The sequence below is a fragment of the Clinocottus analis genome, unplaced genomic scaffold (assembly GCF_023055335.1).
Source record: "Clinocottus analis isolate CAN_PGR_092001 unplaced genomic scaffold, fCliAna1.0.p SCAF_11, whole genome shotgun sequence".
Classification (NCBI taxonomy): Eukaryota; Metazoa; Chordata; class Actinopteri; order Perciformes; family Cottidae; genus Clinocottus; species Clinocottus analis.
The window spans coordinates 11,320,817-11,392,905 of NW_027175832.1; the positions used below are offsets into that span (position 1 = coordinate 11,320,817).

General features: G+C 41.3%; 3 protein-coding genes across 8 annotated transcripts in view; 2 read left to right on the forward strand and 1 right to left on the reverse strand.

The window, feature by feature from the left end:
* The first annotated feature begins 11,957 nt into the window (after positions 1-11,957).
* LOC137782156 (uncharacterized) lies at positions 11,958-28,124 on the forward strand. 4 transcript variants are annotated; one of them, XM_068571293.1, is made up of 11 exons: positions 11,958-12,179; positions 16,720-16,804; positions 18,156-18,317; positions 18,950-19,147; positions 19,684-19,839; positions 20,845-20,925; positions 21,030-21,162; positions 22,376-22,420; positions 22,682-23,149; positions 23,767-25,280; positions 25,532-28,124. In XM_068571293.1, exons 1-11 carry the CDS (start codon positions 12,118-12,120, stop codon positions 25,577-25,579), a joined length of 2,952 nt encoding a protein of 983 aa, XP_068427394.1. In that variant the 5' UTR covers positions 11,958-12,117; the 3' UTR covers positions 25,580-28,124. The 4 variants fall into 4 exon arrangements, with proteins under 4 accessions (XP_068427394.1, XP_068427396.1, XP_068427392.1 ...); XM_068571295.1 differs by having other exon boundaries at positions 16,720-16,777; XM_068571291.1 differs by lacking the exon at positions 11,958-12,179 and having other exon boundaries at positions 14,531-16,804.
* A 4,514-nt stretch (positions 28,125-32,638) lies between these two features.
* On the reverse strand, positions 32,639-39,696 carry LOC137801567 (tissue factor-like). The gene is made up of 7 exons (XM_068598953.1): positions 39,528-39,696; positions 38,057-38,168; positions 37,497-37,583; positions 36,884-36,996; positions 36,268-36,446; positions 35,334-35,484; positions 32,639-33,587 (listed from the first exon to the last, which is right to left on the reverse strand). Exons 1-7 carry the CDS (start codon positions 39,592-39,594, stop codon positions 33,454-33,456), a joined length of 843 nt encoding a protein of 280 aa, XP_068455054.1. The 5' UTR covers positions 39,595-39,696; the 3' UTR covers positions 32,639-33,453.
* Positions 39,697-59,148: 19,452 nt separating this feature from the next.
* fam110b (family with sequence similarity 110 member B) overlaps positions 59,149-72,089 on the forward strand; it is a 44,154-nt gene continuing 31,213 nt past the window's right edge. For 2 of the 3 annotated variants that reach the window (XM_068566757.1, XM_068566768.1), the window contains exon 1: positions 59,149-59,260. The gene's annotated coding sequence lies outside the window, so the exon portion shown is untranslated. The remainder of the gene's footprint in view (positions 59,261-72,089) is intronic. The other variant, XM_068566777.1, reaches the window with a different exon arrangement.

Here is a 72,089-nt window from a genome sequence, read left to right on the forward strand (position 1 = left end):
ACACACTCCCTTCCTGCCAACAAAGCAGCCCATATGCCCTCCCAGCAGGGGCCGGCCCTGATACGGGGGCCCACGCATTTAGGGAGCCAGTTATAGGAATTTGGAGCTAATGGGATGAAAGGACTACCATCAGTGAATTGAAGCACAGAGCAAATCAAGTGGAATGCACATTCATGGTGTCACTCATCATCCGGCCTGTACCTCCATTCTGCACTCCCCACAGCCACACTGCACCGCTGACAGGGACTAAACACTCTTAGTAGCATGGGGGTTCATTTCATTTCAGCATAATAACTTGAATTAAACATGTCTAATGAGAAGATCATTGTTGTGAGTTGGGCGAAACCAGTTTGAAGGATTTAAAACTATGTTTGTCATTGTTTTATTATTTGAATAAGATATGTTATGCATATATTTTACAGAAATACTATAAAGATTATTATGGGACATATATATAGACCAATACTCTGCAGTATGTGCATACCTCGAACAAAATCATTTAGGAATTAAACACACAACTATAAATCATACACATATACTGTGTATGAGAAGTGAATGAAGTCACCATGACGTCACCGCCTTCTGGTTTATGGACTGACGTTTGGAAGCTTCGAGTTTGGATTTTGCATGTTTTGGCCATTGCCATCTTGTTTGGTTGCAACCAGAAGTGGCACGAGAGGGCGGAGCTAAATTCAACCAAACACTGATTCAGACATTTTAGGTGCCCAAAGGGTTACAATTAATTTGGCCAACACACTGTCAAAGAATTAAAGTTGTAAGACAAAAGCACAGACAACTCCCAGACTCCCTGTGGCAGGAACCTGTCAATCATAAGGTTGCCCCGCTCTAAAGCGGACCCTACTTTATGGTCTGTTTGATTCTAAATTACCATAATTAGTCACCATACACCAGTGGCGGTCTGTGGTGTTGGCCATTAGGCCAGTTGTGATCGCAGCAACAAAAAAAGTGTCACAGACCGACACACTCATACAGTCCGCTCCGCCACACGGCTCCACCACGAGCATACGGGCGAGGAGACTGACCCGCGGAGCCAATTCACATGGAAAAAAAAAGGAGACGCCGTTAGCAAGGTGCGAGGTGCGCGTCACGCGCGCCGCTCCTTATTTTTATTGCGCAATGGGGTTTCATAGACCCTCGACGTGCCACCTTTGGCTCGAGCCTTTCCAAGCCGACCTAGAGCCGGTCGCAGCGCACTACAATGGAGGAAATGCACCCGACGAGGGGCAGCACAGTGAGGGGAGAGCACAACCCGTCAGGTCAACAAAAATGCATGTTGTTCAAATCTATCAACAAAACCGCCACACTGACCCTGCACACAGCTGCGCTGGCAGCAACCTCTCCGTACGCCAAAGAGAGGCCGTTGGGTAGAAGCACTAGCACCCCCAGGTGCAGCAGTAACAACAGTGCTGTGGCTAGTTCATGAATAAATACGACTGCAAATGTAAAAAACAAACAAACAGTAACATAATCAGCATTTCACTCACCAGATGCACATAAACCTTTGTGAGAAAGGGGTCATCAGTAAGTCCTGAGATTCTAGCTTCTTGGTTTTGAAAGGCTTAGAAGGCCCTGACGGTAATTAAAAAAAAAAAAATTAAAGGACAGCAAAGCAGGCCTAGCTGGCCCTGACGGCCTGCCACTGCCATACACTCATCGTTTACAGAGGGAATAAATTAAGTAATTTCCTTATAGACTACTATACAACCAGAGAAGTCGTCCCCTGATGGTCATTAGAGAGAATGCAGGTTCAAAACATTCATGGCATTGATTTAAATTTTTTTTAGACTTCCAGGTTGAGTGTCTTAAAAAAGGTACCTTTGAGTTGCATGATGGGAAGTGTTGTTTTCTCAGACTTTGAAGTAAACGTCAGGATACCGCTGCTGTTTTCATGTTGGCAATCATTTTGAACTTGTCATCTAACTTTATTAAAGTGCTCTATTCAATCTCTGAAGTGCTTCTTTAATTTAAAAATGATTGACCTTGAGTACTTGAGTGCAAATAGACAAGTTTGCACTCAGATGTTGAAATTGTGCTAAGCCTGTTGTCATGTTGTCGTCCTGCAGCTCCCTTGTGTTTCCACTGTTTCCCTGTCCTCTTGTCTCCTGTCTGTCTTGTCTGCTAAAGAGGCGTGTCTTCTCCTGCTCCTCCTCCTCCTGGTCGGTGCAGCTGCAACACCTAGGAACAATCCAGTCATCAGGAGTGCTCAATATAAACCCCAGTCTTCCTGCCAGTCGCTGCCAGATCGTTTCATCACCTTAGGGGTAGCTATACCTTCAGGCTGCTTAGCGTATCTTGTTACTTTGAACTTGGTACTTTGTCCCTGCTCACTCTGTTTTTGTGTCATCTTAGTTTTCTGGAGTCACCACCTGCTACCTGCCTTATTTCCCCCACCAGATTCAACCCTGCCTCGCTCTCGTTATCTTTTTGTTTGTGTTAATAAACCCTTTTACTTTTTTCACTTCACCTGAGACTCCTGTGCTGCATTTGGGTCCAGGTTCGGCTTCCGACATAACACCTGTCTTCTAGAATTTACATTTATATGTAGTCAGTGTTCCCCCAATTAATTTTGGTTTTTGATCAGATGTGTTAATGAAGTGCTACATTTATTTACCAGAGCATGGTTTTAAATGCAGGTGCAAAAGGCAGGTCTGTGACACCAGAGACTTAACCAGGGTTTACATCCAGACTGTGTGAGGTCACACAGGGTCACACCAGGCATTAACACTGTGGTTTAAGTTGGAGAAAGATTGTGATTTTGGTTTAATGTTAATTTTCTCTGTCCTTCTAGTGCAGGGAGACGACACCAACCCAGAAAGAAGAGTCAAGTTAAGAAAGAGACTCCACTGCAGGGATTGACAACTCTAAATGATAAAAGTAGAGAGAGAGAAAAATACAAAATCTTGTTTGTTCTGTTTTGCATGTTGAATGTATGCCATGAAAAAGTGCTGTTTTAAATATCTATCTATTGATCGATCGATCGATCAATATAAATATATTAGGGCGGGGCAAAGTTGAAAAAAATTAATCGCGATTAATTGCATGATTTTTCTGCAATAAAACACGATTAATCGCATTATCCGCCAAATTCAACAATGAAGTAAAAAACTAGTGTATTGCAGCTTTTATTTTAAAGTAATGTTACCAAAACAATATAACAGCACTCTGGAGCAACAACAAGTTAACATACATATATAGTCTATGAATGTTTAACCAGACCATGATCTTCCTCTAACATAATCCTTCCTCCAACATGTTGATGCTTATAGACACAGGCAGCCCGTTCCACACAACCTGTTTGGTTCATGTGTTTATTCACAGGGGGAAAACTGTAAACCTCGTTCTGGAATTAAAAAAATGTTTTTAAAAAAAATGTTGGTAAAAGTTCTTTCCTCACATTGGGTCCACTTCTCTTTAGAATGGAATAGTCCAAATAAACTTGTCCCCATTTTTGCACCACTGGATTATTTGTTACTCAAGTGGAATATCGTAACAACTGGTATAATAAGACCCAGGTTGGTAAAATTGAATTATCTTTTAATGTTGTGCTATCTATTTGAATAAGCCGGCGTAACTAGAAATCCAGCCAATTTATTATTAATTCCAGAAAAAGTTGTATCTGTTTATCAGTAATTAATCTGTGCATTTTATCCATTTAACTGGGATTAGTGTTCATTACACTATTGGGATTTCTAATTACACCACAGAAAGACATATTTTGATTGCTTCTATGGGTTTGGAAAGCTGTCTGGTAATAGTTTTTACGGATTAGTAAAATCAAGCCAATTATAATCAAACCTTCCAAACATATTGAAACCAATAGATCTGAGAGGATTTGCAGGGCCAGATTTATCCTCCAAAAAACCATCGCTTTTACATCTGTGGGCCATTTGAAGCCCACAGCTCTAACTCTTAATCACAAAGCTGATTGTTTTCACCCAACAAAACTATTTGGAAATAGTTGCTAATCTCCCTCTCTGGTGGAGTCTGTTTTGGTCAGACATAATCTGTCAGAGTCTGATTGAGCTGCATAATCCCTGGATGAGGAAATGTACGCCCCAGGCCCCTCCTGGGTCTCTCTGTAGCTGGCAGGAGATGTGACCCCACCCCCTCTCTTCTGGCGTAGCTTCTCTACTGTATGAGTCTGCCCTGGGGGCTAAACAATATGCCCCTATTTTTCTTTTAATTAATCAAAACCTAAATCTGTGTCTGTGAGAGCAGCTCTGACTGACTGACGGTGTGGACGGGAGATGCTGAGGGCTTTCCCCTGCTGATTGGCTTCCCTTTGTCCTTCCTTTCCTCCTTCTTCTACAAACATCCTTCCCTTTTTTTCATTCGACCACACCCCTCCCCCCACCCTCCATCTCCCCCAATCCCAGATCTGTGTCTGGAGCTCCACCATGACACCGTGCAACCGTTGGGGATGCAGTGACGTGGAAGTGACTGACAGCTGGAGCGGTCAAGGAATGAATAGAGGAACACATATCAACAGACAACTCTTGGATGGGGGTGGGGTGTGTGTGTGTGTGGTGTGTGTGTGTGTGTGTGTGTGTGTGTGTGTGTGTGTGTGTGTGTGTGTGTGTGTGTGTGCGTGTGTGCGTGTGTGTGTGTGCGTGTGTGCGTGTGTGCGTGTGTGCGTGTGTGTGTGTGTGTGTGTGTGAGAGAGAGAGAGACTGGAAGTCTTGTGTTTTCTGAGCATGCATGTACACTGAAGCAAAAGTCATTTACATAATTCAAAAGGAAAAGTTCATCTCACTTGTGTTTTTTAAGTGATTCTAACTTAGAAATAATTAATGAATATAAAAAAAATTATCATCTCGTTAAAAAAAAGGGGAAAAAATTATTGTGATTACTGATTTTTATAACATTCATGAAATAATTTGTTAATTGTTGAATCTTGAAAATGTAGAAATAATAATGATAATAATCGTAAATAAAACAGAATTTCTTCTTCGGCCAAACTAACGGTCCAATATTCAACTTGCAGTGATTCAGAATAGTAGCTAATAGACATAGTCGAGAAGTTGGGTTTTTTTTTCTTTATGTTGCCAGTTCATTTCCTACTGACAGCGGGTCTCATCGTGTGGTTTGGAGCGTGAGCTTTTTCTTTTTTCTTTCATTTGATTACAAAGTGTAAGTTTGTAATCAATGACTTCGTAATCAATGACTTGTCATCATCATGCATTCAGCCTCAGTCTCCCCATCGGGCATGCACTGCCCTCTGAGCGCCCTCTGCTGGCAGCAGTGGATGGAAGCATCACCCTGTGAAAGCTCCTTGAATGGAGGTTCAGGACGGACCATTTGAAAATCCCACATGGTAAAAATGTTTTGTCACATGAAACACATTTTGTCATTTAGATATTTCTTCAGAGTTTCATTTTTCTCAGCAGTGTCATCTTTAATTCAACAACGTCCAAAAAGGAGAGCAGAAAAATAAGCTTTTTATCTCACTTTGAGGTAGCCACGACGGCCTCCAAATCTGAGGCCATCGTGCACTGCCCGGAAACCGGTGGATTGCTTCCTCCAGGTGGGGACAAACTGCCTACCCCAAGCGAAGGAGTTCAAATATCTCTGGGTTTTGTCCACGAGATTTGCAGAGCGTGTGTGCGACAGCGCTGATGGGGGTGTCACACAGGATCATGGGGGCGGGCGGGGCTGCGTTCTTCTGGAAACCCACAACCATCTCTGTCTTTGAGCTCTAGGTGGTCAGTCTCCCACCTGCAGGCAGACTCGACTCCACCTGACTCTCTGCTCTCCCGCTCCACCTTACTGTTATACAGTAAGGTGGAGCGGGAGATCGATAGGCGGATCGGTGCGGCTGCAGCAATAAAACAGGCGCTGTACCGGTCCGTCTTGGTGAAGAGGTAGCTGAGCCGGAAGGCGAAGCACTCCATTTAATGGTCGGTCTACGTTCCAACCCTCAGCTATGATCACGAACTCTGGGTCGTGACAGAAAGAGCGAGGTCACAGATACAAGCGGCTGAAATGAGCTTCCTCCACTTAACCTCAGATATAGGTTTTTCAGGCACGTCAACTGGTAGGAGGCCCCGGGGAAGACCCAGGATACGCTGGAAGGATTATATCTCCTGGCTGGCCTCAGGGTCCCTCAGAATGAGCTGGAAAATGTTGTGTGTGAGAGGAAAGCCTCGGTCGGCCTGCTGGGCCTGCTGTCACCACGACCCAACCCCGGATCAGCAGCTGATACAGAGGCAATGTAAAGGCCTCTGTGTCAATATGCTACAATCTGAACAATATCAAATTGCGCAACTCCACAGCGCTGATGGGGGTGTCACACAAGGTGATGGGGGCGGGCGGGGCTGCGTTCTTCTGGAAACCCACAACCATCTCTGCCTTTGAGCTCCAGGTGGTCAGTCTCCCACCTGCAGGCAGACTCGACTCCACCAGATGAGTCCAGAGAGTGTGGTGTCATCCAGAAACTTCAAGAGCTTGACGGCCTCGTGACTGGAGGTGCTCTTGTTGTACAGCGAGAAGAGCAGAGGGGAAGGAACGCAGCCTTGGGGAAAACTAGTGCTGATGGTCCGAGAGGCCAAGGCGTGCTTTTCCAGCTTGACATTAAATATCACTTTGTTTCATGGCTTTTGAAATCTATAAATCTTCCTCATAACACTTTTTATGATGCCCATGTCTACAATGCATTATACATTGCTTAGAACACTGTATTTCTATAGTTACAAACACTGATTAATATTCAAAATGGTCACCTACTGACATACAGTTCTTATTACATCATAATGATGGATCCTGGTTTTATCTGGACCGTGGTCCTGCCCGACACCGTTGTTATTTTTGATAGTTGGAACTTCATCATATGTAAAAATGTAAATGTGTACAGATTGCCCTCTGAATAAATTTGTGTAATTTGTAATTTGGGCCAATACAACTTGTATTTGGAATTGAATTAATTAATCACTGTGATAATGCATTGTAATGTGATTGTCATTTGTAAAGTCAACATTTATTTGACATTTGTTCATCGTGGATAGATTCATTATTATTATTATTATTATTATTATTATTATTATTATTATTATTATTATTATTATTATTATTATGTAATTGTTTTTCATTGACCATTTTAACTTATAATCACATTATAAAGCATTATACCTGTGATTATAATGTAACTTATAAAATCATGTTAGCATGCATATGATGAAATAATATAAAATGTACACTATTCAAAACAATAAATAATAAGATGTGTTTTATTTCGAAGCAAATACCGACTTTTATTTACATTAGCTTAACTTCCATTAAAGCCTGTTATTAGGAAATTATTTTACACTTACTCTTATTTTTTTGTATCAAGTTTGAATACATTTACTTACCAAATAGTGTCCACAAGAAACTTGTTCTTGCTAACTTCCTGTGAAGAGGAAACTGAAGGCTGCAGACTTCTTAAAAGGCACAGTGACATCTAGTGGATTCTTAATATTGATCAGCACTAATGGATTATGTGGAGCTTCAGAATTCTAGATGGAAACACTATTCTACTGCTCAAAAGACACTTAAACTGATTCCTGCTGAGCTGAAAGTACAACTAAGCACTCGACATCGAGACACAATTTGCGGAATTTTTTTAATTATTTTTTTATATCGTGTACCCAAAAACTCCCCTTTTTTGGGACTTTTTCCTCATCCCACAACACAGTTGAAGCGGCTGCACTTTTAAAAGTCGTGTCTGGTGTGATCAGCGACTAAGTCTCTATTATGAGATGAATACACCTCTGTGTTTTTCCAGAGAGTGAAGCATTTTTTTTGTGTTAAGTATAAGCACATTAATAATGCAACAATGTATCTACTCCACTTCTGAAACCAACCCTACAGCCTCGACATTCAAATACACAAATGTCACAACATGTCACTGCACACACTCACCAGAAGTATTAAACAGGAGAGGGACCGAAGGAGGAACCACGGCAGTCGAATACTGAACATTCCTCAAACTATTCCCATGCATATGAATACATATTGTGTATGCAAAGCAAAGCATGCGATTATAATCTGGTTTCCCCTCAAGCCATGTGACAGCGCTCACTGTCCAGTTATCTCTCCAATTTTTGATTTTTTATTCATTTATTTATACTATGCTTGTGTGTCTGATGCACATATTTACACACACCTGTGTACTAAAGATTCCTTCTTTCTTGCTTACCTTTGCTATTATCTGCATATATGGTTTTGTGTTAAATTCTATTTAGCATTTTACAGTACATATTTTAATTTTGTTTATTTCATTATGCTTATAGATAAGAGCAATTCATACATACAATTCCCCGTACCTGCTAATCTGGACTGTGTGTGTGACGCTCTGGCCGTTTGAACCGTGCACACATATGTTGTGGGGGCCACGTGCAGAAGAGTATTCATCTTATCTTTAACATGTTTAACGCGTTAACATGTGTGAGAGCTGCAGTTCGGCACCGTTGTGATTGACGATCGGTTTGTTGTATGTGACGTGTGCATGGTCGACAATGTAGTGGTGCTCAGATGAGAGCAAAGTAATTGACGGCATACTGTCGTAATGGTAAACGGTGAATGGAATGCACTTGTATAGCAGCTGTTTCAGACCCTCCCTGTGCATGAGCGTCTGTGCTGTTGTTGTTGATATTGTTATTGTTTTGCATGAAATACGGTATGTTTTTATTGTTAATTGTCGGGGTGTGGATACGTTCAGACCACACTGGCAGAGAACAATGCACCATCTGTGATCAAGAACAATGGTAATGTCAGCATAGTTTAGTCACCCACAGAGAGAGTCGGGCAGGGTTGAAGTGTGTGAGAGGGGAGGGGCTGAGGAGAGTGAAGAAGATATGATCAACAGAGGGAGGTAGAGGGACAGAGACAGACACAGAGGGATGGAGGTGTGTTCATCCCTCTAGTGGTCAAACAGGACCACCACTGACATTACTACAATTCATGGAAGTGCACGGAAAATAATAATTACTAAAACATGTGAACATGACAAGATGCGAAAAATATATATACTTGTAGTCAAACGTATTAACTTATTTTATCATATTTATATTTGTATGTTCTTTGTGTGTGTGTGTGTGTGTGTGTGTGTGTGTGTGTGTGTGTGTGTGTGTGTGTGTGTGTGTGTGTGTGTGTGTGTGTGTGTGTGTGTGAATCGAAGTCAATGCAATTTTCCCTGTGACTGTGTGTTGATATGAACTACCAATGTTACCTGTGCTCCACTACACATGGTTGAAAAGCATCATGGTAGTGATTGTGGGGATGACCTGTGAAGCGTTGGGTCAATAGCTATGAACCACTATTTATTCATAACATGTCCTTACTGTGGCCCTGCAAGGTCTCGTTCTCCACCTGCTCATTCAGGTCTTTTCGTTGCCTTGTGAAGCTTTACTCTGTTTACTGCTGCATCCCTGTCGCCCATTCTTCAAGAAAAGATGTTGGAATGCACGTCTGCAAACCACAGGATCCATTGCATGTAGTTGTCTCTGAACTGGGTCAACGCAGGTGATGTAGTATATTAACCGCCTGAAATTTTTGTGCTATAGTAATGAGTATAACAAAGATCTGTCAAGAGACTTTCACATAGGAGACTGCTGTTCATGTCCTGTGTGAAACCAAAACAAAACATTGATTTTACACTTTACGTAATTACGTAATGTTGTTACACAGTTGTCGTTTATTTACACAAGATGGATTGCGTTGCTACACTACATTGTTGTTTTGTTACGTTGGTTTGTTACATTGTTTTGTTACGTTGTTTTGTTATATTGTTGTGTTATGTTGTTTTGTTTTGTTATATTGTTTTTAGGACTGGGCAAAGTTAAAACATTTTAACTGATTAATCGTATGATTTCTCTACAATTAATTGCATTATGTGCCAAATTCAATAATGAAGTAAAAACTAGTATATTGCACGCTTTTATTTTAAAGTAATGTTATCAGAACAATATAACAGCATTCTAGAGCAACAGCAAGTTAACATACATACATATGTAGTATATACATCTTAATTGTTTCTTTATGTTGTTTTGTTTTGTTACATTGTTTTGTTACATTGTTTCATTATGTTGTTAAGTTGTTGGTTGCGTTGTTACATTGTTAGGTTAGGTTACATTCGCTTTGACAATGTGCGTTACGGCAAGCGTGATACAATGCTGATATTAAACATATTCCCAAAACATATTTTTCAATTAACAAATGTAAATTGTGGCGACTGGGTTGCTGTTTGAGCGAAACAAAATAGCAAGCATCATACATGACCTTTCACCAGAGGTATGCACCATGAGTGTTTTTATGACTTTTGGAGTGTTGAAATAATATCGTGTCACGTATCGTAAATCCCAACTCAGCTGACCAATGATGCTCTTGTGATTCAGTACACTCAGTTCACCTTCATATTTTTAAATATGAACTCACAATCACTTTAACATCGTGTCATAACATTAGAAGGTGAACTGTTTGCCACAGTTTCTTTATTTGCCAACAGAAATAAAAAGGAATGAAACTGAAGATATTCTAAAAAGGTTTCTAAAGCTCTTACTATAATCTCACAATATTGTTCTCCAAAACTTTTATAAAAAAATTAATTAACCAAATGATTATTGCTAATAGGATCATGAAAAGGGAAACCTGAGTTTGGAATGTTGTTATCAGGCAGATGCGTTTCAGTTCCTACACGGTTTGTCAAACAAAATATGAATAACGTTAGCATCTAAACCAAGGTTTTTTTGTTTTTGATCTGAGCAGTAAGACAAAGTATGGACAGGGTAGCTTCCAGCAACATACTAAAGTGAAGGGAGGCGAGCCAAATGGTGTGCCATATTGACGCCTGTTTACAATTTTGACCCTAAGCTGAAAGCTTTATGCAAATTCATGACAGTAAATTAATTAATCAGTGAAAGGGGATTTACTGACACTGACTGACACTTTTAGGCTTTTAAAGCTGACATATGGTTGGTTTGTTTGTCAGGACTGCTGGAACACAACATGACTTCCATTATAAAAAAAAGAAAAATGCTTTACCAAATCTCTCATAAAATGTCTATTGTTCATATCTTTGTCAATAAATGTGTTTCTAATAACTTCAAACAATTGTTTTCTGTTCATGTTTTAATTAGCGCGTTTTAAAAAACACTCGTGGCAGGCCGTGGATTTTGTAACTATGCTTGTTGTTTAACAGTTGATATAACTGTTTATTGAGTATATGTTTGCCCTGAGTCCTAATTTTAAGTATACAAACTGTGGGCTGCAAGGGTCATGTCATTGTGGAAACAGATTTTCTCATGTGCTCTATTTCTGTAACACAATACACGTATAAAATGTAACTTTCTTCAAATGATAATAGTTTGTTTTTTACTTTTTTATTTTTGCATTACTAGTAATGTTTTGAGAGAAAACAGTTAATATTTTGCTATGGAGGTTGTGTATTCTTGGGATCCCCGGCGCCCCATGTCAGTGGCCCTTGATAGTCTGTTGGTAGGACTACTAACCAAGGTTAGTGTACCACTCGCATCAATTGTTTCCCATTGACAGTACAGGCTCTCCTCCAGCTGGAACAGTTTTTGTGTAGTTAGTTCTCGTAGTCTGACAATACCACGAGGATGCGGCAGAGGTGCTGCGCGAGACCTGCGTCAATCACAGCAGCAGAGAAACACAATACTGGAAACAGTTATGGTTTCCCTTCAAAATAAAACATTTCCACAGTAAAATTACGATTGATGGTGAGCGGACTTAGCCATGAGAGATATACATATCACGTACGATGCAACATGGATTATGCCTGTCACTTGTGTTGTTTCGTGCGCTGACCAGCGAGCGCAACAATACAGCTTCCTCATTCGACCTGGTCTTATATTGAAAGGTTGGACCGGAAGTTTGGTTTACTTTGTTTGCGTGCCTAAAGCTGTCTCCGCATCTGTGACTGCGCTAACGGGATCCCTCTCCCGGTTACGGGCTCTCGTTAACAGGAAGGAAGCTGGCTGAGAGTTAAAGGACGGTTACCGTCAGCCTGCTGGTCGTTTTACACCGGCGCTGCTGCTGCTGCGCGAGCCCTGTCGGTACCGGAGGCGACAGTCAGAGGATGAGAGCGCGAGCACTGCAGTAATGATGCGTTTTATCCTGGACTGCCTGCGGACAACGAGAGCGAGAAACCCGAAGGATGAAGGGTAACGTGACCGTAAACTGTTCTCATGTATCTCATGTTTAAAAAGAGAAAAGAAGAAAAGAAAGTATTTTCTTGATCCACCTGCACGACGTATCATTTCATTGCGGGTTTCAACTTTCAACCTACTACACCGTCGGCTGTGTGGAGGCTAACAGTCCACTCGACAGCATATTTAGGCTTTAAGTTACAGAGTGGCTCCGGCAGCTCGGGGCCCGACGGGTCCTTCATCCGGAGCCTGTACGGGTCCCGAGCACCAACCTCGGGTGGTGCTATGCTGACGTGCTCGTGTTTACTGGAGTATGATTGCCTGCTGCCCAACAACATACCTGAGGGAACCTTGTACTTTCTAGTCTACATGTCACTGAAGTTACTTGCTTTCCGGATCATATAAAAAAAAAATCAAATGTATAGAAATTGCGCTTTTTCTTATAGTATCCAGCAGTTTGTGGGCCTAAACTATATATATATATATATATATATATATATATATATATATATATATATATATATATATATATATATATATATACATATATATATATATATATATATATATATATATATATATATATACATATATATATATATATATACATATATATATATATATATATATACATATATATATATATATATATATATATATATATATATATATATATATATATTCTTTTCACAGCTAGCAATATGGCACTCTTTGTAATTGTCTCAGCCCATATTGTATTGACAAATGATAGATGTAATCATTTCCAAAATTCTCCAGTTTTTATCTCATGAAATGTTCTTCGCTCCATGTTTGTTGGTGTTCAGCTCTCAAAAACAACCTTATCGCAAAAACTGCTTGCCCTCCCTCTTGTCCTGTACAAAGAGAGGACGCACATGTATTAAACAGGTATTAAACAGGACAGTTTACATTTACATAACCACAATAACACAAAATCATATTTTAACAGACAATGACATAATAACGACAAACATTTAATTGAAAAACCTCAAGAAACTAGTTTCACCCTATTTATGAGGGATAGGTATCACTACAGACGCATGGACGTCTCTTATCACAGTCAACCACCACTTGCTGTTTTATTCAGTACTTGAGTTAAAAACCGCTGTTCTGTACTGCAGTTTGCGGTTATCGCCCTACATATACATCAATATCTATATATGTCTATTGAGCTCATGTCATCTGATGTATCGGTCTGGCTGATTATAATAGATAGCAATGAACAATTGAAAGGTGCCTACTCAATCACGGACAATTAGAGGAATGGAGAACTCTTTTGGAGTCATGTTTGTGTCAACCTGGTGAAGATAAGATAATTCTTTAATATTACAGGTTTACAGCAGCAAGAGACACATAGTAAAATAAAAAACAAGTAATAAATATAAGTAAATGGTAAAATAGTAAACTAATCCACCATAGCACTATTATGTATACAGACAGAATAAACAAGTATGTATTTATTCACTTTCTTTTAGCTCTGGTTTGGTCTGACAAAAAAGGTCTCAAAAAGTTCTGCAAAGCTGCTTTCGGCTAATAATTCTCTGCAGCTTTGTCACTAGAAGACAACACACCAAGTCATTTGAGGTGTAGTTTCACTGGAATTAAATGTTTTTTGTCAGTTCTACTATGTAAATCACTAGAACATTTTTGCATAAAGCTGTAACATCAACGTTTTATCACACAATATTCAGGCATGACCAATCAATTCTTGACTATCGGTAAGGATTCAGGCACACTAAAATAATATTGTCTTACAACTTGGCTGGAAAGCAGACGTAGCAGCTGAGGCACCAGAATCACTGACCTTCTTTAAAATAAAGCACCTATGTCAAATAGCCACACTCATTTAAAATCAAAGCATTTTCGATGAGTTATTGATGAAGTGAGATGGTTCCATTTATTTCTTTTGACGGATCAGAAGGGTTTGAACTGGCACACTTTAACTACTTAAGCATCAATGTATGAATGAGTGAACGCATGAAGGAGTCCTTGCTCCCGGGCAGTAACTGGGTTAACATCAGCGCCGCTCCACGGGTTTGTGATGCAGGCCGGGATAGCAGCTCAAATCAGACTGACAACGTGGCTGTAAAGGGGAAATTGCTCACACTGTCAAGCCCACAAAAAACTAAAATGTAGTTAATTATAATTCATGTGCACACGCCTTTGAGCTAGAAAAGGAAGATTCATTGTGTCGGTCATGCTTCAAGCGCATTCTCTGGTTCCAGAGAGCAACTTTGTTGCTTGACTTAGCCCCATGGCAGTCAATGGAACATCTTTGGGGGGAGAGGGAGGGGGGGGGGGGGGGGGGTGGCTCAAACACAAATAGCAATCTCAATACATCAACTGGGATCTGCAAAGAATGTATTGGGTTTTATTTACAACAAGGCTCTAGACAAACCTAACACACTTTCTGTCTGGTACCGCATGGTATACTCATCAGTGATCGAACGTAACCTGCTTAACTTGCTTAAGTATGATGCTGCTATACGTTTAAGAGGGGAATATTTATTTATTAGTATATGAAATGCAATGCATTGTTTTATGGTATATAAATCCACCCAACAGTATAACAATTGTAAAATGTACTATAACAAGCTACAACATGATTACCGCATTAATAATAATAATAATAATCTGATATTAAAATATATAATAACAACAACTCTTGAAAAGCCCAATTGATTCCATAGTAAGTACTGTAAAATTTTACTTTAAGTACATTTTCTTGATTAAATAATGACATACTGCAAGAGGCAGAGCTAAGTACAACCGAACGCTGAATAGGTCATTTTCAAGCGACCAAAATGTTACAAAAAACTTTCATGAAGTAAAAATACATCGTGAAAAAGTTAAAGTTCAAAGACAAAAACACAAACAACTCCGAGACTGGACAGTGCTGTGGTAGCAACCTGTAAATCATGAGGTAGCCTGACCCAAAAGCATACCCTGCTTTCTGGTCTGTTTGACTCTAAATGGAGTAAACTAAATGAACATCATGCTGTATTAAGGAAGACTTGAAACTAGAGATTGAGAGATACACTCATATTTACATGTTTTACTGGGGGAATAAATCAAGAGAGAAGTAGAGTCACTTTTATTGACTTCTAAACCACCAGAGGGGTCGCCCCCTATCGGCCATTAGAGAGAACGCAAGACTATGACACTTCTGCATGACTTCAGGACCAGATGTTGCCGTCTGGTTTTAACTCATTGTTTTACTCCCAACAAACTCTGACCTCTTCAAGGCAGCTTTCCGTGAAATAGCTCTGATCAACTCCAGTGTACACAAGCTGCTCAGCACCGTACAACAGACCGTTAGACAGAGTTAGAGAGTGACCTAAATTCATTAGATGGACACAAACATGAAAGGTAGGCCGAAAGAAAGATCAAAAGGGTTGGATGAAGTCCAAAATGGCTGCTGACAAAAAACAGCTGACATGCAAGTGGCTCCGTTTCTTGCAGGTTGTATCTGTACACTTTAGATTACATTAGAATCCATGATTCATGCCTAACTTGTTCACCAGTATCAAAGATCATAACATGTCCAATGCTGTGTACTGCATCTCCTGCTGCGCCTTAGCAGCAATTTACTTTGATTTTGTACAAATAACTGAATGCAGCTTTAATTTTTCGTACCTAACTAGTCTGCTGCACAGCATTGTGTCGCGTCTTATTATTTGTACTATATATTTTCATAATCCGATACATAAATGCATGATTTGGTGTTAATGATTGATGCCGTCAAGATGTTTTTCCAGTTAATTATCTGGCCACTTAGAGATGCATTTGTCAATGATTATTGATTGGTTGGTAACGTCGGTGCAGACTGCTGCTGCAGCTCTCCAGGATTTTTATGAATGGCTCAGTCACTGCTTTGTGTGTGTGTGTGTGTGTGTGTGTGTGTGTGTGTGTGTGTGTGTGTGTGTGTGTGTGTGTGTGTGTGTGTGTGTGTGTGTGTGTGTTTGAGAGAGAGAGAGAGAGAGAGAGAGAGAGAGAGAGAGAGAGAGAGAGAGAGAGAGAGAGAGAGAGAGAGAGAGAGAGAGAGAGAGAGAGAGAGAGAGAGAGTGAGTGCGCGTGAGTGCGAGACTGATGCATACTGCAGTGGTGGTGATGGGGTGGGGGAGGAGGAGAAACGGAGGAGAGGAGGTGATAGATGTGTGACGAAGGAGGGGGAGAAGCATGAAGGGAGGAGACTAGAGAAAAGGAAACACATTCTCCTTATGGATGAGCAAGCCTACTGCTCTGACTCGCCTCCCTCTCTTCCCATCCTCACATTGGTGCATTCTGCCCGTGTGCATCCACACACACACACACACACACACACACACACACACACACACAGGGAAGCAGCTCCGCCTCCTCTGCAGTGTAGCGACAGCTAGCAAGGGGCAGAAATGGAGGAGCGTGCAGTACAGCAGGAAAAAATAGAGGGATCGTGGGAAGGGGGGCACGATAGAGGGAAGGCGGACTGGAAGAGCGACCGCTCCCTCTCCTCCCTCCTTAAACACTCCTGTCTCCTCTGCTGGTCGTCCCCCAGGGACACTGACATCGTGGAGACAGACGAGCGGGTCCTCGCCAAGGCAACCGAGATCAGAGTAAGAAGACCGCAGCATCTCGCGCTGGTGTGTGCATGTGTGTGTGCGTATGTCCTGGTTCTCATTCATCTGCGTGAGTGTGTGTTTTTGTGTAGGTAACACATTTTCTATTTTTATTTGTATTTTGTTATCTCAAAAGGTGTGGACAGGACATACATCATGTGTATGTCTGTGTGACTGTGTGGTGTTTTATGTCACTGCATTTCCCATGATGCTCTCATGTGATGTCATGATGGGATGAAACTCGTCTCAGTGCACCTCGAGATTTGCAACCAAAGACTGTTATTTGATTCATTTCATCTCAACGTTTTAACACGGCAGTGATCATTTCTCAATGAACTACATTTATTACTTGTTTATCACTTGGATTTACAGATTTATAGCAGGGTCACAATATGTCTAAGCTGTCCTTAGAGTAAAGTAGTACATGTCCCCTCTTTGGGACTAATACAGGATTATCTCATCTTAAATTTCGTAAACTTCAAAATGCCATAATTTGGCGTGTCAGTGGTACGATACACATGTTATACAACAGGTATAAGAGTCACATTGCTGGGCAGGTTTCAAACGCTATACCCACCAAAAATAAAGCGTCGGAATTGTATCCCTCAAAAGTCTTTCGCACACTATCTACGTAGTCATGAACAAGGACGTATCAAGACCATAAAGGCCACACATTGAGCCTTCAGCAGGCTCGTAGGATAAATCTAATTAGGTAGTTTCCTGTGCAGACAGAAGGGCCGTCTGTATGCATGCAACGAGCAGAAACCAACACGTGTTGATGAATTTTTGTAGGAAAACACATGCGTAGCATTGCCCATCATGCTTACTGCTGTCAGAACATGTTGGGCAAGTGTTAAAAAACGACTGGCTGGATTAGCATTGTTTGAAGCCTGATGTTGCCTTACACATAAAAGAATGATCCCAGTCCCGTATTAATTTAACACTAGTGGTTTCAAATCAATACTCGATATTGACTGATGTCCAAAGCCCAGAAATTGGGATAAAAATATGTATATCAGTGCAGCCGTCGCCGCTGGCCCTGTGTAAAGGGAATTAATTCCGATGACAATGAAGATGTGACGTGCTAAAATTCTATTAGATTATTTAAATGTTTTAAACAAAAACGTTCACATTGTTACTTTTAACTTTAGCTGGACTGTTCACAGAAGCTTAAAGTTTGGATTCCTCTTGAGGTCCTTCAGCAGCTGAAGATGTGCTACATGCTAATGGGATCTAGCGTTCGATGGATCTCTGTTTACCTCTAACATCACGCCCATTTGTGTGTGTGTGTGTTCATACATCTCCACGCATGTTTTATCATCCCACCCATGAGTTGAGATCGTCCGTCAACCCTCAACAGTGTATGCGTGTGTAGGAGCTGGAGAACTCGGTGACGGTGGAGAGCGTGGAGCTTCAGGAGCAGCAGTCGGACCGCAATGAGCTGGAGGAGACTCTGGTTAAGTTAGAGACGCACAAGCAGGAGCTGGTGCAGCAAATAAAGGCGACTAGACAGCTGTGCTATGAGGAGAGCCAACAGGTAACGACAAAACTGCTATTGCTTATGTACTCTGCACGGCCGTTACTCAGGTCCTGCCCCATTGCTACTGCACATGTGCAAAGTAGTACTACACACCTGTGGTGGGCCCTGGCTCATAGAGCTAACAGCTAACACTAGCGGAGGTTGCATTGAGTTACATTACGATGCGTTCACTCCCTGTTCAGCAAAATGTAATATTGGCTGTAGGTAAATTATAATGTTGTCATGATGCGTTCGTATGTAATCTTGTAAAATGTAATTGTTGATAAAATGATAATTGGTGCATGGTTTTTGGCTCGACTGTAGTCAACATAGCGGTCAAATCACAAACTTTCTCATTTTATGGCTGAACATCCCATCACATGTTTGAACCGTGAGGGGGGTCCGTACGGATCGGCGGGTGTCCGTCACACTGCTGTTGTCAGGATATAGTGACAATTGGTGTGATTATGACAGTTATTCTGTATTTTTCTTAAAAATCCTACATGCAAAGCAGCTAGTAATATTTCAAACAAAAGTATAAAATGTGAGTTCCCTGGACAAACTCTCTTTATCACGAGTCACGTTAGCAGTAATGCGCATGTGACAGGAAGCCATCTGCCCGGTACTGACTCCCCGTCCTCTTCCACCAGATCCTGTCTCTGCAGGCGGAGGAGGTGCAGAAGGAGAGCCAGGTGGAGGAGTACGAGAGGGAGCTCGCCAGAGTCAGGTGGAGGCTGAGGAGGCTTAGAGATGAGGTGAAGCAGGCCAAGAGGAAGGTGGAGGAGGCCGGGGAGAGGGACACGCCCCTGCAGGACTCCATCAGACAGTCCTATGAAGAGATCCTGCAGGTACAAGAGAACGTACACGTGCATGTGTGTCGTTGTTTGTGTGTATCTGGAATTGCCGCACCAAGGAAAGTGAGAAAAACTGAAGTCATAAAAAAATAAGAACAATAGATGAAAATGAAGAAAAGAAAAGGAACTTCAAAAGATGATCCTTTTTTCACCTGCTGCAGTCATAAACAGGACGGAAAACTTTTTAGATCAAACTTAAAAATTAGATCAGCAGAAATATGTTTTTCTTCATTCTGGACTTCCATTCAATACTGTGTCACAAACAAACATATATATTATGTATTTATCTATATTTATATTCATACAAAGTAAAATATAAGTCACCTTTGGCCAGATCCTCTGTAAATTAAACAACATCAACATCAATAGCCCTTGCATCGCTTTTGTTGTTAAGTTAGTCACATACTTCTATCTATCCGAGATGCTCTGAAGATAAGTATTTACAAACACAGTTTCCTCGTGTGGTTTTTCTGGTAACTGATGTTTGAAGAGAGTTCCCTCACAACTCCAGCGTGTTCTCGTCCTTGCAGGAGGAGCACACCCTGTGTTCTCTGTCAGGGAGCGCTGTCACCCCGGAGAGCCAGCTGGAGGAGTCGTCTCCTGCAGACACCACCGAAGACGATCCGCTTCCCATGAGGCCGTGGGGGAGGAGCCAGTCGCTTCCGGCCTACGCTGACCTGATCATGGTAGGCCGCTACTTAAAGCACTTGTTGCCGTGCACTGCGGTGTTCCACGCAGCTACATTGTTGACCTCAGTTTGGGCCTGCAGACTATTCACTGTGAACAGGAAGGCGGTACCGATAGAGGATGTGGAGTTGGAAACAAATTTGGCTGTTTGACAATTACGCACAAGAGTTAAAGGGCATTTTCAGGTTTATACTTGGATTTTTTTTTTTTTAAAGAATGTGTTCACACGCTTAAGTTTTCAGAAAACACTTTATTTTTCGCATGCTGTCTGTCTGAAATGCTCCGTTTTCCATCCAAGACCCCCCCCCCCCCCCTCTCTTCTGATCCAAGCAGCCCACAAAAAAAACTATTAGGTTGCCTAATCTCAGTTTTATTGGTTGGTAGGCTGCTAAGATATTGAAAGTATGTCCTGAAAAATAGAGTTGTTTATGATGTGTTCCCATCATAAGTTTAAGTCTGTAGTGCTTTTACAACCAAACTGAGAACAATTCATTCCAAGAAGAAAACATTTTTAAACTAAGTGATTGATTTCTTTTCTCCTTTGTTTAGGAGATGCATATTGAAATGGACCAAAAAAACTCTGCATGTTATTGTTGAATGACACAATAGTTCAATCCCGTCTTAAATTTCGCTCAAGTGGAATTAACTTTCAATCGGTACGCATTGGCCGAGAACAGTTGTGGAGCGTGTAGTTCTGCACTACGGAATAAAATGGAGTAAAATGTTTAGTTTTTTAACCGTATTTACCCAGAACTTCACCAATACTAAATCATGCTTGAAAACCTGGAACATCTGACTTGCAACAGAAGATAGCTGTGGCTGTGGCAGCAGTCTTGTCTTCACAACATAAAGAGCTCGCTCACTTTCAATACAATACTAGTGTGACGACCTTTATCCGAATGATCCAGCTGTCTTTTCTCTCCTGAACACAATGCAAAAGTATTCTTCATGTTGCAACTCTCTCACCGTCTCCTCCCATCTGTCTGTGCGGATGACTCCTACAGCGAGCCAGCGGCTCGTCTTTCTGCAATAACCTCGCGGATACCCGAGAAGAAGTGGACGACAGCGGCACCAGCTCTCCAAAGGTGAGCTTCATTGGCACAGAAGCTGGTTTCGGGTTCTGAAATCAGTTAACGGCAGTGATCAGCCTTCGTTTAACACGTCCTCCTTGGTTTGCGACGCTTCACAGATGGATAGATCTGACATAGAAGACGACCCGGAGGAGGGAGAGATCAACGATGGCGGGGAGAAAGAGCTTGCTGTCGACCCTAAGCAACTGGACTTCTACCAAGCCGACCCCTTCGCCCACTGTCAGAGTGACCGTATGTATCAAACAAATATGGAGCCTAAGACACTGAGAGGTTGATGAAACTTTTCCTTTAGAGACTTGATAACAAATCTAAACAAAAGTTTAGATGTGTCTCATAATTTGGTCATCCTACCTTAACAGAACATGTAAAACAGTTTGTTCTGAAGTCTCTGGGATTTAACTGCGTCTTTTGGATGTCCCAACTACTGAAAGAAAAGGATGCAGTACATGCAATAGGACTGTTCAGGAATGATGACTGATGGGAGGAAAATGGACTGGGGTCTGAACCAGTCAGGGTTAGTTGGTGGATAAAATCATTGTGTGTGTTATGTGAAGCTTTTAAGGTAAATACTCTTCAGATATCCAGTTGCTGCTAGTCATTCTCAGAAAGACACTCAGACATTTGATATTTGCGACCGATGGTGGGAGACCCAACAGTAAATAAACAGCTTTTCCTGAAGTTGACACAAATGTCACTGTATATAAACAGCTACTGGTTGCCATCCATGATTTATTTGGTACAAAAACTCATGACAATTCAAACGCAAATTCGGATAGTCAGAAATTTTGGGTGACGCACGCAAACACGCAAAATGGCTGATTTGACTACGCAAGGGGGTCCATGTGTGTCTTGCGTGCTTGCGTCTCTACGTAAAACCCGAGTATAAATCAGCCTTCAGTCATCACAAAGAGAGGGTGGAGGGGAAGGGGAAGGGTTTGAGAGCCCATTGATGTTGAGGGCTCAGTGATTGTGCAGCCCAACAGGAGGGGACAGAGAGGGAGGTGTTTGGGAGGTGTGTTGTATTGGAGAGACGGATGAGGGCTGTGAACTAAACCTATTAAAGAAACAGTTTAGCTCGTTGGCACTCTCCAGGGAGCCCCCTGGCTGTCTCCCTCCAACCTTGAAGCCAGTGATTTGCTTCATCCTGGTCTACACCTCCCTCGTATTGTTCTTCTGGAGTTTGGCCTCTAGTCTTTATTTAACATTCTTTATTTAACAATAAAGACTCTCATCCTCAGGCTGGTTTAGTGGATCTGGAGCTCGTCATGCTATACATTGTGTGCTACTTGTTACCCGAAGAGGTTGAAAGGAGAGATAGATTTCTAAAATGTTACAATCTCCATGTGCGCTTTCTCCAGTTTTTATGATATATATTATAATGCACTAATGGGTCTCATTGGTTGTATAAAATAATCATCCAGTTCCTCTCTCTCTTGACTTGTAGATGACCTCTTCAATGAAGACCTGTTCCCTAAAACTGACTCATCTGGTGAGTAATAAAACACCAATAAACTTGTTTTATTTTAAGTAGTTAAATGGGTAGTTTGGCTGTTCTGAAGGTACTCCTCCAAAGTCAGTGTATTTACTCCAACAGAATGAGAAACAGTCAGAGGTGCTTGGGCCATGTTGCCTAGTTTCAGGATGCTCTCCTTGTTATCAGATGTAATCGAAATTATTAAATAAAATTGTTATGATGTAATAATTGAACTGACATGTCACTAAGTTGTTTTTGAATACCCTGCTTTACCAGGTGGTTTCGCTTCCGACCCTTTCAAAGGCAGCGACCCCTTTGCAGCAGATGTGTTGTTCCCGGTGGCGAACGTCGGTGCTGACGAGGGGCTAGGACATGTCCCCGATGAGGGCGACACTAGTCTATCCTGTGCTGAAAATAAAGCCTCAACAGGAACTCAGTGCTTCGAGTCTGAATTCCCCGACGAAGACAGCGACATCGAGATTAGCTACAGCCGAGAGGACCTGGACGCGATCGCTGTGGGTGATGATTCCCATGGATTTAAGCCCATTCAGAGCTCGTCAGACGAGTTGGGGCCAGGGCCCATCCAGGGTTGGAGGTCCCAGGGTCAGTATTCTATAGAATCAGACCCTAATGGGTATGAGCTGGACCTTGGCGCTGTCTCTCCTCCCTCGGACATCGAAGAACAGAGTCTGGGATCTCTAGCCGGCGAGGCTACCACCGAGGCAACAGCAGGACTGGAACAAGGTCACTCATACTAAATCTTACAATTCAATGCTACAATTCATGTTTCATGCTTTCCTTCTGAATGTGGTCTTACAATAATAGATCAGTTCCTAAGTTGAAAAAAAGAGAGAAATAGAGTAAAAATAGTGATGGAAAGACAAGAAAAAGCAGAAAAGACAATAGGGACCTCCAAAACTTGATCAGTGAGGGATGTTGGGCCCAATAGGTACAGGATAAAAGAATATCAAACAGCAAACAATTAAATGCATTTTGTTTTTGCCTGTTGAAAATAGACTCATTGTGACATTGAATTTGAAATAAAGTGATTTGTATAAGAACAGAACCCCCACCGCACAGGGGCTGCGAGTGTGCACTTTTCAGCCCAGCCTGTGAGACAGAAACAGGCCAGCCACATTAGCTAGTGGGATCCCCCTGTCACAATGATTTTATTAAAGCCACTATGTGTGGAATGTAAAACGGTCAAGTTTTTGTACCCTTCAGTGGTTGTAAGAAATGTACTCTTAATCTCTAACTAGTCTCTGGTCGTGCGTAAAAACAAACATATCCATTTTATTCTGTTCCATTCTCGCATTTTATTCCGTTCTAGCATTGACACCTTATTGTTTTTCTTCTCCTAGATCTGAGTTCTGCTTCCACTCAGCCTGTCCCTAAGCTTGCTGAAGAACTCCGGTTGGAACCAGAGTGGACAGGCGAAATAGCGCAAACTCTGTCCTGTTATGATACCTCCAGTCATAAGGGAGAATGGATTGACGACATTGAAGAGGAACCCCAAAACCCTGCAACTCCCCAAAACTCAGTAGACTTCCAGAACCTTTTTATCCAGTCCGACTCTGATCACAACCGAGAGCTTAGCTTTGAGTTGAGCTATGAAGCAACCAGTCAGTCTTCCTTTGACCCATATGGCTTTAAACTCAGTCCAGAACATTCTAGTCACACCCTCTTAGACCCGGATGAAGCCGAACTGAGCCCAGAGCCCTCTGAAAACGATCTGGCCTTTGACCCTGAGCCCTCCTCTTCTCAACCAGACCAACTGAACATTGATCACTTTGAGTTTGACATCACTTCCTCCCAAATGGCACGGGACTCAGACCCTTATGGCTTTAAGCTCAGCCCTGAGGAAGAGAACCAAGAGGTACTGGACCTCTGTGCCCATGATAACCAGGAAGCAATGGACCTTTGTACCTATGACGACATTGAGCAAGTAGAACCCCCTAACTATAGCAACCAGGAAGCACTGGAACCTCATACCCATGAAAACCAAGAAGTGCTTGAACATTGTAGCCACAACGACCAAGAACTGCTGGATTTGTGTTACAATGGAAACCAAGAAGTGCTGGAACCTTCTCGGCTTAACAACATAGGTTTAGTTAGCAATGAAAACCAGGAATTCCTGGATCTCTGTAGTCATGACAACCAGGAGGTGGTGGAACCCTATCGCAATATTGCCAATGAGGAACTACTTGAACCTTTTAACTATGATAACCAAGAGGTGCTGGAACCTTGTAGCCATGGCAATCAGGAGCTGGACTTCTCCTGTCCTGAAAATAAGGAAGTGCTTGATTTAGATAGCCATGGTGACCAAGACTTTCTGGATTTTGTGAGCAAAGAAAATCAGGAAGTGCCAATGTCAGGTAGCCAGGGTAACCAGGAACTTCTGGATCTCGGTAGCAATGAAAATCAGGATTTGCTAGACTTAGGTAGCCATGACAACCAGGAGGTGTTGGACTTGTTGGGTAAGGATGTTTTCCAAGAAGCGAACAATAACCAATGCATTGTGGAACCAGAGGTCAGGTCCACCAATAACAGCTCAGACAGTGACGTGCCACCGGAAGACTTGCTGGGGCTCGAACTCGGTAACACCAGCACCAACAAATCTAACACCAATACTGCCGACACCCCGAACATGGCCATCAGCAATTTGTCTGCCAAGCAAGACCTGCCACCATCTAATTCTTCTGCCAGTCACAACTTGTTAGAAGGGGATCTGGGTTCAGTGTTTGGGGCTGGAGGATACATCGGTTGTCCTGATGTAGCTGACGACCTCGAGCCTCTGGAGAGAAGGCAGGCAAACCCAGTAGCAGAGCCAGTACGACCTGTCAGACCAATTCGGCCTCCTCGGCCCTCGCTCAGGGTGAGTTAGAAACCCCCAAAAAAATCAAACTTATTGTAGATGTGTGGAAACTAAAGTGTCAGATGAATGAATGTTATGAAATGTACAGTATGCCCTCATTGACCTTTTGCATGAAATACTGTGTTTGCAGGTCTTCACAGTGTTAAACTAGTTAACTATTTGTTATGACATTTTTTTATACATAAAAAAATCTCAACAACTTTAATCACATTTATCATCATCCCGTCGATTTTCTCTTGTGTGTGTTTTAGGCTAAGGAGAAGGCTCAGTCCCAGACTCAGGGCATTGACCTGAAGTGATGTTTTGCCAGCCAACACTCATGTGGGGGGGTTACCATGTCAGCAGGGTTCCCATGACCACACCGGCAACAGCAGAGACCAAGTGGATGAGGAGAGAAGTAAGATGACGGATGACTAAATAGATTCAAATGGGGTCGTAGGGAAGGAGGGGTGATGATATAGACCGGAGGAAAACATTGTTCAGCTGTTATTTATTGCAATAAGTCTAGTTAGGGAGGGTCTTTATGTTTTAAAGGGATTTAAGAATTGACAAAGATTTTAAAAATGTTACCTACCATGGGACTAACTGGCTCCATAAAATTGAATGATGTAACCTGACTGGCTTGTGGCCAATAAGTCAGGGTTGGAAACCACTGTATTAAAATCAACAGCATTCCTATACCCTCAAATGATGCTAGTCAATGAATCATACGGTTGATATTATGTCATTTATTTACAATATCAGCTGCTAACTCACTCCGTGTCCTCTGAGTCTCTTAGTCCAGCTTCCCGTCCTTTCTGACTCTCCGGTTAATTAGTCCACAGTAAAAAAGAAAAAAAGAAAATTTGACTTGAGCTTCTTGTTGGAGCTTGTGTAATTGGACTTTGTGTGACTTTGTCCCAAAGATAAATTGTATATAAATTATATACTCAGCTATTGTGGTTTTCAGATTATCTAGTCCGTAGTTTTAGGTCTAAATTGGATAAGAGCTGTATAAAGAGTTTGGTCGGGTTGTACAGTGAATGCATATCTATACTGTCGCCATGGTAACATACCCTCTGTTTTCTGCCATCAGTCGCGTTACGGTTCTCCTCAGAGAGTACATGTACAGCAGGCTGAGAGTCTGGAGCCCGTTTCACCTCTCAACATGTTGTCACAAGTGTGCTTTGCTGCACCTTTTAACCACAGTTCACCTGCTCGTCACTGCCGAAAGGTGAACACCACTGCAGGTCAGCAAAAAATGTTTTTACGGGCATTTAAAATTACTCTGTGAAGTATTCCAGCCTTTGAACTTCCTCCTTCAGTAGCACTAAACCGGCCTAAACCCTGCATTTCACAACATCCGTGTCCCAATTCCATTTGATATACTAACTAATACTACAAAGTATGGTGTCCATACTAATTTGTTTGGCCATCATGAGTAGACCATCCAGGTATCGCAGTGCACTGCATTTTGTTATATAGTGGTACGGTGTGAGTGCAGGAGTACACTAATTGAGCCCCAGCAAATCATTTTCTTGGTTTATTAAATAGGTAGGTGTGAAGGTATCAGCAGATTGCCACTTTGAAAGACGACTGCCAATTTATTATTTGATATTGTAGTTTACTAAGTTTTCCCAGCGTCCATTGTCTGCATTTGTCTTCACTAGTTTACTGCTGTTTGAGTGGAAAGTTTTCCACTCAAACACTACATATGTGATCCATGTAAAACATATTTGTTTAAATTATGCATTTTTATAAAAGATGAATATTTCCTATTTATATATATTTTTAATTCGCATGTACGTTTCAGAATATGTCTAAAAAAAATCAAGTATCAATTGGGCTATCGTATGTACCGTATAGTAATTGAATATTGGGTTCTGTCCTCCCACAAAAATCTCCCCCATTGTTTTTAATAACAACAAAAAGGACTTTCTCCGAGGTGACCTCTGGTCCTGTTCAACGCTGAGTTCTTTTAACCCAATGGACTGAAGTTTTCACACTTTTTTTTTGCGTGTGTGTTATGGAGCTGTCTCGCTACTGTCCTGTCTCGGATCCTGTCTCAGTTGTTCATGAATTCCGTTTGTGCATTGCATGTTGGGACAATATCAATAAATTTAGATTTAGTAAGAGCATATTTACAGGATGAAATATTTATACTGGCTTAGAGTTAGTATGAAGTTTGGAATTGGGACACAGCTAGAATCAGCCACCAGGTGGATGAGCAGCGCTTTATTGCTTTTCAGCACGAAAAAGTAAGAGCGGGCAATTCACTGAGTGGAAATGAACCAAAAGCTTTCAGAGTTTCTCACACGCAGGTGCTTAAAGGAAGGTCCGTTTAGGCCAGTGAGGAAACCACTTCCAACATGTTTACCCTCATCAAACCAAAGACATCAGAGAGGTAAAGTGACTACAGATAGAGAAAGGATGTTATCATCAATGGGCTCGGCTTTGCCTCTGAAGACAGCAGTGTCCAATCTCCCTGTGTATCCATAACCATACATATGTATGGTTATGGACCCAACATTAGCTTCTTATCACCTTTTTTAAATGATGTGGGGAACCTGTTAGCAAACAGATATACATATTTACACATTCAGCAGAGTTAGAGCAGCGTGATCATTCATATGAAGTCTTGGTTCTGTCCACCCGATGAACGTAAGTCCAATATTCACCCGCTTTTAGCTCAGATTTTGATCTCCACCAACTCCTGGGAGAAATACCTCGTGCTCCACTACGTTCACAAGGCAGTACGTCTCTAATGCTTTGTTCACGCCAAACGCCAAGCACGTTTTGAGTACCTCGCTCAGCGCAAATACAGTCGCAGGGACATGAGCTGCTGCGGATTGGTGATGAAGAAAAGTTTTGATATTTTATACTATATATATATATATATATATATAATATATATAAATTTCTCATCGCGGCAAGCATTCTCAATGTCCCTTAAAGCTCCCCATCTTCTTCGCCCATCCGTATACTGAGTTAATAATAAATGTGCACAGACAGGCAAAACCCAGCCGCACAGAAATATACGAAGGGTCTGAATGTGTGATGTCACTTTGACACCCACAACTCTCGCGGAATGCGGCACGCATACAACTTTTAAAATGCTTGTTTTCTGAATGGAGTTTACATTGATCAGGGCTAGCCTATGTAACATGCAGCTGCTCTATCAACACTTAAAACAATGTTGCCTTCTAGGCATAAATACCGCAGCAACAATATTGTTTATGCTCGAATATTTATACGGATAGAGTTGTGTCCGGTTATCGTAACGTTTAGCGATGGGTAACCACAGAACACAACAATTTCCTCCATCTTTGATGCAACACTTCTGGTCAGTGGCGTCAGGACGAGAATCTCAACACTGATAGGCTTTAGCATCGTATGTGACTGCATCGCACGAAAAAGGTCAGTTTTCTGTTTGTTGTGAACTAACTATGACGCCGTCTGTCTAAAGCTATGAGAACGGCAATAGTGAACCAAAACAGTCAGGTTGCAGCTGGACGATGAGAAAACTGACTGAAACTCACTATAAAGCTCTGTTTCCACTTGCTGTAAGAAAACAATCAACATACTGTGTAACCTATACATCTTAACCTCTGTGCTACAAAGGGTTGTACATTCAATATACCATGTAACCAATTTATTCAAACCCAATGAAATAGACATCTTTATAGACTTATCATTCTAAAGTGAAGACTGTGAATATTGGTGTGTCCTATGCACAGGATGAACATGTATCCCAGAGGCCAGTCTCCCGTCACACTGAGACAGACTGAGCATCTCCAATGGAACATTTCAGTTCATATTAGGTTTCAGTTTACGCCTACCTCATTACTACTCTGCCATGATTGCATGACAAACACTGTGAACCTTGTAACGGCAAACATGATGTGATCTTTGACACTTTGTGAATGTGTGCAGTCAAGACAATGGAGGAGGAATGAGTCTCGAACAGGAAATGATACCCTAAAGGCCAATTATTGCTGTCAATAGTTTGTGTTAAACAATTATGAAATCCTTGTCTAACACTGTTCTAACGCACAATACAAATGATAAATACATAATCAATGTTCTTTGAGCCGTGAAGTGGTGAAAGTGTTAGTGTCTTTTTGGACTTGATTCTCTACAGATGAATAGTTTGCCATTTGGAAATGCAGTTTTTGCTTGTTTCTACTGCATTCTTCCATCTGAAACGTATTGAACAATATCTGCTCATGATGATAAACAAACAAGATCACTTATTTGGGCATGTTTGTTTGTCTTTAGGTACTTCAGAGTTTCTGGAGTTTATCTTTACAGCACATGATGTATCAAATATTTGGATCATCTGTGACCCTCAACTGCTCATGTTTCCTATCAAACCGGTTTGATTTTCAGAGCGTCAATCACCAATTCGTACTTTTAATGTCTGTGAGACATAAATGTCGCCGCTGAAAATTTTGGGCCACACACTACGTGGTCGTCCACATGCAGTCCTACAGTCCTATTGTGGCGACTGAGCTGACGGCCTTGCATGCCCCGGTTTCGATTCACCCCGGTTTGAATCCACACTCCAGTCAAGTTGGTGGCGTATGCACCTCAAATCGGTTTGCCAAATATATATATATATATATATATATATATATATATATATATATATATATATATATATATATGTATATATATATGTATATGTGTATATATATATATATATATATATATATATATATGTGTATATATATATATATATATATATATATATATATATATATGTATATATATATATATAGCTTTGAGAGCCGATTCGCTGGCGCAGTACTCGTTAAGGACAGAAACTACAGAACAATATGTGCTTTCGCGTCAGGCTCAAGTCTGCCAATAGTCCGGTAACGCTACGGAAGTGCGAGGGCAGACCAAAATTAATTGCCTTCAAAGTAAAAGCCCAAAAAACTTCTTTTTTTTAAAAAATAAAAAAATGCAGTTAACGCATGATCAAATAATTAACGCTGTTAATTCATTGAAAAGTTAACGCGATATTAACGCCTTAACTTGCCCATATATATTTATTTCTTAATAAAAAAAATTAAAAACAGACCAGCATGAGGTGCCTGATAGGGAACGTTCGCAACAGAACTCCACTCAAAAAAGGGAGCGGAGCAGTGACTGATACTGAATACTGATACTGAAAATATGCTAAAGTATATCGTTTTTAATGTACGGGTACCGTGCTACCTTTTTAGTATCAGTATAACGTGCAGAGTAGTGTAAAAAAAAAGTAAATTGGCTCAGGCACCGAAAGGAAGCGTCGAAATCCGTGTTGTTTTCGGTCCAGTAAGTACCAGATGTCTTGGAACCGGCGCCATATTAGCACCGGTTCTCGGTAGCCAACCCTATTGGAGAATGGAGTGTGGATTGATAAATGCGCATGTGTTGATTGCCGGAGTGTTCGCGTAACAAGTCCACAGCTGTCCATAGAACATGCAATGTCTACGTAAGGACCAGGTCCGGGTGGAGACCAGGAGACCCACTAATCCAGTCCTATGTCAATGTTGACTTATTTAAAGGTGACGTTACACACATTCTTATTTGAACCCAAATTATGATCTTCTACTAAACTTAACCAAGTAGTTTGGTTAATGAAACCTAAATGACACCAAAAGGTGCTTACAACGTGTCCGTACGTGACGAGTTTGGTAATGAGAACAAGTTGGAGTTTCCCAATTGTTTTTCTCGATATCCGTGCAAACCAGATATTCAATGTCCAAGTTTGACCAAGTTTCTGTTTTATGAACTGGCATATGAACCAACATCTTCCATTGGCAAAACCTGACACACTCACTTATCTATATGACATTATCAGAGATTGATTATGAGTTTCATAGCCGAACCGATTTGTTCTGAAGAAAACTGTGAAGAGCATTTCTGTGAACAGTTTTCTTTCTTGGCATGGGTTAAGTGAAATCAATCTTCTGATCTCCAATCATAATAAGACAAATATTCTTTGGTTAATAAATGGTGTCCGTTTCCTTTCCAAATGTTGAAAATAATGATCACTGTACATAGACACATATAGCACAAGAAACATTTCATCCCTTGCATTGTAAAAATGACAATGTTAGCAAGTTATTTTATTATTTGCACAGAAGGCAGTTCAGTTCTCATTGCTGTTGCTGACATATTTATTTATTTTTGTAATGATCCATTTTTGTATTTATTTATGTACAGGCTGCCTATTATATGAAACATGATCAGAATATTATTGAAAGCAGTTGTCAGAACAGGAATATAGTTCAGAGAGAGACAGAGTTGCTCCTGCTCATTCACTCGTGTGTGTGTTTTCTATGATGTATGCACTTTAAAAGCCATGGTAAGTGACATGATATTGAAAAGAACTTCTGTGTTTTGCCATGCTGACATGGTTTTATTGTTATGACAATATGTTTATTTGTGACGTTGTGTGTGTTGCTGTCTCAATGTGAGGTTCTGTGTTGGAAAAAATAATAAATAAAACTCATCTATGATTCAAACGTGGGGTCTGGTTTGTCACTTTTTGATTTGTGTCAATCCAGAAACGGGTCAGAGGAGCAACGAACGTTTATTCTCAGATCCACAAACGATCGGGTCTGCCATGGAACTGTCACTGTTGTCCGAATAGCACCTAAAACCTGAAGCTACACTTGATGTATTTGACCATTTGGGGGCGGTAGACTTTCCTGAACAACATAGCACCTTTTAACAACAGCAAACATTTTGCTTGTTTACACATCCAGCAACCGACCTCAACCACTCAAGATCAATGCTTAACCTTAACCATTCAAGGTCAATGCTTAACATTAACCATATAAGGTCAATGCTGAACCTTAACCATTCAAGGTCAATGCTGAACCTTAACCATTCAAGGTCAATTCTTAACATAAACCAGATAAGGTCAATGCTTAACCTAGACCATTCAAGGTCAATGGTTAACATTAACAATTTAAGGTCAATGCTTAACCTTAACCATTCAAGGTCAATGCCTAACCTTAACCATTCAAGGTCAATGCTTAACATTAACCATATAAGGTCAATGCTTAACCTTAACCATTCAAGGTCAATGCCTAACCTGAACCATTCAAGGTCATATCGAACTCCCTGAGACCCACTGAGTATTTCCACACTGGTTAAATTGTAAAGCTGGGAGGAACTGAGGGTTTGTCACCAGTGAGGGAACTGAGGGTTTGTCACCAGTGACCAGTGACCTCTCATGCAATGTTTTAGTCAGATACAGATCGGTCCAGTAGATGTTCAGAAACATCAGGACTTGCTGCCTCTCCAAGCTAAAAATAAAGCATGATTTACTCTGTTGAAAATGAAATGAATTATGAAAGTAAGAAGATCTGGAGAGCCAATTGATTTTTATAGTTTTATTACTTTTCCATCCTTTTGATCAACAAAAGTTACTCTTATGTTACAAAAAATAAAGAAAAAATATCTGACTGAGGCTAAAAGAAAAGATGAACTTGGATATGGAGGGACGAGTTTGCTGATGTTGTTGTAGTTTCTGGGAGCAGCCACTAGGTGCCTCTACAGAGCTTCAATTACGGTATTTTCAGTGGTTCATTATTTTTGGCCATGACAGAATTTCAATGAAAAGTTGAATAAAAGTACAAAACAATACATCATACAAAAATATAAATTTAGTAGAAACAGTCGACATGGAAGGGTAAAAGAAAAGGATAAGGTAAGATTAAGAATGTTCTGGGAATGTTATACGTTTAGTCTTTACTCATACATTGTACAGATACACACATCACATGTTTAATCATCTTAATTAGATAAATATTCCACCTGGAACTGTTGTTGTAGCATTTAATCCCCTAAAATGAAGCTGGACTTGAGACTTGATGATCATTAGACCACATAGGTCATTCACACACTTGGGATGAAGAAATACTCAGTTGTTTCGTATCATGCAGTGCACATTACGTTGTCAGAGCAAGCCGATACATGTTCATCTGAATCGTAAATACGAAATGGAAAAATAATGACTACGATGCACTAAACAAAGAGTATAATGATAAAACCAAATTATTTTAGAAACAGAGAGAAGAGAGACCAGCTCCCTGCGTTTGTAAGAAACACACACGCACACACACACACACACACACACACACACACACACACACACACACACACACACACACACAGATTTAACACACATGCACTATACAGGTGTCGATGACTGAGACAGGTTTTTTTGTCGACAGCATTTGCAGCAAAGGACCGTCACCAGAACGATGATGACGAGGACTGTGAGCAGGATGACGACGGCACCGACCCATGCTCCAAGACTCGACTCTGGTGGGACAACGAGAGTCACAGTTAAGGACGATATACACTCTTGCAACTACAACTGCGGCTAGCCCCGCAGTTGCATCGACGGACTCGTTTTGGTTTACAGTTCCCGTGCCTTTTCCATACGCCAGAACAGTATATATATATATATATATATATATATATATATATATATATATATATATATATATATATATATATATATATATATATATATATATATATATATATAAATTTATATAACCCGTCAGACGGGTTATATAAATGCTCATATTTGTGGAGCTCTTCAGCCAAACGTTCTTCAACGGGATCCATTGTTCCTGTTTTTGCTATGGCTTTTAAAAATAGCGGTTTTATGCTATGAAACCGGAAATGCGAGACTCAGAAAGGATGGGGTTAACAGACCAAGACCACAGTCTTCCGGGTTGCGAACGGCTTGCGTGGCTTTGTCGGATAGTCTGAAATTTTGGGCGAGGCACGCAAACACTCAAGAGGGCTGACGGGACTACGCTTGCATGCTTGAGTCTCCTCGTAAAACGCGAGTATAAAGGATCGAGACATCTGTCTCTTTAAAGGTGAAAATGCGTAAGATCTGGCCACATGCTCTAGGGGTCAGTGTTTCACCTCCCCTTCTAGGTGTAAACCAATCTTAAAAAGCCAACTGCTAACTAATAGCAGGGGTGTTCATCGGACTAAAGCCAAAGTGACTGAATTTGAGCTAAATGCTAACTTCTAGCTCCATCTGTCCCTCTGAATGGCGGCTGCTCTCCTCCCAGCGAAGTATTCGCCTTATGGACGGGAGGAAGACTGGGTGCCAGTTGTTTTCCAAGTCGGATACTTTGGATATAATCCAATAAACAAACAATGCGGACCCTGTAGCTTCAACGTGACTGTGAAGCCTTGAAGCCTTGTGCTTTACTTCTTGGTCTTCTCACAGTGGACTGAGACAGACTAAACTCTACATTGACTCACTATCACCTCTCGGGATACAAGTGGTACTACAAGTCAGGACAGGCTGCGGCTAGCTGGTTAGCATGCTAATATCAGTAGCTATCTCTGTAAAACAATAAAAAGACGTCTTCTTTTCATGTTTTTTTAACTACAATGTTGGTGAATGTAAGTTCCTATAGGCTCGGGGGTGAGATATGATGAGTGTGTAAAAAAGCATGTTGGTTTCCAGGAAAGTGTTCGGAGGCTCGGGGAACTCTTCGAAAAATGACCGGCAAGTACGTCAACTGGAACGATCTCCAAGCAAGACAAGAAAAACTAAGCTACAAGCAGGACTCATGACGCTCTAGGTTCCCCTCTAGCGTCACTTTTGTTACAGGATAGGTTTTCGGTGGTTTGGGTTAAGATAAAATATATAAAATAATGATAGTCACGAAGTTATGAAATAACATTTTTGTAAATGTTTTTTGGTTTCACACGAGACTCCAACAGTGTTCTGCTGTAATTGTGTTTGGCGAGTTGTGCAACACATTCTTACTTCAGACTCCGCCGAAGGTTAAAGCCATGATACTCTACGTCCTCCTCTTCGTCAGTTTTGTTTACTTCAGGGATGGCGGTTTAATGTCACATACTTTTCAAAATAAACTTCTGTCTTCGGGCGTTAGGTTTAATGAAACCCTTTTTTTTTTTTAAGGAAAAGCACATGGCGCTCATGAGCCGGTCGGCTGTTTGCCGAGCTGGGAGCGAACTCCGGGTTGTGGTGTTGTGTGTGCAAAGGTCGTGCACCTTACAGGACCTTACCGTCTCCGGGTGTACACCACTGGGCGCTCCAGGCTCCGTGCTGGGAGATTTTGGGTCTAGTGGGAATGAATGCTGCCACCATGAAGCAGTAACTCTGCCCAGAATCCAGCTGTGACACCTCTGCCGTACTGGAGTTAGATATGAAGTCTCTCTACCAGGTGAGAAGGCAATAATCCCATCACTCGCTTAAACATGCATATAACTCACCTTTAACATTTAGACATTTAGACATTCTCCATTTAATGAAGACATTTGTATTTCAAATCTAAATTGAAATCATCTCTGTCGTGGACACATGACAACATGCAGTAAGTATTTTTTCTAACATCCAATCAGCTTCTGAAGCCACTGCATTCCAGTATGAACCGTTACACTTATGTATTTTGTCATCTTTCTTTATGTTTGGGTTGACAATAGAGCAGCCTCCACGTGGCTATGTTTCTCAAAGGCGACCTCCATCTTGGTACAGATGAACCTTAAGTCAACTGGGTGACTGTGGCTCAGTGGTGAGCAGGGTCGTCCATCGATCAGAGGATTGGTGGTTTATCACCCAGCTCCACTAGGCCATGTCAATGTGTCCTTGTGCAAAATACTTAACTTAACCTCAAATTGCTTCCGTAGCTGTGTCTATAATGTATTAGTGGCTCCTCCCTCTCAGTGAATGAATGGGTGAATGATGTCATGTAGTGTTAAAGGGCTTTGAGTGGTCAGAAGACTAGAAAAGTGCTCTTCAAGGACACATTCACTTTTGAATTAATTTTCATTTCAAAGCAGGCAGCAATATCAATGGCAAAAGGTTTATAGTATGTGTGTCTTCAAGTCCAAGTAAAACATAAGTTATCACTTCTGCACTGAGACATACTCTCCTGGGAAACAGCAGATTTTGAACGCTAAAACACTTTTGAAGGGCTTTAGAAAATTGACTACAGTGTACCTTGCGTGTGCTTCCAAACTTGTAGTAGCTGATCTTATACTTGAGCTCACTCTTGAGGATGTCTCTGAGGCTGAGCTGCTTCTCGCCCTCATGAATGCCGCTCAGAGGATCAGTGATAGTGACGTTCACTCTGTTCTCGTCCACGGCAGCCACGGTAAACTTCACTGCGCTGATGTTTGCTGAGGAGAGGACAAACCCGCATGAGGACGAGGCTCAGGCCTGTTTATCAGGTTACTAGCGTCTCATTCATAAAGCTGAGTAGACTGAGGCGACAATACCAGTGCTATTTTTCAGCCTCCGGCTTCCCAGCAAGAGATAGCATTTCTGTGATTCAAACAATGTAACCGCAAGTCATGCTTCTTCTGATAATAAAGAGAATCGTCATTTTATTTCACTACACTGAGTGTGTTGACATGCATGCTGGTATCCTCGGGTTCATCAGCATCCAGTGAGCTGTGTTTGGCCATGCGGGCCAACCATTACGTGGACTTTGATGTCTCATTAGAAAAATATTTGTGATGCATCATAAACAAACACAATCTGGGAGGAGTACATTTTTTAGGAGGCCAGGCTGCTCATTGACAACTCTTTTTCTCTGTGTGCATGCAATACCTACTTTCTCTAAAGGGGTTGAAGGGAGGAGAATAACTGTCAGGGTACTCTGCCAGGTCATCGCCATAGTCATCATACTCGTTCGCAGGCACTGTTTGGATTTTGACATTGTATGTACTGTCAAACGGGAACAGATAAATGTGGACGGAAGATCAGTAATATACATTCAACATGAATGGTTAGAAATATTTTGAAATAAGGCCAACGCTCAAAAATCCTAAGAAAGATGGTCAACACTGAAATTCATCTACGAAGAGGACAGGAAGGACGATGCTTTGAAAGTCAGTTTTAAAAACTAATCCCTCCGTAGAGGGGAAGACTGACCGATTGTCATACAAAACATTGTACATTATAGCTTGTTTTATGAAGAAGAAGAAAAAGCCCAGAACTGCTGTATTTGGATGCATTGAACACCGTAACTGAAGTGAAATATATGGTTTGGTACATGAACAAACTTAAATTTTGGAGACCTTGCCTGAATGTTCTCTGTACAAAACTATCTCTAACTTTGCTCTGCTTCACTTTATCAAAGTCAACCTTTGCAGAGAGAATGTTCAGACATGAAACTTTTTTTTAAATTATTCAAGTAGCCCTAGTGGTTGCAACTGGAATCCTACTTGTTCATCTTGACATCGTTGCTCAGATCACATTCGGTTGCTGACATCTGGATGCAGTTGAAAGTCTGCCTCCAGTTATCCTCCTTGCTGACAGTCACATGACAAGACACACAAAACAGGAGAACATTGACTGAAATAGATAAAAACCCACAGAGTGATGACTCACTGACACTTTCTGTCTCTGACAGGATTCGGCAGTGCGAGACGCATTGTGAGATGGCTGGAGGACAATGGCCCATTACACCATTAGATAACAAAAGGAATTCAAAACCTAATGTATAAAAACCTTCATGAGAAAATTATAAAAGTCTAGAGGGCCAAAAAAAATTTTTTTTAAACATTCTGGTGTGCTGTTTTATCAGGTTTATCAAACAGATTCTCTCTCCATTGTCTGTTACCGTAAATAAAAAAAAGTTTTCTTCAGAATAAGTAAGATTGGTCAAGGTTACGTTTAAGGGTTAGGCTCCAGGGAATAAATGTAAGTCAATGCGATGTCCCCAAAAAGTGCGTGCGTGCGTGCGTGCGTGCGTGCGTGCGTGCGTGCGTGCGTGTGAACTCACCCAGCATAATACACAGTGTATGTGTAATTAGAAGGCTCGATAGTCCAGTGGAGGACGGTTTTGAAGTCCACAGACACCCAGCGTACATTGTCCGCTTTGGGAATGTTTTCCTCTATAAAAAAATATAACACAACATTAATCCATGATCTCCCTCCCTGTTTTAGTTTTGTTAGCGTGGTGTAGTTTCACGACAAATCTTTTTTATATACATCCACTTTGATAGGCCTGTCGGATAAAAATGTAACAATAAAATCCTTCTTCTTTCTCATGAACAGAACATAATCACAGTCAGACTTTGCCAGTGGTGAGCTGAAGGTGAGCCAGAAGTGAGTAAGGAGCTCACAGAGTGTGAGATACCGGCTGGCCAGCACATTCTTGTAACATTCCATCTTGTTCTCATTGCGTTCATTTCTTGCAACATCCCAGAATGAAGTTGTGGGACATTTTGTTTAGTTCATTCCTGGCTTTAACATTTACACATGACTTTTTTTTTTTACTGCTGTGTCATGATGATGGTAAATACCGTCATGGAACATATACTGATTACAAGACTGAAGAATGTTACAACTGTGCAAACGCCTCGTTCTGTCAAGCTCACTTTAAAGAATTAACAACTGGCTATAGGAACATTTCCATTATATGTATATTTTATCCACAGCGTAAACCTGAAATGTTTAATGCCTTTTTCATTTTGGCTTAATAAACAAATATTTAATACCAAACATAAAAAACATTATCGGTATCTTCCAAGATGTAAATTTCCATAGGCATCCTATTGGAACATAGCATATCATCATATTTTTATTAGATGAACAGCATATACACGATGGTGGGCCATGGAAGTGACCTGTGGGGGCCATGGCACCAGAGATATGAAATATGATCTACTAAAGAATGAATCTGCCTGAAAAAAAGTCTGTTTGATTGGGATGGAGAAAACCTTTACTGGTAAGCATTTCAAAAACTGAATATTAAATCAGTACTTGCAGCATAGCTCCATGGCACTGGTGACTGACATAGGCCTTCCTTTGCCTGAAATACTGCGATAAATACTATAAATCCCCTTTCATGCTGGGCCCTTTAGCGTGCCCGTCTGGTGGGAAAAAAAAAATATGATGAAGTGGCCTTTGGGTGCTCTTTCAGTGAAGAAAACACAATGACGTGCCCTCCAGAGTTTCCTTCCAAGAAAACCAATTCAATGCCCTCAAGGGGGCCCTTCCAGTGAGAAAAAAGTCATGACGTGCCTTCGAGAGTTACATTCCAGTGAAGAAAACATGATGCCCAAAATGCAAACAAACCATGCTGCACGCTGGTGCCCATCCTCATGCAGCCTCTATCTTTCTATCTATCTATCTATCTATTAACCTACCCACCCATCTACCTACCCATCCACCCATCCTCCGTCCATCTATCTATCTATCTATCTATCTATCTATCTATCTATCTATCTATCTATCTATCGTGATTTTACCTGCAGAAGTGATGACCCAAGCAGACAGACAGACTCCCAAATAGAGCACAGTTTTGAGAGATGCCATGTTCCCACAGCCCAAAGGTTCTTGAAAGCTTGGTCTTGTCAGAGCTCCTTGAACCAGGAGAAGCAGCTCAGATGTTCCTGATCAGACTGACTGTTGTTTCCGGCCAGCAGGACGGAGAGTATGAGAGCTGTAAATGGGGAAACTGGGGGACGGTTCAGAGTTCTGCCTCCTTGTGCCTGCTAATCCCTCCCATATGCTAGCATGCTGATGAGGGGGAGAGGACGACGATCTGTTCAGTTTGAACTCCTCCTTCCACCAAAGCACAGATTGAGGACAGGGAGGGCCTTGGATGGACACACAACTCTGTGAAACTTGGAAAATATCCCTCTGTGACCGACCAGTGCGTAAACTCAAGAGACATGAGTAGTCCATTAGCAATAGTTCCACCTTTACTGACAAGAACCAAATAGTTGGTTCTTTCTTTGTGGGAAGGAGATTCTCGGGCTCATGCTGCTCATGTATTCAACTGTGTTTCTGTGAAATACAAACAGCTTGAGGCCCGTTGCCTTGACGGCTGATAGACTTTGTTCCAAGTAGTCCAGTTCAAAAGATGTACTGGTTTCTGGCCACCAGGAAACTTGTTTGTGTCTTTCTAAATTTCAACCCTTGAGATTCAGAACATTGTCATCCAGCCTGATATGCTAATACACTATATATAATATGATAATAGGCAGACAAAATAGAAGGAAGAATATGTGTTTTTAACCTCATCTCAGTGTGATCAGGAACAAGATTATTTTACAAGCGTTGAATATTTTATGGTTATTTAAGCACTGGATGTATTTGTCTCTTGAATTGTGAAAGTTCTTATGTTGATACAAGGTGCTTGTTTGTCTCTTTTATCTGAGACTATAAAGTGTTTAATTGTGTTCCACGCTCACCCTGTTTTAAGATCACCCCATTGTAAATGAGATTACAATTCTCAACAGGATTATCTTGGCTGAATAAAGGTTTAACACAAAAATAAAAGTGTGTGGCAGTGCTTGTATCTGCAGAGACCTCGGCCCGTGTTTTCTTTTATTATTCATTGTTTATTTGTCCTATTAACACCAACGGAATTAGAGCAAAGCCTCTCCAATGATTTTCGCATTGTCAAACAACTGCAAACTTTGCTGTTTGAAATATCCCTCAGCTCTCCTTCTATTATCCCCTGAGACCGCAGAGCAGCCTAGGAATGTGGGAGCAAAGAAAAGTGCATTCGCAAAAACAACAGCTGAAGAGGTACTTCTGGATTCTCATTAAATATCTATGTAACGTCTATTTAAGGTAGTGCCATTCGGCTGGATCGGAGATCTGCAGTAAAACTTTCTGACTTGTTTAGACGGACACAACAGCACTGAGAAGCTGTGGGAACAGTGTCAGTGTGTGTCATTGGTGGAAACCTCCTGGTAGCAATTAGAAACCATGTGACTGGAGTTGGACACACGCATATAAACAGAAACTCTGGGAAACACACACTCAGAGACAGAACAACACACTACACTATGTTTGTGTTACTCAACCCGGTCACCTAAATATTACACTCATCCGCAACTTATTTGCATCAGCGCGTCGTAGTAGCCCAGATAGTTTTTTAAATCTACACATTCAGGAAAACAATGTGGCAATCCATCCAGTAGTTTAATTCAGGTGTCTTGGTGGGTGGGTCATTTAATCTCTACTGAGAAAAAAACTCTATTAAAGGTAAAAGTCCTGCTTTGAGAAATGTAAGAATGTGTATAAATATTACCAGGAAAAAAGTATCTGGAGAGAAATGGCCCTTGTGAGTGCAAAGTCTAATGGCATATGGTACTATATATACTATTACAAATTGTATTATAAGATTATTATTCATGTTTAAGCAGCATTTTACTGTATGATGGAGCACATTTTGAAATGTTCACGTAAACTTCATATTTTTTATATTATTCTGGTACTTATTTTCATTATCTATTTGTTTTATTGTAACTGTGAAAAGTACTAAGTGTCAAGTGCAGTTTGTTTTAGAAGATAAGAATCAATATGAATGAGTAAGTTTATTGACAATTTTCATGGTCCAAGTGAAACTAATGACACCATCTTAGTTCTGGAAATGAATCCGAGTGACAGCTGACTTAGCTAATGGAGGAATTTGTTTTTATTCGTCGTAAAGCCTTTCCTAAACCAAACATTTGGACCAAATCTAATTCAACACTGTACCCGGAAAGAATCCGAATCTGAATCATTTATTGCCAAGTGAGTTTGCACAAACAAGGAATTTGTACTGGTAGAAGGTGCACAACATTTAACAACAACAACAATAACAATGAACATTTTACTATATATATATATATATATATATATATATATATATATATATATATATATATATACATTTTGATAAAACAAGTCAATCAGTTAAGATGCAACAAGTTAGTAACAAAATGAACAAAAATAATAAAAATAATAATAATTGCGACGACCCTCTCTGCCACCGGCCGTTGTCCCTGCAGGTGTGCAATTGGGCGGGGCAGAGTTGGTCGTCAGAGTGGGGACACCTGGGGCTCATTAGCGGCCACGCATTTAAGAGGCTCTCGTCTGAGCTCTCTCTCTCTCTCTCTCTCTCCCAGAGAAGCCAGGTTGGGTTCGAGCACAACGATCAGGTTTGTCTCTGTTTAGTAACTAAATAAAGTATACTTACGGTAAAACCACTCACTCCTGTGTATTCCCTCCTTTTTTGTCATGGCCCTGTAGCTTGGGTTGTGACATAATAATAATAAGTAGCGTGCACGGAATGAAGTTATTGATTGTGTGAAAGTGACAGGTGAAGGGTAAAGTGATGATTGTATTTAAATGTGAGGCGTGGAGAGATGTGTAGGGGAGAGAACGGAAGGGAAGGTCCCGTGGGAGATAGTCAGTCAGTGGGGGACCCGGGCTCTGTTGACGAGCCCAACAGCTGACGGGAAAAAACTGAACGTGCATCAACATTGAGGGAGAGAGCATGTTGGTACATTGTGTCTCAATAAGCGCTTTATCTACATGCAGATCAGTCAAGTACCGTAGCATTAACCCATACGACTTCATCAGCAGGTAAATATGCCATGAATGAAATAATGATGGAATTAACATATGGTCTAGATTTTCTTTTTTCTAATTACTTTTAAATACGTTTTAAAGTTTCCCTCTCTAAAGATCTGTTAAATACCTACGATGTAACCTGAGACTACACTCCCCAAAAACTAAGAGGCGACGTCTCCTTCACCCCCTCCCCCAATACATAAATACAGCTGGCAATAGTGTAGAAATGAAGCCTGAAAGATAGAGAACAGCCGAGTAGCAGAAATACAACCTCTACTTTTCTACACAAGATGCTTTGAGGCTCAGTATTGACTGTTGGCAGGACTGAAAGCTCAATACTGTAGATACCAGGTGACAACCTCCATTAAAAATGAAGCCAATGCTGAGGTGCCTTCCTTTAACCTGCATTCTGCGCTGGATGACAAGTGAAGGAGTCACAACCCAGGTGGTCTGATCAAAGTTTTAAGGCAAAATGTTATGGTGCGGTTCGAGAAACACCACCATAACGAGAAAAACTCGAGAAAAAGGAGTTCACTGGTCTCTCATCTGCCTCACTGCTAACATAGCTGTTGCAAGAGCATGCTCTTCTAGCGATAGGTGGACCCAACCTCTGTACATTTATTGGCCCTCATGTTAAACACATGAGTCACACAAGAATGGATACTCATAAACATTCACTCCTTGGAAACAACTCTTGCCTGAAGCTGCATGTATTACTGAAATTACTTTGTAGATTGCTGAAACTACAGACAGCTGTTTTTGATCACTGACACGAAGAACACAAACACCCACAGTCCAACAGCTATTGTTCTAGAACATTTAGACAAAGCAATACAAAAAACATCCTGGTTTTACAGCCCACTGACTCATTCTCAGTGATTCAGATCAATGCTACACAGGCATTTCACTAGAGTTACCATCAGAGGGGAGGCTGCACACAGTTGTACGGTAGAAAGCTACGTAGGGAGGAGGTTGGGGTGGGTCAAATAAACAGACTTTAACCCAGGAGGCTGCTGTGTGAAACCCAAAGATACTATTCACTTATTTTAATTGGTTACAACCTTTTTACTTTGCTCGTGTTGTTTTTGTCTAAACATGTTTAAATCTGTTTAAAACGACGACTGCAGTCTGTGAGGAAATTTGTTTGAATTCAATTCAAATTATTTTTAGCCCTCAAATAGGTTTCCTAAGAAAACCTATTTGCAAATGTAGTTCTGTTGTGTGTCAATGTCATTTTGTAGGAGAGGAGATGCCATGTTTTGTTGCAGCCCCACAAATGTTAATCTTTTGGACTAGATGCGCTTATATTTTCACTTTTTGCAAATGACATTCACAAATAACCCAGCTCAACTACAAGTTATGGCGTCTGAAAAGCTTACCCTCGCACAAGGCACAGTTGATGAGACACACTGGGCTTTCAACAAACTCCAATAGGAACTCATCCAAAGATGCAAAGGGAAAGTCCGTCGGAAGTCAAGACTTAGGGTCACACAGGACTTTGAACCTCGAGACCTCTGTTGGTGTCCTGTGTAGAACCAAAGGTCAACGTTGGCTTATTTACATTCACTACTTCATTACGTTACGCGTGTAACTTAAAAGCAGGGTTGGTGATATTCCTCAAAACACATTTTTTATATATATTTTTTTAATTATTGTTACATCCGGACAGCAATAATTTGGATGTTATAATAAAAGCTACACGTGTGAGAAGTGTACATATCAGTCTGTATGTTACTGGTTAAGCATAAATGAAGATTACACAGAAAAAAATTCAAAAGTTTCAGGTCCGCAAAGAAAATCCCTTTCAGGATAATTATTTGTTTGACGGCAATCAACGAATAAAATACAAAAGAAAAGAAGTGATATCGGAGTTCGTCCATGGAGTCTTTCACAGGCTATAGCTACGTAGCAGTGAGTACCAACAATGGCCGCGTTTCCCAGATTCGTTAAGACGCTCGTAAGCGCTAAGAGCGTCTTAGGAGCACTTTAAGAGAGTTGTAAAAGAACGACGCATTTCCCAGAGTCGTTCTTAGCTTAAGACGCTCTTTCACTAAGAACGAAATGTAAGATCGGTCTGACCCACTCTTTACAGCCTTCTTAGCGACAAACACTCACTGCAGCCGCGTCAGGGAAAGTTATATCTGATATTCAAAGGAATACTAAAACCATGCGTAATGAGGAATGTGCGCTCACAGCTACAGGACACTGACGCAAGAAAAATAATAGCATTAAAAAAAAAAATAACGATATAAAAATAAAGAATTTCCCCTGTGTTCCTGTAGCTACATAAATAAAATGAATCAGCATTACTATCATTACGTTTTCACACACATTCGGCATCTGCATATGAGTTTACATGAGTTATAAAAACATCAACAACCCTGTGGTATTCCGTAGATATCAGGGAAACTGACAGGTGTAACTGAACTCTGCTGAACCTCATCAAGAGAGGCTCCACGGCTCCGCGTTGCTGAAGTCCACGCGTGAGAGACACCACGGCTGCAATACAGCAGAATCTCGCTGCGAACCAACAGCGTCGCCCTGTGCTGTCGGACCGGGCTGTCCAGTCCAAGTACCGGCTTCCCCGTGTGGAGATCCAACGCCTTGTCACACTAGTGTCGCCACACACCCAGAGGCCAATCCGCTGCAATGTTGCCCTCAACCTGCGTTTTTACGCAGTGGGGAGCTTCCTGGAGGTGGTGGGGTACGGCACCGGCCTCAGCAAGGCATCGGTTTCACGGAGTGTGGCAGCCGTGACACCGATCCTCCTGCGCCATGCGGACACACATCACAATGCCCACCACACGGGACGAGGTCCGCCAGGTCCACCATGGATTTCATGCCATGGCTGAGATCCCCGGGTGATTGGTGTCGTGGATGGCACACACACGCGCGCTTTCCGTAATTGCACCTGTGTGTGGGGACCACAGGGTGTTGTGGGTGATTTATGCGCTGATAAAGTAGTGGGTGATCGATTAACCTGGCATCGATTGATTTAGTTTCATCACCACGGCGGTGAACAGCTCCCACTAAAAGCGTCTTAGGAAGCTTCTTTGGCGAGATCTTAAGAAAGCAGTTAAGAACGCATCTGGGAAACACTCGTATCTTAGCGCTCCTTCTTAGCGAACCCTTCTTTCGAGCCTTCTTAAGTCCTTAAGAACGATCGAATGTGGGAAACGCAGACAATAACCATATAAGCATTTTGGGGGAATGGCTTTGTAGAAAGACCTAAAGGGACAGGACGACTTTCTGTCTACATTTGGAAACTTTTGGAGCTAATGCTGCTCGCTACTTTCATTGGGAAAGAGTTGGGAACACTGGAATATGTTTTCAGGCTGGATACTTTTGTTTATCAAGCGTCGTTAGCTAGTTTCTCAACATTACCACATCTAGCTTTAATCTGCAAAATATACTTAACAATATAAACAGGTTGTTTTATTGAATTCTCAACTAAGTGTGACTGCAGTGGGGCATCATAGTTTGACTCAAACAGATGAGCTAGCCAGTACGTTGTGGGGGGTCGGCAGTGAGAACAGGTTGCAGAACCAAACTTGTGCCCCACCTGAATCCGCACACAAGAAAATGTCCATAAATCTGTTATGTGATGCTCTCGACCGTGAGTGCACTCCTGTGGGTCTTAAGCAATACCTCCGTCTGGCATGTTACACTAGGAAATGCCAGATTCCAAGAAACAAGACAGCAAGTCTGGAGAAACTGACTTTTTATAAGTCATATTTCATCAGAATGTACTCCTATCTTGGGGTGTGGAAAACTCCAGCACTGATACTGGTGTAAGGAATGCCGCTTCCCTGGACGTGTTCTGCATTCGAAGGCTCACAAGCCACTAGAATATAATCAGTGACTAAATCTAATAGGCACTTCAAACATGACAACATAAACATTCAATATAGGCCGCTTTTGTGTTTCCTGTTGCAGTGCTTGTTGATGCAGTAACTGAAGTAACAGAAGGGCAATGAAAAGATCTCCTCCCAGTTGCTCATGCCTCTGACTCACACTGAGTAACTGCATGCATGTGTCAGCTTTAGTACGACTACATGCACAGCCCAGCTTTGGTTCTGTGGGATTTAGATGCTGTAACCTCGTAATCATGGATGCTGTCAGCTGACTCCTTTCTATCAATAGAACATACGTTTTGAGTAGAACCACTGATGGGATCCAGAGGAATGTTTGAAGTAAAGCCCTCAATGTTTTACAGTCCATCACGCGTGACATTTATAGTGCTTAACCCAGATCATGGTCGGGCGAAGCACTGACGCTTTTTTTTTAATAGTTTTAATAGCCAGTTCTCCTATCCGGGCCATCAGGCCACTGGAATAGAATATTAGTCATCATGTGAAGACTCATACATCCTGTCACTGTCAACCTGTCACTGTCAACCTGGAAAGCAACAGTTTCTTCTAAAAGATAACTGGTGCTGATGTTTCAAAATAAGCTTGAGTACACTTCCTGCTGCTTTGAAGGTGTTTCCAGACTATTGCAACCCTTTAAATGAATGAAGATAAAGGAAGCTGAAAACAATCAAAAACACTTCTACCTTACATCTGACAGTTGCTAATTTGATCTGTTTTGTAATGTGTTACAAAAATGGTGTTACTTATTGTATGTTATGTAATATATTGTTTGAGGCGTTATTTACAATATTGTTTTATAAGGTGTTATTTAATGTATTGTTTGATAAGGTGCGCCATGTGAAGTGAATGAAGTAAAATGTACCTCCATTTCAGTCATATTCTCAAGATGACATGAGTTTTTTCTACATTGTTTAAAATTGTGTTTATTTGCGGGTTTTTGACAGTTAAAGTGTCTCTTTATGACATTCAGAGCAATGATGAAGCATCATACCATTGGTTTCTATATGGACATCTAGTAGTCATGTGCAGTTGTTCAGAGAGTGAGGTCTCTCTCCCTCTGTGTGTGTCTTCATCAGAGCTTCTCTCTGTTTACATTCCTTTTAGTGCAAGTGAGCGCATGTGAGCGCGGCAGCGCCCCACTGGCTAGCGTCGTCGTCGAAGAGTAGCGCGAGGCCTATTCAGATAAACTCTGTCAGCGCTGCTGCTGTTTGCTGTTTTAACCAAATATCATTGTGAGCACCTTAACAGTGTGTTTAAGTGATAATAATGCTGCTGATTTAAATCAGGCTTTAGTGGCATTGCAGTATTAACGATTGACCCTAGACTCGTGACCCCCGTATTTTATGGCTCGGACCCAGGTCTCCACAGACCCTGGAGCAGCCCGACAGTTCCCACACCTGTTGCATGTGGTTCTCCAGGGATTGATGCAAGTGTCAGACCGACCTGGAGCAAAGCGTTGTTATTATCCGTTGATCCATTCTTACTGTGATCTACTGAGTCATCATTACACCACTACCATCACTGATCTGTTCCCGTCTGCCTGGCTCTCTCTCACGACTGTGGCTCAGTGGTGAGCAGGATCGTCTTTCAATCAGAGGATCGGCAGTCCGATCCCCGGCGTCACTAGCCCATGTCGATGTGTCCTTGAGCAAGACATTTAAACCTAAATTGCTGCTCCTACAGAGTATGATTGGTTAATAATCCTGATGTGGCACCTTGCATGGTGGCTCCTCCCATCAGTGTGTGAATAGGTGAATGATGTCATGTAGTGTTAAAGCGCTTTGAGTGGTTGGAAGACTAGAAAAGCACTATACAAGTACAGGTCCATTTACCATTTACACCCACCCACACAGATTAGTAATCACATACCTCTTGACTGCATCAGATAAACATGACCCCAGTCGTGCCTGAACAGGCCATACGTGCAGTATTCTCACAGAAACACAGCACTATGTGGAAGCAAGAGAGGGTCACGGTGGAATGATGTTTTTTTCTTCTTTTTTTAAATCAAATATGGCCCTTATACATGTAGGTTTTTCAAAGATTCCTACTTTACTATCATCAGGACACAAGCTTGTAAAACAGGCAGATTTACAGATGATCTGTGAGGTAGGCTACTGTATTTTATTTTTTTCAAAGTAAAGGCATGGAAGTAATGACCTTTTTTTTCATTTCATGGAACCTATTTATATTAAGGTATTAAGTCATATATATTATGACTTAATACCATGGCTGCATAATAAACTACTATAATTGTCTTGTGAGTAACACACCAAAGTGTTCTCAAACTGTAAAGAGGAAGGGGTTGTAGAATGATATTAATTACTGCTAAATGATTGTTCCTTATTCAGGAACAATCATTTCTCAACGGTTGTCGTGCAGAAACACTCCAAGCTCACAGAAAACAAGGCCTGGCCACGTCATATGACGTGGCCAGGCGACTGTGGCTCAGTGGTGAGCAGGGATTGTCTTTTAATCAGGATCAGCGGTTCGATCCTCGGAGCCACTAGCCCATGTCGATGTGTCCTTGAGCAAGACACTTAACCCTAAATTGCTCCCGTAGCTGCGCAATCTAACAAAGACGGTTTTGATGAGCTTGACTGTTTTTTGAGGGTGTAATTGCAGTATATTGAAAGAATACCAGCAAGTTGCATTATAATAATTGTCCAAATCCCTGTACTGAGAAGAGTAGAAAGTGAACAACTTCTCCCAGGAGTCATGTTACACTGCAAATCGCAGCTGGAGCACATAAACACCCGCAATACTGCAGAGTTGGTTGTTACGGGAACACAAGTCCTAACATTTCCCACAAAATACAAAAGCTAAAAGAGGGGGAAAAAAGAGGGCTGAAGAGTAATTATGTCATCAAGCTGAAACAATATGTTTTCATTTTTCAAGGTTCCTTGGAAAGTTGACACATTTATCTCATGCTGACTGTAAATATGAATCTGGGCCTTCACATCCATGACGTTACTAATAGTGAGGGCTTGACCTTGTACGAAACTATTCGCCTGTTCTGGCCTCTCCAGTCACTTTGAGATCTTACTGAAGCACTTTGTGGTCTTGCCCCAACTCTTAGTGCTGATTTACGAATCATCAGCATGTGCCAACGCTCACACTGCTGTTGTATAAACATCTGCTTTTTGACACAGTCTCTTGCTGACCAAACACTATCTCTCTCTCTCTCTCTCTCTCTCTCTCTCTCTCTCTCTCTCTCTCTCTCTCTCTCTCTCTCTCTCTATATATATATATATATATATATATATATATATATATATATATATATATATATATATATATATATATATATATATATATTACTGTTCTTTCTATTCCATGATAGTTCAATTCAATTTGAGATATCTGTCTCTGAAATTTCTTCAGTATAATGCAGGTTCAATTTTAAATCAGTTTGTGGCGTAATAAAGAAAAATGGGGGGAGGGGTAGAAATAACCTTACATCAAGGTACTTTTTTGATTACCTGGTACATGTAACTGTACAAGCCTTTCAAAACTAAAGTACTGTTCCCCATGCACTACAGAACTATTTTCCAATAAATTCTATTCAATTCATTTGATCTAGCCCAAAATCACAAATTCCAAATAATCCTCAGGGCTTTACAATCTGTACACATACAACATCCTCTGACCTTTGACCCTCACATTGGTTCAGGATGAACTCCCAAAAAAAACTTTAACAGGAAGAAAAAGGGAAGAAACCTTCAGAAGAGCAACAGAGTAGGATCCTCTATCAGGATGGACAGACGTACAATAGAGGTCATATGAGCAGAATGCCCAATGTAACAGAGATATAACACATTCAATGCGTATGACAGATATTATTCCTACAATGAGATAATTAGGATGATGAAAAAATTACAACCAGTAGGACCAGGTCCAAATAAAACCATGATCTTTGTAAACATATGTGGAGAGAAAGCACGACTACAGCTATAGAGCTACACCTTCATGACTAAATGTTTGTCCTCTACTATCAACAACAATGTACGTTACACTATTTATAATAATCCCTCCAAAATCTCTTTTAAATTAAACTTTAATTTTGTATGTAGTTTAACCAATAAGCATTTTTTTCCTCTCACATTGTTTCTTTTTTACTGTTTTATTAGATGCCTTATTGCGTACAGTATTCTCCTGAGAAATACATCCTTCCTGTTAATAAAGTTGTGGCGCCTCATTTATTCTAACCCTCAGGTTGGGAACCACTAAAGACACTCGGCCTTAAAAAACTGTAAATGGATGATGGATGGAAACAAACTCACTTATGCACCTCATCGTTAGGTGTGTGAAAAGATAAATAATAAACGTATCGTTTTTACAATGTAGTTTTTGTCACGCGTCAAATTTTGTGAGCTGTGTTCTTCAAATCAAACTCATTTTGCGATGTTTAATGCTGTCGCAGTTTCAAACGGTCAACATTGTGATCCACATTTGATGGAGATGTTGGCTTTGCTCTTCTTCTGTTACTTCTCTGCATCTTTGGTGGATGTTCGGTTCTTCTGGATTGACTGATGCTCACTCTCTCACAAAGCAGTCAGGATGTTATGAGAGCTCTGCTTGTCTAAACAACGCTCCAGTCCAACTTCAACACCAGACATCTGCTCCACAACATAAGAAAACATGAAAAATGTGTGGGAAGCCCCCTCAACATACCATCTGACGATGTACACAATCATAAGAGGCATTCCTCTCTGTCTAAGTTGTGAAATGCACTAAGAGCATTTTACATTTTACATTCATGTGTCTGAGAGAAGTTTGACCAAGGTCTTGAAGGCAGAGTCCAAGGAAACGTTAAAGTGATTGACGTAAGATTTGGGAAACTTTACACTCGGGAATCCATCTTTTTTAGTTTCATGCACAGCTAAGTGGGAATGAACCAATGCTGAAGCCAGCTAGAAAAGCAAAATAATGTATGTAAATGTAAAATAATCACGATTCCTCTGTTGTTCTCCTGTATTGATGTAAAAGAAGTTTCTTGGATTTGGTAGAGGCCTATATATATACAGGCCTATATATATTAAAAAAAAAGTTGGATCTGTTGAAATAAATCTCTTTTTTTAAGTGAATCATTACTCCAGGGAAATAAGAAAGGCATTGCTTCTTTTTTAAGTCCGGACATTAAAACACCAAAGATCCTCTACGTTCTCATTATTGATCATCTGGTTGGATGCACAGACCGCTAGTCCGAGACCACCTTCATGACAAATGTGTTTTTGGAGTTATTGTTAAAAGAGGCGTGACTGAATCCAACCACTGTACAATAATAAAGCTGAATATCCCAGAGGGATGAATCCCTACAACATGGGGATGGAACCTGCCGTCTCCTGTGATCACGCGCACCGTTACTCTGTGTGTGCTGCTCTCTAGTGGCTGCTTGCTAAAATGAACTGGGATGTGAGTCTAACAGGTGCACAATGAGAGACACACAGTGTCCCAAACCCACTGTGGCATGTTGTGTTTGCCCCAAGCCTTTTGTCTTTAATCTTGTTCAAAGGCTGTGTGTATAGCAGCGCCCAACGAGCATTCGCCCCTTCAGCTGAAACGACTTCACAAAATTAAGTAAAGACAACAAAATGTAACGAAACTAGATATAAAGTAAACATAATTTGAGCTATATTTAGTTAACCTCAGTTTATAAGATATAGTTTAAGTACCAACTTGTCAGATTTTTTTACACCCGACGTTCTGTCACATGATGCTACCTCATGTCATCATGTTCTCATGTCCTCACGTCTTCATGTCCTCACGACTTCATGTCCTCACGTCATCATGTCCTCATGTCCTCACATTGTCATGTCCTCACGTCATGTCATCACGTCATCGCGTCTTCATGTCCTCACGTCATCATGTAATCTTGTCCTCACATCATCATGTCGTCATGTCCTCACATCGTCATGTCCTCACATCATGTCCTCACATCATGTCCTCACATTATGTCATCACGTCGTCATGTCCTCACATCGTCATGTCCTCACATCATGTCATCACGTCGTCATGTCCTCGTGTCCTCAGGTCCTCATGTGCTCACGTCATCATGTCCTCATGTCATCATGTCCTCATGTCATCATGTTAACCTCGGCCTCCATGGGTCCTCATGTGAAGCGAGAGGTCAGAGTTGATTTTTTTTACCATGTAACTTCCTGAATGTGTCTGTTTATTCCAAACGAGGAGCTCAGTCTAACCAAGTTATTTTTGTTGCATAGTAAAAATTGACACATGACACGTTGTATGTAAGGATTCAGACTGGAAAAGCAGCTCCCCCCAACCGCTCTGCCTCCGCCACACCCTAAATACAATAGTAGTGTGTACATGCTCAACCTTCTCACTCCAAGGCCCAGCTGGCCGCTGTTCGATTCCCATTGCATCCAAAAGGAGAATAACCAACTGCTTTAAAGCAGGGATTCAATGTCCAGATTGGACAATAAATGTAATAATCTGTCTCAGGCTGCAGAGACAGAGCTTCAGTGGGGTTAAGCAATAAGGAGGCCCATTGAAGGGCCACGCACATACTCATAGTGCTGTTAATTCTATCACTCATGTTCAGATGATGCGATTTAGCTTTAAATGGATGTGGGCTACCAGAATAAATTCTAAAATAACATTTACTAGAAATGCTTGAAAGCCTTTATAACACAAGTCACCTAATGAGTCAAGTTACAGCTCAGCTTTAATCAGGCTTACCCCTCTCCCTGTCTCTTCCTCAAACACACACACAGTAACCCTGTGTGCTTTCTCCATCGGGAAAGTGTGCCAGTGCCCCTTGGTTTCCATGGCGACCATAAAACCCTGTCACCACATTAATCTGGAGCTACATCCCCCGGCAACGAGAAACACTAATGGAGAAGCAGTCGAGATGAATGACCCATCTCTGTATCTCTGAGTTTGTCCCTCCCTCACACACACACACACACACACACACACACACACACACACACACACACACACACACACACACACACACACACACAGGTAAGGGCACGTTCATACTATGAAACAGCCTTGCCCTACTACTCATTATAGGGGTCTTATAAAAAATGTTCCCTTGGGGATTAATAAAGTACATATCTATCTATCTTACTTTTTAATTGAGAGATTCTAAATCTCAATGGGACCATCCCGACCCAGCACAATCAATCATTGTTCAAACCTACAGAACTTCATTTTGAAATGACCAGAGATGTCTGAAAGCTTTTATGGAAACCCAACTAATATTTTTGCAAGATTATTCCAGTTTGGACCTCTTGTTACCTAAAATTCATGCATACAAACAACACTTTATACTTTATGTAAACCAAAACATTTCAAGAGCTCGTCTCTTTGGGGATTTTTTTGGAAAATGAACAAACTATCAAAACATACACAGACCCTGTAGCTTCAACTGGACTTTGAATCCAGGTCAGTTCTACTTCTTGGTCCTTTCACGGTAGACTGAGGACAGACTGAACGCTACAGTGACTCACTATCGCCTCTACGGGTACAAAGTGGTACTACAAGTCAGGACCGGCCGCAGCTAACTGGTTAGCATGCTAATTTCAGTAGCTATCTCTGCAACACAATACATGGACATCTTTGACAAAGTGTCACAACCCGGCTCCAGGGCTACGACAAAAGAGGGAGACAAACGAGCAGCTGCTAAACAAAAGCACTTTATTTTAACAATCACATAAATAGAACTAAGTCAAATAAAGGTAAAGGAACAAAGAGACAAATCACAAGATAACTGGTGGCAGTGTCTGTGACACACTGGATGTTCTTTCCTCAGCGCAGAGACAGACCCCAGGCTACCAAATGCAGACAGTCTTATATCGTCAGGCCACTCCAACTCAGATGTTCCTCATTCAGGCTGACGACACTCCAAAACCGCACCTGTGATTCAAAACAGTGACACCGAGGGTACGGGAAGAGGAGGGTCGTCACAAACACACAGTAAACTCTTCACATTCTGAGCTGGTATTGCATGAGCATGCAACACTGTATTCAGGTAGTTTGGAGCACAGTAGAATTAATGTTCCATTCAGTCAGCAGGGAAAAGGGTTTTCTCTTTCCAAGCCTGTTGTTATTGTGCTTGTAAGAGAGTTGTCAGGATCTGATCAGGCAGAAAGTATGAATTAGTCACTGACCTATTACAACACTTACTGTGGTTTTTTTATGATATACAGCAGTGGGCCGGCCCTGTGTTTTGCCTCTCACACGCCATGTTGGCGGCCTGTAGGATTAGATCAGAGCATGTCCATGGGATGGAGCAAGACCCTCTTTCTGTGCATGGGATGGAGAAAGATTCTGAAAAAAGAAATGTAACTCCTGCCCCCTTGTTCTGACGTGGCTCGTAGTAGCAACCGCATCAGCAGTGACATCCAGCTTGCATGGTTTTTGACACTTTGTTTCCAAAAACAGGGATGCTGTCTCTGTAGCCTGGTTTTCCACTGTTGCTAGGTAACAGTGTGGGGGTTTGCCCACATAACAACACAGAGCCTCGGAAGCTGTGTGTGTGTTTGCGTGTGCGTGTGTGTGTGAGTGTGTGTGCATGTGCGTGTGCGTGTGCTTGTGTGTGTGTGTGTCATGGCAGAGAAACAGCTCTGTCTTTCAGTGAAGCAGGCGCACACTTACTGACTCTCGACACGTTTCCTGTTCCCTTCCCTCTGTCCATCTGTGGAAACCACCCTGGCCACTTTCAGTGTTTAAGATTTTTAGAGAAGAGCGTTTGAGGTGTTTTTTTAAAAAACAGAACATGGAGCTGAATAGCCTCTAACAAAGAAATGTATGTCAAAGTTTTTACTGGCTTAAAATTCTCCTCCAGCCCCAAAACAGGGGAACATTGTTGAAATGACCAAATGGAACCTTGGCTGAGCCTCTGATTTAAACACGTTTCAACGTGTCCCGTGGCCGTGCAGACTGAGAACACCCAAAAGCTTCCACAGTCACGGAGTGGAGCTCGGTTATAACTCACTCCAGTTCCCACATCCAGTCTATGTCTAGAGCAGGGGTCACATGGGTAATAAATGTATACATTTGACTATGAGCTTAAGATTTAAGGATAAAAGAAAATAAATAAATACATGTGCATATACATTTATTTTGGACCAAAAGTATTGGTTTGCTAACCCTGTTTTTTTTTTTTTTTTTTATCTTTCTGATGATCAAAAATACATACAGTTATGTTTCCTTTTAAAAGAAGATATCTGTGTCTTTATGAGGTGGCTTAAACCTAATTTACTGTGAAGAGGAAGTTTCTTTTGAAAAGACAGTGTATGTAACAAGTGCATACTGACACACTGTCCCTGTCCAAAACTAATGTTGAAGGGGACCGTATAGTTTGAATCTTTGTGCCACTGACCACACATTAGTATTTGATGAGTCCGGAGTTGGAATGGGTTTTTTAGGTACATTACTCAATTTACCGTCCATGCATTACATAGAATAGGTCAACATGTTGCCTTATGAACAGTCCTGTGCATCTACCTTCTGATTTACCCAATGATCCAGGTTACCAAAAGACATCTAAGCCAATCAGGGGGTATTTTAGCTCAAATCTATACTCCCAATGATAACTGATAATGATTATTTAACTGGCTAATAACATTCAAAGCTGGGGTATTGTGACCACTCTGGCAGCAGTATTTTGTAAACGCTGGAAACGTTCCAGAAATTTATTTCTGGTGCAGTCCACTGAATAAGGAGTGACACTAGTTGGCTGTAAACAAGGGCATGAGAAAGGGTTTTTGTTTTAAAATTAAACCCCTCGATTTCCAGCCTCCTCAAACTAGTGCACATGGCATAGGGACTGGAGTCTGCTTTGTGTATTCCCTGAGTGCTTTAACTCTAAAGACCTTCATTTATATTTGCCTTGGCGTGCTGTAAGTAATGTGACAGAGGAGAGGTCTGATGTGCACAGTGGACAGATATCTGTTTATCGTCACTTTAATGGCAAAACTTTGTATTTGCAACATTTTATTTCCAAGACGGACATGAGGCTGAGGTCACATATTGAATTAATCTGATTTGTGTCCATTAGTGGTGAAATGATTCACATAAGAAGATGGCCAAGATGCATACTGTTCGTCAACCTTTCCCTTCCTTTGTTGTGACTTCCTCTCTCCCCCTCTGCGTTCACACAGTAATTGATTTCAGAGCTGAGCGTGAACTCACTTATATTTTCCCTCTGAAGCATCTATCTTCCCCAAGGAGGCATATGTGATCACATTTGCTTTGGTTCAGCTCTCTGTAACACAAACTCACAGGAGAATGCAGACAGCCGTACACACCGGTGCATGGTGATTAACTCGAAGACAGAGGCACTTCTATCAGGAGAGTAGAAGGCTCTTCATGGATGGCCTCTTTCTCATTGGTGTCATTCATTTTATTTTTAAGCGATGAGGAACAATCTTTATCAAAGTCAGTTTTATTTGTCAATTCTTCCATTTGTGCCAACAAAAGGATATTCAAAATTGTGTCTCTCTTCTATCCGACATGAAGTGAATGTACATGTAATAAAATGCCAAAACAGTTCTAAAATTAAGCAATAGAACAACATGTATTAGGAAACTATAGGTATGTGTTATAGCAGAAGTTCAGCAGCAGAGGACATGAGTCTAGATGTGGGAGTGATGAGGGAGTGGGATGGTGGGGAGAGCGTTCAGACTCCTAACAGGTTAGTGGATGAAGCTGTTTGACAGCCTGGTGGTGCGAGCACAGAGGTTCTGGTATCTTCTACCAGATGGCAGGAGGCTGACGACACCGTGTGAGGGGTGGTAGGAGTCATTCACATTTATGGTCACTTTGCGGGTGAGGCGGGTGTCATATATGTCCTGCTGTTATGTTGGCTAAGTAACAATGGATGAGGAAGAATCTTCATACTGTTTGGGTGTTAATGAGCAGAAAAAGGGCTGTCATTTTTAAATTGTGAATGCTCAAGCTATAATGCAAATACCACTGACTGTGCAAAAGTTAAAGGCGGGGTAGATCATCTTGAGAAGGCAAAAGTAAGCTAAATTATGTGTTGTAATGATCCAAATGAAAAACCCAGCCCAGTGTTGCCAACTCTTATCTAATGAAAGTAGCACCACTAGCTCCTGAATTTGCTAAATCTATGGAGAAAGTCGGCAAGCCTTCAGGCCTCCTTCTAAAGCCACTCCCTCAAAATCCTCAGAATGAACGTCAGCAACAAAAACGGCTACTGCTGAATGAAGTGATTGGACAAGCTTAATAGGGTTCTGTGACAGCCAAATACCACATTTCCCCTCTTTGTTTGCTAGATAATATGATTCAATAATGTATGTCAGGATGTCATGAGGATGTCAACAAAAATCTTAACTTTTTGGAAGAAGATCACCAACCTTGGCTTTAAATAGTTTACTTTGAAATCTATATCTGATTGTATGTGGTTGGAATTCTCCTCTTTGACATTTCTACAGGGTCTGCAAAACAAACTGATAGTGAGGGGCATAAAGGATGCACATGTTTAACAGGCAGGGAGAGCGAATAACCTGCATCATGGGAACTGTTAAATGGAGCTTTCTATTCCCCCTAAGCTCGACTACTGGGGAGTAAATATTGTGAAATCCTCCTCTGCATCACTTTGGGACAATTTATTATAATGAGTATCCTTTAATAGGAACAAAAGTCCTCACCAAACACATGAAAAACACCCCTCAAGCTAAAATAAATAAAGTTTGACCAAGTGGAATTAAAATGATGGATTCATTTGAACATGTTTCTGTTGTGGTCCTCATCACACCCAAAGCATGACATGAAAGATGAATACAGCAAAAATGTATGCTAAATGAAAACGTGTTGTCCTCTCAATCAGTAACTAGAATGGAAGATTTGCCTCGTTTGCTTTGACAAATAAGAAGCTGTCAATGTGGTCTGAGAAGCTGTCAAAGAAAGGACACGAACTGGCCCTTTAATGACTGGACCGCTCCATTCCTATTCAAAGGGGGAGGACTGACCGACTAACAATTAGATGTACTTCAATGTATTTATAATATAACGAGTTATACAGCCCTACTAAAGAAATAACTTTATAAATGGAGATGTTTAGAGTGAAAGTGCTTGCAGTCGATACGAAAAACAGTAAAGGGCCGTCAGGTCCACTCAGCTCCCCCATTCAGCTGCATCCGTCTGTCTTCTTGGTCTCAATTGAAGGGACTAAGCTGCTGGCAGCGGTGTTAAACTAGCCAGCGAGTAAAATTAGAACCGGAAACGATGTTGATTTACCTTCAAAACAAAAGCACGAGGATGATTTAATACTTTCAGATCATCTTTGAAGATTAATATTAAAACATCCACAGCTAATCATTTAACTACAGCATACTTGGACGGTACTGTTACATTTCACTCACTGGAGGTGCATACAAATGTCGTGGGTTCTTGCATTGAAACAGAAACTAAAAAGTAACTCACCACCTATCTATATTTAGTTAACATAGCCATTTAATGTTTTGCATTACATAGGAAAGAACAACGCCATACTTTCTCTGTATATTGTGTGAGCAAAACCTTCACAAGTAGGGTATACTTACATCGGTTAAATGATCGTAATACAGATGTAGATAGAATTTGGACACAAGTCGGCCATTGTTGTGAAAGGTGTGACCGGAAGCGCGTGTTATACTGCCGCGCAGTCTGACAGGGGAGCTGCTGGCTGGGAACAGGATGCTGTCAGGCCGAACAGACGCATCAACCTAACGGAGAGAAACCGCAGCAGCATCCTTTGTTTTCTGGAGCTGGATACCCAGGTAAGGACGGCTAACTAGCGGAGTTGTGATACTAACCCGGCTGCCCGTCAGCCCGATAACGCGTGAAACGTGTTCTTAAACCCGCTTGGCGGTACGCAGGACGTGTGTTTTTTTTCTCTTCCCTTTCTCCACATGTCGAAAAGATGGCTATTGTTCGGCATCCTGACACACAGGCAGCTCAGACAACATGCATTTAACGCCGAAAAGGTCATATATGTACAGCACAACGCGCGTGGCGTCTGCTAAGGAACACAAACACATTCCGGGCTGTGCCGCTGTATCGGTGGGTGTCCGGCATTGCGTTGCACCACCACCACCATGCATTGTAAGCGGGCACGCACGCACGCACGCACGCAGGTGTTGTTGGTGTTTGTGTCAGCTGCTAATGGGCAGCTCCTGACACGTGCAGTGCTGTGTCGCACCAGTATATTGTGGCACTTGATATTTAATATCAATCGGGGTCGGACATAGCAGTGCCGCCCAATATTATATACAGAAACCTAGTTCTGTCTGGTTAAGGGAAAACCCAAATAGTCAGAATATTTGTTATTAGTTTTATAAAAAGGCAAACTTGGATTGCAAATGAAAATAATAAGAACAAAAAACGTAAAGCTCCATTGTTTTATCGACTCTATAAACTCATATAATAATGCTTCTATAAGACAGCTATGATTAGCTGAAACTGACCACTGAAGCCAGCAGTGCAGTTTAAGCTTCTTGTATTCACTGAACAGTTGCAGCCCCTCCTCAGTGGACGCTCTCTCTCTCTCTCTCTCTCTCTCTCTCTCTCTCTCTCTCTCTCTCTCTCTCTCTCTCTCTCTCCATGTGGTCCAGTATTTACAGGTCAGCCCTGCAGGGCCATACGTGGGTGGGGAGAGCGGCTGCAGTGGTAGTGGATCATTCCTGGAGGTCTGCAGCTTACGATCATTTCTACAGGGCATGGATGAACTCTTTGTTTGGTGCTGTCCCAAATGACAAAACCACGAAGCACCTGGGACTTGTTGTTGGGCGTGTTTCCCAGAGACAGTGGCACGCTAGTTCTGGTCAAAACCTAGCTCTAATCGGAGGGTCTTCCAGCTCTGGTTTTTTATTTGTTATGCTAACAACATAAGCTGTACCTCCAGGGACTGACCTGCCGATCACAGTGTCGCTAACAGACAACAAACGGTCTCTTTTCCAAGTGAAGTTCGTGTTTTGTAGTAAATTAGCCTGATCTGACTGCAGTTATTTGGGGTTGAGCAGGTATAAAACGGCTCATGGGCGATTAAAAATCCCTGACTTTGTTTGACAAAAAAACAAATGTCCCATCTAAAATAAATGAAATATGCCAAGCTTCACTTTTTCCATGTTGCAGGCTGTGTTATAGAAATCTGTTACTGTTTTTCCAATTTAGAAAACCAGTGCCCAGATTGGCTAACTGACAGTGACTCATGACAAGAAAAGCCTCCTGATAATAATTGATCACATGAGGCATTATATAACAGAGGTCTTGCCCAACTCATCATATCAGTTAATTGTGCTATAGTGCTGCATACTTCAAAGCAAATGTCCAACGAGATCAGCACAAGCCAGTTGACCGACAGTAAGCCTGGAGCCCTGGGCCCCCTAGGGCAGTTGGCCACTTTGCCCAGTCACTAATCCTGCCATGGTGCCTGGTCACCAAACCTGAAGTAACCGTTGGATCAGCATTCTTCAGATTGCTTTCCCCGGAATGAGGCTGTAGAAACAATGACCAGACATGTGAGAAGCATGAAGAAATGCTATTATAAAGCAGGACTTCTGAAATCACATGTTTTTTTAAGAGATAGCTGAGAAAACCTGGTTAAGTTGTTGTTGGTATGTTAACGTTACACAGGTCAGCATTTTTTGTTTCACTTTGTATTGCCTCTCTTCTCTTTGGAAGTGTTTTCCTAATCTCTGCGATTTCCACATTGCATACGCTCCGATGGGACTGACATGACCTCGCAGTCTGATTTGCACAGCTTCTTGGTTATTGAGGCCCTTCGACCTAGTTCTACAGTCAAGGAAAAGTCCTGGAATTTGTGCATCAGGGCCACAGTGAGAACCTTGCTGACAGAGCACTGCTTCTGTCTGCAGTCCTGATGAGTAATGTAGATAGTTTGGTCTATGCACCAACACTAAGGCTTTTTCCTGGCTCTGCATGGAGCGTCAGTGTGAGGCCCAGAGCTGCAGTGTCCAGGACCACTTGATCACATTTATCGAGCGTAATATATGAGTTGTTACACTTGACTTGTTATTAAATATAGTTGTTCTTATACTGATACCAGATCGGTCCCTGTTACAGCCTAAAATGCTGTATTAGTAGCGGCAAGTATGCAAGTGTGTAGTGTAGTAATCTGATATCAGGTTATCATGCATCATCAAATAGTTGATTTGTGCTAAACTGGAACACCAACATGTGTCACTCGGTGCCCGAGCCGTTGCAATTGCTACTGCATGTGTGCAAATTAGTACCACACGCGTGTGGATAAACATTCTTGAGCACCCACTTTGATCGGCGACAGCCATTGCTGGAGGTACGTCTGTACCTACCTCTGTACCCACATCCGTACCTATTTACGTACACACCTCTGGACCCACGCCCGTACACACATCCATAAGCATGTACATAACCTTATACGTACCCAGTTCTATACTGGGTATTGTTTACTTTTATGGTTAATCATCTATAAAATAGTATAACATTGTACAAAACATTCCCAAGGTTCCTAAAGTTCGAGGAGATTTGTTCAACAACAATCAAAGAAGCTAATGTTCACATTTGAGGAGCTTGTGTTCTGCGTTTAAAGTATAGAAAGGGAGATACTTTATCTAGACCTGAACTCCTGTACAGAGTTGTTGTCCTGTGGCCCTGAGAGGAGCCCAGCTGAGAAGCTGCTGGTCTGTCAGTTTGGATGAAGCCTCTCTCCTCCTGCTCTTTTACTGCTGTCAGCTCTGTTCCGTTTGCATTGGGTTGTTTTTGGCAGCTAGTGTTTAGCACTTCTGTTAGCTGGTTAGAGTCTAATCAATCTTAATAGAAGAACCATATCAGCTGACTCAAACTCACTCCATTACCAGTGGTCCATATTTACATCATCACACACTTTTTCATGACGTTGATAATAAGATATCCCTTTTCACAGTCAGTGCCTCAGTCTCACAGCAAAAAAGAACATTTCATGCCTCTTGTGTTGTATCTGCTGTCAGAATAAGAGGGAACTTTGAACGGCCTCATTGGGGTCATGATGGATACAATTAGGAGCAATATGTAGAATTTAGGGGGATCTTTTAGCAGAAATGGCATAACACCTATAAACACATATAGAGATCAAATAACATTTGTATTGACATGCGTTCATGTAATCACATAAAGCTAAGGATAGTGTGTCGGTGAGCTTAGAAATAACACAGGTTTGGGCTTGCAGGTCAAAAACTAACAAGGCAGCAGTTATTAATAACTATAATTCCATAAACATTGTGTGGAATAGTCCACATTCTCTTTCCCCTCGTGCTCTGTTGATCACACAGTCCTTGTCTCAGTCCTGACACTTGTGCTATTAATGCATAAAGATGTCTACTTGCTGGTCCAGTACAGGTGGTCGATTATTTATGTTCATTTATTTTGCCCCGTTGGATGGATAAGCTCTCCTAACAGGTTGGGTATGACTATTACATGGGGAGTGGGTTCCTCTTCCCGGAGTCTACCACCATTTTTCTTCAGTAGCCCAGATAGACAAATCCTTACCGCTACACAAGATGCCTCTAAATATTTCACACTGGTCCTAAAAGTAAAATGAATACTAATTCCAAAGTCTCATTGTATAAAAAGCATTTAATGCCTGCTGCAGCCTCGGACTAATAATTGTTCTATTCATTATTTTGGTTCAAACATTGAGGCACATTATGCAATATAGATTCACACTAGACGTGTCTGAGAGGAACAGGGCTCGCTCTGAGTAGACGTTCAATCAATCATGGCTGAAATAACCACTATTGTTGCTATCCCCTGTAACTAAAGCTGTCTCGTCTGGGTTCATAACATCATCTGAAGCTGTATTCACTGCATCTGGAAGCCACACGTCGGCTGGTTTACTAGGGGTTTGAACACAACAGAAGCTATTCAGCTGTGTTTTAATTCAAATGAAGGAATAAAAAGGGATGCTGAAATAACTACATAATGATACCGATTTGTAAAAATTCTGAATTCATGTTTTGTTAGTTCTTGACGACATACAACATCTTATAAAATGCCTGTTTTCAGTATAAAGCTCTTATCGATTGGTGCTGGCTGTGCTCCATCAACACTAACAATAACGTCAAACATAATGCTTGTCCCATATGGTTTATTCCCATACATTTACTCATGGTTCCTAATGTCAGGTATCGTAGGTGAAGCATTTCTGATTCAACAGCAGGACATCAGGGATGCAGGAAGAGAATCTCAGCACTGATAGGCGCAAATCCTAATTTCACAAAAGAAATTGCTGTTCTGCAAGATGAGGGGTTGGCTCATTGATGTATGATCAGATAGTTTATTCAAAATATTTTCTCTATCCAGATTTTCACTGCTGTAAGAAATGTGATGCTCTTTGTGAATTTACTAATAATTTCTAAAGTGATATCATAGTGCGTGTGTAGTTGGTTTGCCATGTAATGTTTCATTTGAAATGAGTGTGTGTTTGAGCATGAATAATGAACGGTGTGTACGCTAAACATTGACACACTCAAGGTGCTCAGGATGAAAGCTTGCTTCCGATGGCAGAAACAAGATTATTATGAAATCATGTTCTCCACATTTCAGTTTTTTTTTTGGTCAATTCTGCGCTTGGTGATTCGAGCACATTTTGTCATCACAATGAGTGTCTAGTCATGTGGTGGCAGATGAATACAACTTCAATACTATTCAAAATGATATTAGTATGGATGTAAGGCAACTAAGCACAATCTTCATGGCATCATAGAAAAGCTTCCATTATAACACAAAACATTCAATCTTTTCAATTTTTTTTAGCTTTCCGTGGATAACAGGATGCATGAGCATCATGGACACATGACACTGTCTCTGAAAGCTCTACCACTGTTTTTACTATTACCATCACTTCTACTTAGCAGTAAGTTGGTAGTATTAGGAATATACATATTACAGTATATATAAGACTATAGAACTTCTTACTGCTGCTGCTATTGTAAATACATCTTTTTGGGGGCATTTTCATGTGGGCCAGAAACCAAATTGCTCACAGTCAAACTTTGACTTACGCCTATACAAATTGTTCTATTTATTAGTGGTTATCAAATTACAACACAGTTAAATGTTATGTTTTATCCACTTTGCTCCCAAAATTGCGTCCAACTGCACAATCCATACAGTAGTTGGTATTTTTGCCCCCCTTCCTTAACAGAGGTTCTCAATTGGGGGTACGTAACACTATTTTTAAATATATTTTTTTAAATGTGCATCCATTAAAAAAGTCATAGTTATTTAATAAATATTCAATAAAATATAAGTGTGAATTCATAAACTGAATTTATATAGTTTATATTAAATCTGAAAAAAGATGTAACACAGCAGCGCTGTGCCATCAGTTTCAAACAAAAATGCTTTACACTGGTCAGGGGGTATTTGACTAGGGGTACATCACTGAAAAAAGTTGAGAACCACTGCTCTCTAACACAACACATCCAACCTTCTTTTTCCAGGATTATTGAAATGCCCGGCGCGCTTGGATTTAGGATTAGAAATGTTGTCGTCACCACTTTCTCGCGAGGGCTCGACAACTGAGCATGTGTGAGAGGGCTCATGTTTGGGTTTAGTTCATTTATAGAGCACATTTATGAACAACAAAAGTTGACCAAATAGTGATAAAACAATCCGCTCTGGAAAAAACAACTAAATTTGCCAGATTTACGAGCCCTAACCTGTTTGTTGAGCCCTGTTGGTATCATATGTACACTTATGTTTTCATGTAAATGAGTCCTGCATGAGCAGTTGTAGCCCCATCTGTCACATGGTCACCGACACCATGTTGAGGAAGAGGACAATCTTCCAGACTGTCTGCATGAGACAGGTGGGGTACCTGTCACATGGGTCAGCTGGAGAGTGGACACGCGCACCTACACACTGTAGGCTTTGATGGCGCTCAGTGTCCTTTGTACGTTTTGAGGGCACCTTCACATGATGTGAGCGACATGGTCAGAAACACAGGGGTGGGGTGTGTGTGTGTAGAGGGGGGAGTCTTCCAGATGGCTACCCCAATCAGATTAGAGATTTTAAACCTTTCTACTTTGCCACCCCTTGAAAACAAAGGCGAGTGTTCTACTGTGCTGAAGTGGAGCTCTAAATGGTTACAGCAACTCTCCTTCCTTGAGATTGAGTAACAAATGCTGCAAACAGTTGTTGTTGAAGGGTGAGGAAAGCTTCCGACCCCCCCAGTCCTCAAAGCCAATGGCCTACATTACATCCGTTCAACAGCAGCTCTGCTCGAGTGATGAGAGGCATTAAAGGGCTAGTGCCCCCCAAAATCAGAAAGACATACTTTTTCACTTACCTGTTGTGCTTTTACTTATTGTGAGCAGTTTCACGTATGCTGCGTCCTACACATTTTGAACAAAGACTGTATGTCAGAAGTGGATGTAGTTGTTGTGATGTCACCCATTGGTTTGCAGACTGCCCCAAGTTTTTGGGCATTTTGGCCGTCAGCATCTTGTTTTTTTGCAACTAGTGACCGGAAGTGACTATATTCAGACTGGTGAGAAGTGACCTAGAGATGCCGTATACGACTCTGGCATTTTAACATGGGCTTCACTTTTCAGAACCGGAGGTTGCCAACTGGTTTTAATCCAATATAAGTCACCTACGTAATCTGTGCAGATCCGACGACTTTTTGAATGTGAGGATTCCACAAGACAAGCAGCAGCATGTCTAGGAAACTTTAGCGTTACGCTATTAGCAACACATGTTGAGGTTAGTACAATAACCTGCTGAGGTGGGAAACAGCAGAGCTGGAAGACCGGTTCCCTTTCAACTACATTGATGCATTTAAGTGTCACTCAAGCTCTGATGGCGACTGATTGGACCGATTCTGCCAGGCGGCTGTCAATAAAATTTTTTGTGCGTCAGAATAAATAGATTTGAGTGTGAAGGCATTAGCAGGAGGCGACAGCTTGTAAATAAAGCTCAGAGAAGTTGTTTCTCCATGGACACGTGGGACAGTGAACGCAGCCCCGTGGTTTAACCTCGGAGGATCATCCACAAGCTGTGACTTCCAGACAGGGATCACTGGGATGTATGAATTTATCGGAGCGTGTTTGTGCCATTCATGTGGCGGGTTAATAACATTACATAAAAGCCTTTTTTTTACTCTGGGACATCTGCTGTACGGTCAGTGTAACATCAGCTACACAGCAGGCTATTCTGCCATTGTCTATTTAAGCAGCTACACTGCCATGAATCTTAACTGCTGCACTGGCTGAATATCTTTTAGGTTTAAGTAAACATCTTATCAGGGAGAGAAATACAGGGGGCCGCCCGAGGCCCCTTGATTCACACTGAAAGCATCAACAGACCCATTTTGGGGAGTCTCCAGAAAACCCTTTTGGAAAATAGTTTTTCATTTGCAGTGGTCGCTAAAATGGATGTTTAAAGCTCTGTGTGTCAAGCAGTGTTCATGATTCAACATGTAAAACCTGAGAGGGCCGAGTGTTCTGTGTGGATCCTGTTGGCTGTTGTTGGTGTGTGAGTGGCCTTGTTGTTGAATAAAATAAATCCTGTATATATTGCATAAGAAGTCTGTATTAGACTTAACATATCCACATAATACTGGACCGTTCCTGTGTGATATGACGTCATACGTTGACGTTCTGATGCACTGTCAATGTGTCTGTCCTCAGAGATTCTGCCTCGTCATGGTGTACGTGGCTAGTGCGGTCATTTGTACAAATCAATGACTTCCTTACTTTTTTTCAGGTTTATCATTTGCTTCATTGTGGTAGTTATTTTGTCTCTAAACATTCTTTTCACCGATTCCTCAAGTAAGGCTTACTACCCAGTTAAACTAGGAAATATGGTTTCATATTTTGTATTAAGCACAGTCAAAGTATTAAGCACAGTTAATGTCAAAGTAAGCCTACAACATTAACGTCAATGTACAAATAGTACTTGAATAAAGCAATATTGAGTTTGTGACACAATAGTTACAGGGACTGTTCTGACTGCATAGACAAAGTACAACTAAACTCTTTTGTTCTCAGACTTTGGGCCTACGGCAGTGGATTCTTTACACTATCAGTCACCTGAATATTTCCCGTCATTTACTGAATTTTTTTAACAATGACGAAGACAGTTGTCTTTAGAGCAGCCAGCCGGTGGAGAAGGGCACACGCTGCGGGATGTCCTCCCTGTGAGGAAGGAGCTCAGGATGAGAATATCTCACGTTCACAGAGTCTGGTGGGTCCAGTCTCCCGTGTGGCAGCAGAGCGCGGGTTCAGCCTTCAGAACGGAAGATAATCGGTCATGAAAAGTCAACCATTCGAGGCCAATATGGAAAAATAGAATCATTGATGTGCTTGAAACGTAACCGCATGATTGGCGACTCTGTCTCTCTGGAAGAGAGAGAAAATATGAACAATCTATGCTTGTTCTGTTTATTTATAATACAAAGACACAAACACAGGCACACATACTGTGCCGAGAACACTGCTGCCGCCTGCGTGTCATTTGAAAAAAGGTATTACAAGATGGATATAATTCCAAACTAAAACTATGTACAAACATCAGAGCTCTTGTTATTACTCACACTAGTGGACCATGAGGAGACGAAAAATAAGGGGAATTGCATAAGAATAAAAATATTAAAGTTACGGGTTATAGGTTATGATGGGATTGTTACAGCCCTGACTGTCAAACAGACACAACTAATTTTTATAATGACTACTACACAGATTATTTAATTAAAAAAGATGACCATCTTCAAATCAGCAGCAGATGTCAAGAAACATGTCTAAATTCTTCTAAAGTTAAACTTGATGGAATTTTGCAAAGTACCTGAATTTGGTCTACCCAGTCATCTGTGTATGTGTGTCCCTTTCATGTAAACACCTTTGTTCGAATAATTGCGGTCCGACTACGATCCGATTAACACCCCTGGATAACTCGATCCGACTCGGTTGATAATTAGAACATCGCGGCATGTAAACGGTGAATTGGATTAGGAACTCGACAATGCGTCTTTGCGCATGCTCGGGATCCCGCCGCCCTCCTCCATCCCACCCTCCCAGGTCGTGACCCGGAAGTGGAGTTGTCACTACCGGGAGCCGGCCGGCAGAAACAAACAAACGTAAAAGTCGGGATACTATATTCGGTGGGTGTCCCCGCTAGCTCCCTGCTGTAGCCAGCTAGCGCTGCTGCTAGTTCCATGATTGCTCTCCGCTAGCTCCCCGACAACCACCGAAGGTAGCGGGGTTCTCTCCATTATGAAGAGTGAAGAGGTCAGGCGGAGATGGATGTATCATCACTAGATGTATGTAGAAACACACTTATTTTTGTTCATTCTATTCTCAACATCATTCTTTATCGTTTGAGTTTTAGTTACATCTTCTGCATTGGTAGAAAAGACTGGAAATACAATAGAAACAAGCATTCATTCGCATCTTTGACTTCTTTTAAAATATCTGATGCATTTAGATGGGTGTGTGTGTGTGTGTGTGTGTGTGTGTGTGTGTGTGTGTAGGTGTGTGTGTGTGTGTGGGCGCGTGTGTGGGCGCGTGTGTGGGCGCGTGTCTGTGTCACTAGATTGAGGTCACCAAGTCCAAAGGGTTCAGCTGGGCTCACCGTCTATCTATGGCGTTCCAAACCCGGTCCGGATTACCTCTGTGTGCCTCTGATCTGGTTAGCAGGACTCCTTTTGAAGTGCAGCGTGTACTATTAATGATCCCAAAGCAGACTGAACAGCAAATATGACAACACGGCCTCTAAAACAACATGGAAATGATATGATATATGAAATGATGTACATTCACTGGGCTAGTGTGCTTGATTTCCTTGTCTAATAGTATTACTCACTTGCTTAGCCCCACTTATAGACGGTAAAGCTTTCTTTAGGGTCAGGTGTAAAGTGCCTTCATGCGAGCAAGGTTGACTCAAGTGATGCGTTTGTGTCTGGACCAATCAGTGCCATGTGGGAAGCTGCCGGTTTGGTTTAGGTGTGACGAATCGACACGGAGAGGCGACTGCTCGTTCTAAACATCAACGGCAGCTCCAAAAGAGAGACAGTTAGCCTAAACGCTGCTCTAGCGTCAGTTCTGTCAGTATTTTTTATTAATAATATTATTTAAAAGTAAAGCAAAGAACCAGACAGAAGGTTTTTTCCCATGACATTTTAGTTTTTCCCTCGGTTCTGTGTAATAAACCATCTGACACCCATCTTTGGAAATTGTTGCTCCCTCTCATGTTGTTGGGACACCTGTGAGGACTGATGTCCGAATGTTCATGCTTTGCAGATTGTATGTAACCGAAGAAACTTTAAATATTTAACCAGCATTGGTCCTTTGTCCTGAACCTTATTCAGTGCCCATCTCTGCTGACATCTTGTGTGTGGCTCACAAGATGTCTCAAAGCATTGTGGTTTACTGATGACTGCTTCAGACCGTGTGGACACTAAGCATGTGCCACTGTTTCATGACCTCAACCTTGTCTTGGAATGAAAAGCTCATCTCCCTGTTATTATTATCATTCGGGCTCACTCCCCACTGCAAGAGTCTATATATACCAAGATTTCACTAAATATTTGATCATGGGAATTTGGTTTAAAGTCATGGAAATCCATTGCTTTATATGTGTAAAAACCCTGTAACAAGATATATGTTCATATTTTCATCATTGGACTAATTCATTTTCTTTCAATTTGAAATTCAATAATTCTGGCGATACAATGTCTGAAAATGCTTTAAAAAAAAGAAAAAAGACCATGACATTTTTTTAGAAACCAACCACTTAATTGTTTTCTATTAGAGAAAAACAGCCAATTTTTTTTTGAGAAGTTGGATCCGATGAATGTTATTTTTGCTTGAACACTGAAAAGATTATTTATTATGAAAACGTTTTTGGGCCGGTTAATTTTCAACCAGGTATCTATGCGTCCACTGTTGTTACTAGTTCTTCCTGATGAATAGAGACGCATCCATGAAGTCCTTTACATCATGATGCTGAGGGACCCGGCAAAATTAGTGCTACATCGTCCTTCAAAAGTTTTGCTGCAAAGCAATGAAACATCATTCTGCAAGGCGATGTGAGGCCAACCAAATACATGAAAGGGAGCATTCCTGGTTGACGACTCAAACATAATCTCTATCCTGTTTAGCTTGCAATCATTGTGTCAGAAGATGAAATGATCCTTGCCTGCTTTTTGTCGGGATTAGTCTCTGAACTGATCTTGGCACTCTGGCTTTCCAGTGAGCATCATGTTTCCCTGAAGCAAACCTTAAGCCTAAGCTGCTTCTTCAGGCCTTCCCTTCTCTCCTCCACATCCCTTTTTCTAGAATTGTCTGTCTTTCCCGGTTAAAAGGACGAAGCAGTGCCAACGTCAGATCAGAAACTAATCCCAAACATGTTATAGACAATCTTGTCAAAATACCTCCAAAATGTTTTCAGAAATGTCTGCTGAACCTTTTTAAAATTCTTTCTAAACAGTTTGACCGGGTTACACGAGGCGTCCTCAACTACTGTGGTGATTAAGGCGGGAGTTAAATCTGTAAGCTCTACGGTAAACTCATTAGCTCGGGCAGACATCGGCTTCACTTTTAACCAGGGCTTCCGGGATGTTCCTCAAGGAGTTTGCTTTCTGAACTTTCTCTGACATTCACATTCTTAAGGAATGTTCTTTAAATACAGCTTTCTTTTATACATCTCCTGACAGCCGCCTGTGAAGCTGTGCTTGGTTAGTATGCCGATGTAAGACATGCACGGTGGACTTTAGGCACATCGCAAGGCAAAGTGAACCTACTGTTGCCATGGGCAGCAATGTGCACCGTGATTGTGTGCTTTCTCATTCGTCAAGTTATCAAATGCTTGATAACTGTGTGGAATTCCAGGAACTGCTCTTGTGGTAAGTCTGTGTGTTTTATTTGCAGTGTCTAGAAGAAGAATGATGATCTCTATGACGTTGATTTTGAGCAAGCACATGTAGGTGACGTGAAGCAAAACACACAAAACTAAACTATAAGTATATAATAAAGATAAACCGGTCTGAGCAGCTTTCATGTTTGAAGATAGACTGAATAACATCTGTTATGGGAGCAAAGAGTTTAATTCAGTGCCCATCTCTGCTGAGTAGGTTTAGTGTTCGTGAAACCAAAAGTAACATGCTTATTTAAACACAAAGCATGATTTTTTTTTTTTACTAAACCAAACCAAAAAGTTGTTAGGGTTAGTATCACACATTGTCATTGTTGAGAAAAGGAAGTGTTGTTCAAAGAAGTTAGTGTTTATGTCAGATGCCTATTCTTTTTGAAAGTGTACCTCTCAAAATGCTCCGTGTGGATACTTTGAAGTGGAAATGAATAACCACCAAGTGGAATTATCCCTTACTTTATATCAAATAATTTGTTGAAGCTTCTGATAATATTTAGATGACAAAGAATTTCTACTTCGACACTGTTTAAAGATTTGGGGGTAATTCAGTGTTTTTTCTCTTTTCAGTATTTTCCTATTTGGATTCCCAGGAACCTTTAAGATAGGTTAGAGGAAAAGCTTTCTGTGAGTTGTCTTTTGATTCTAACTAAAACTTCTATCTAAAATTGAGCCATGTACCTCTCTCGTTGGCCAATCCCATAA

Coding starts and splice junctions, on each gene's coding strand:
- LOC137782156 (XM_068571291.1), top strand. CDS start 16,577: ATGGAGGAGCGTGCAGTACAGCAGGAAAAAATAGAGGGATCGTGGGAA. Junction 20,926..21,029: donor GCGGCACCAGCTCTCCAAAG/GTGAGCTTCATT, acceptor GACGCTTCACAG/ATGGATAGATCTGACATAGA. Junction 21,163..22,375: donor CGCCCACTGTCAGAGTGACC/GTATGTATCAAA, acceptor CTTGACTTGTAG/ATGACCTCTTCAATGAAGAC.
- LOC137801567 (XM_068598953.1), bottom strand. CDS start 39,594: ATGGCATCTCTCAAAACTGTGCTCTATTTGGGAGTCTGTCTGTCTGCT. Junction 38,169..39,527: donor TTGGGTCATCACTTCTGCAG/GTAAAATCACGA, acceptor ATTTTTTTATAG/AGGAAAACATTCCCAAAGCG. Junction 36,447..36,883: donor CTTCAACCCCTTTAGAGAAA/GTAGGTATTGCA, acceptor TCCTCTCCTCAG/CAAACATCAGCGCAGTGAAG.